Source organism: Oncorhynchus gorbuscha, linkage group LG16 (assembly GCF_021184085.1).
Source record: "Oncorhynchus gorbuscha isolate QuinsamMale2020 ecotype Even-year linkage group LG16, OgorEven_v1.0, whole genome shotgun sequence".
NCBI lineage: Eukaryota > Metazoa > Chordata > Actinopteri > Salmoniformes > Salmonidae > Oncorhynchus > Oncorhynchus gorbuscha.
Genome location: NC_060188.1, coordinates 28584241 through 28656329, shown reverse-complemented (window position 1 = coordinate 28656329; position 72089 = coordinate 28584241). Strand labels below are relative to the sequence as shown.

The 72089-nt window shown below is 41.4% G+C and overlaps 1 protein-coding gene across 4 annotated transcripts; it reads left to right on the top strand.

The window, feature by feature from the left end:
* Positions 1–12282: 12282 nt before the first annotated feature.
* Positions 12283–70306, top strand: LOC123999245 (insulin-like growth factor 2 mRNA-binding protein 1). 4 transcript variants are annotated; one of them, XM_046304803.1, is made up of 15 exons: positions 12283–12887; positions 14128–14188; positions 61128–61176; positions 62168–62219; positions 62965–63019; positions 64030–64317; positions 64643–64777; positions 64984–65106; positions 66026–66161; positions 66380–66496; positions 66720–66836; positions 67470–67544; positions 67847–67978; positions 68185–68298; positions 68472–70306. In XM_046304803.1, exons 1-15 carry the CDS (start codon positions 12713–12715, stop codon positions 68634–68636), a joined length of 1794 nt encoding a protein of 597 aa, XP_046160759.1. In that variant the 5' UTR covers positions 12283–12712; the 3' UTR covers positions 68637–70306. The 4 variants fall into 4 exon arrangements, with proteins under 4 accessions (XP_046160759.1, XP_046160758.1, XP_046160757.1 ...); XM_046304802.1 differs by having other exon boundaries at positions 62956–63019; positions 66386–66496; XM_046304801.1 differs by having other exon boundaries at positions 62956–63019.
* Positions 70307–72089: the final 1783 nt, after the last annotated feature.

Here is a 72089-nt window from a genome sequence, read left to right as displayed (position 1 = left end):
CAAACAAAATCACATGCACAAAAATTCAAAATCAAAACTATTTGTGATTTTCAAAGAAATATTTAAGCCATTCGTGTTTTGAGCAAGGCAAGTTCATAATTGATTGAAAGTGGCAATTGCAATTAGGCTACCGAAAACTTGGGGATATTGAAAAAAATAACTGAACACCGTTTATTTCTTTTCATATTCGTTCAGGGTATAACTCCGTTTTTTTCCCTGTTGGCGCTTTTCTCTTCGGAAATAACTTTGCCCTCCTCTCTCTCTCTCTCTTTCCCTCGCTCTCCCTCTTTCTCTCTCTCTTTCCCTCGCACTCCCTCTTTCTCTTTCTCTCTCTCACTCTCTCTCTCTCTCTCTCTCTTTCCCTCGCACTCCCTCTTTCTCTCTCTCTCTCTTTCCCTCGCTCTCCCTCTTTCTCTCTCTCTCTTTCCCTCGCTCTCTCTCTCTTTCCCTCGCTCTTTCTCTCTCTCGCTCCATTTTGAGCATTGACTGAAACAACAGAAACTATCAGCGAACGACACATGAGACATTTCTGAACAAGTCAATGGTAAGAATTACTAAGATTTTCAATAAGTACATTTTTTAACGTTTTTATTTACTTCGGTTTCGTAGCCTTTGACTTAATATGAACAAACCTAGTCATTTCTACCTTGTCCTTCTACCTAAAATATCATATAACAATGTTTTGATCACTGACTCATATCTCTCATAGGGAATACAATAACCTCAAATTATGTTTTGATATATATAAATTGTGTAAGAATATATTTGGTGAATAGTAATAAGTCTCTAACATGATTCTTTTGAGTACAATTCAATTACAAAATACATCCCTTAATGTTACTAAAAACGTGTTTAGTAACTGTTCATCTGCCAAAGTTGTCTTTGTTTCTGTAATGAACAGAATTATGAAGTATCATAAATAAGTCTTTGTTTTTCTGTATCGTTGTTATAAACATGGATCAAATTGACTGAAATGATTAGAGTTTTAGCAGTTTTTCCTGTCATGAAATTGAGGTTGAATTAAACTTTTTCACAAATATTTAGTTGTAAATCTTTTAAAGCATGAAACTTTATAACCTTTATAATGTTGTTGTTGTTCAACTTCTGTCTGAATTTACTGTGAACTTCTTGGACTTATTTTCCTAAATATGTGCCTTGCAAAATATATATATATTTTTATGTTTTAGTTCCACAAATGCTGTATAAAGTAAGACACACTTTTGAATAATGATGTTTATACACCCACGCCTGTTGCAGGCTTATTGAGGAACAGGAATGTAAATACCCTTTTAGCCATAACTACTCTGTAACATTACAAGTTTGGTTCCAGACTTTAAAGCTGATGTTTTAATACTGTTTTAGACTAGCATCCTCACTTCCAGTTTGATTTGACATTCAAATTGGAGAAAAAAATGCCATGTACTAAATCTGGCCATATTCTCACTTAACACTGTAATTCTCTCAATGGGTAGAAACGTAAGTCACCATGGAAATTTAAACTGCACAAAAAATGTTCCCGAAAGCACACTACCATGTATTCTTATTACATTCATGTAGCCAACCTTCACATTAGGAAGTGTGTAGTACCACAGAAGTAAGAGTGACTGACAACCAGAGGGAAAACAGAAACAAGAAACAACACTTAACAAACAGCACCCTGACCCATTGATATCCTATACAAGCCTCTGAAAAGGTAGCACACTTTAGGACTCTAACGAGTCCTACTGTCCCCTGAGATAAGTAAATCTGGAATAGGATGGGGGTCCTCAATCAAACAGATGATGTAATATAGCTGCAGATGCATCCCAAATGGCACCTTATTCCCTTTATAGTGCACTACTTTTGGCCAGGACCCATATGGCTCTGGTCAAAAATAGTGCATTATGTGGGAATATTTGGGACATAGCCAAAGACTGACGCCCACTGAGAATGATAAACATCATCATTACCTTACGCAGATTGAACCAATACACAGACATAAACCTGATGTGTATAGTCAAGCATTGTCTAAACTACCTTTGGAATCCTTACATACTATAGTAGTATGTATCTGTTGTAGATGACAGTGTATATGAATATCCAGGGTCACAATGCCAGTAAGACGGTATGAATTAAGTTTTCTTTATATCTTAGGATATTTTGGCTGTGTAGGCTATGCTAGCACGTAAACACTCCATCTCCAGTCAGTCAACCTCTACTGGTATCATAAAGAGCCATCACTGTGATGGTACATATGGCACATTCTCATTGGATGTTTCATGTATCTTCTCCAAAGGTGGAAACGATAAATACAAGATGATGTTTTCTGTGACAATATTGGATAGATGCTGAACCAATGTGTTCTCCCCTCAGGTGTTCCGCCTAAATCGCACACAATACTTTACATTCTAAAATGTAATACCATGTTTGCAGTATGTCACTTCCCTTCCGGCTCTTGATTGTGTCTTGCATGTCAACATGGTGTCCCTCTTGGCTATTTACAATAACGCTTCACTGTGTTTACTACATGTCTCTTCTTCTAGGTATCAAATCTCTTGTTACGATTATGCCACGAAAACAAGTGTAGTGTAGAACACACTCTAAAGACAAACTGACAAACCGTTTTGGGTGGCCGTCCGGTATTGCCTCTTAGGTAGAGCAGCAGCAGCGGAGCCTTGTGTCCTTGTTGGCATGCAGTCTCATCTTCATTGAGAAAATTGCATTTGAATTCTCTTGAGCTGTGGTTTTTTCTCAACTAATTTGATCAATGATCAGTAGACGGTTCATCAACTGCAGCTGTTTTTTGTGGAAATATATGACAGATATTATTATTACTACTATTACTTTACTGGAATTGCTTCTAACTAAACTATTCTATCTTCATTCACATCTTCTTTCCATTTATTTTCATTAACTACCAAGATCACCTCGTGTTTTGATGCCTCTAAAAATTGTACTTTGAACCGTTTTATGCAGAGGCTATGCAGTGGTGGGAAAAGTACTCAATTGTCCTACTTGAGTAAAAGTAAAGATACCTTACTAGAAAATGACTCAAGTAAAAGTGAAAGTCACCCAGTAAAATAGTACTTGAGTAAAAGTATTAACAATCTGGTTTTAAAATGTACTTAAGTACAGTGATGGAAAAAGTATTCAATAGTCATACTTGAGAAGGTGTAAAAAGTAAATGCTTATATTAAGCCAGCCAGATTGTAAAATGTTCTTGTTTTTTTTCTATTAACGGACAGCCAGGGACACACATTCCAACACTCAGACATGGCTAGTAAGTCCGCCAGATCAGAGGCAGTAGGAATGACATGTTTATTGATAGGTGTGTCAATTGGAACATATTGCTGTCCTGCCAGAGTATTTGTAATGAGTACTTTAGGGTGTCGGGGAATATGTATGGGAGTATAAAGTACATATTTTCTTTAGGAATGTAGTCGAGTACAAGTAAAATATAAATAGTAAAGTAAAGTACAGATACCCAAAAAAAACTACTTAAGTAGTACTTTAAAGTATTTTTTACTTAAGTACTTTACACCACTGATGTTATGTTATGTGAGCCCAAAGGTTTATGCTGTAGCTTATGAAGCTACATTTTCATTAAATGTAACAAGAAAAAGAGAGGACATCTTGGTAAATATAGTATCATCAACATCATTGAATAGAAACATAATTGAATAGAAACATTCTTACTCATGTACCATGCAGCCATTATACCAGTGTAAGAGTGGGAACGCGGTAAGACCTTGTACGATTGCTGAACTCCATACAACCTTCCTCGTTGCTGACCCACTGCGTATGTTTCATGCAGATTAGGTTTTAGTTTCCTACTTAGATGTCTGTCTATCTCAGATATAAAATGGAGAATACAGAGAAATCAGAAAAGGGTCCATAGAAAGTGGTTGAGAGGACATCGCTTTGCAAGACAGGTGGAGTGACAAGGATACAGTTAGTTCAAACTCAAAAGAAACTAGCCACCATGTTAGATTAATACAGTTGAACTTTCTTTCATCGCCTTTGATCCATCAATGTTTTGCAAGCTGTTCTGTCCATCCACAAAGTTCTCCTTACAAATATGTTGTGTGTTAGGCAGTGTAACTTGGAAATGGGAGTCTCGCCCCTTTTTTAAATCAACAATATTACGTTTGTGTCACAGGGATTTCCATGGTATTTTTAGGATAGTACACCTAATCATTCCATGGTATTTTTAGGATAGTACACCTAATCATTCCATGGTATTTTTAGGATAGTACACCTAATCATTCCATGGTATTTTTAGGATAGTACACCTAATCATTCCATGGTATTTTGAGGGTATTCCACCTAATCATTTCATGGTATTTGTAGGATACTACACCTAATCATTCCATGTTATTTTGACGGTATAGCAGCCAACCGAACTAATGGCTCAATTTATAAATGCAGTTTGGTATTACATCACCAGTGTTTACTAGGTTTTTCCCATCATGCAAGAAGAGGTGAGACACCATTCTTCTAGTTCTGCATTCCCGCCCAATTTAACCTCAGCTTATCCTAACCTCTTGACCTCCTTCTTTGCACCTCCCCCCAAAACATACATACACACAACCACCACTACCAGTGAAGAAGGGGAGTTGAGCTGTTTTGGTGAAAGTCAAAGTAGGAAGTGGGTGTTTTTTGTTTTGCACAGCACGTCCATAACTCTCCCATCTGCATAGCTTTTAACCCACAATGTAAACAGCAACCCACACAACACCCTTTAAACCCCATATATATATATACAAAATAGTTATGCTTCATTGTTACATAGGTGCAGCTTGGGTATTCGAACCAGCTACCTTTCGGTTACTGGCCCAACCTTCTAACTGCTAGGCTACCTGCTGCTGTTACACAGACAGTTATGTTGCTGGTAGACCAGTGAAATAGCAGTGAAGAGGAATGAGGCTTTGGAACACCCAACAATGGATGCCCTTATGATGTGCCATCAGGCATCAACTGACATAACTGTTTTTGTATGTAGAAAAACTTTACATTGGGGTGCCAGAGTTAGTAATTGACCGTGCATAGCACTGATTGAACAGCATTCTCTGTTGTTACCTCTATAACAAAGTTATCGTCAGTGTCCCCCTCACTCATATAGCAGCAGAGAGATGGTTGAAAAGCACAGAGGGGATTCTGTACAGCAAAAGCACTGGTACTCATGTATCCTAGATGCCGTCTCCTGCCGTTGTGCACTTGAGCAAGGCACTTACTCCCTTAACTACTCCAGGGGTGTTGTACTATGGCTGACCCTCTGTTTTAACCTCGCCACCCTCTGTGTGTGTACGCTATGGGTGTCTTTCGGAGGGGTTGGGATAAAGTAGAACACATCTTTTTGTTGAATTCGTGGACAATGGACAATAAAATTATCTTGATTTTCAATATGTTGGCTGCACCATCCAGAGGGTCTTGAATGGCTGCAAAACCGCTTGGTATGGCAACTGCTTGGCATCCAAAAAAAGCAATGTTTGGTAAAAAAAAAACGAGGTATGTGAATTATGGTCATGCTAAGGTTAGCAAGTTATGGAGGGAATTAAGTGGCTACAATGTTGTAGTTATTTAATTTAACGTTTTCCATTTAATTAACAAGTATTGCCCCCCCCCCCCAATATTAGTGTGTTAAACTCTATTTTATACATTTTATTTTGACATGTTTTTGTAATTAACTCTTAAAAGTCTAAAATCAAAAATCAAAACATTGAAACAAAATGCCATTACACATCTCACTATTAATATCCTCATTATGTTTTTATGTAAGGGGGGGAAATTCAATGTTAGCCCCAACACACTTGCCTTAAATATTACTGGTTTATTAAAAGCTAATTACAATTTTTATCTCAAAACAAGTGGATTATTTATATTTAAGCTTCCCAATTGTATGCATATATATATATATATATATATATATATATATATATATATATATATATATATATATATATATATATATATATATATATATAATATTCATAATATTCATATAATATTCATAATATTCATAACTTTTTTCTAAATGATGAATATTAGATCACATTACCTCCGAATTTCCAACAGACCCAACAAAAATTATTATAATCATTTTCCTCAGAATCGTTTTGTTAGAATGGCTTACATTTTTGGGATGAAACAGATAATATTTTTAGTTAAGCAACAGTAGTGGCAGCCAGGGAAAGTGAAAAATAGACAACAAAGTGGTTTCTGTGAGAATTATAAGGCTGGGGGCATCTACCCCAGGGGGATAGTTATCCCACGTTTACCCTACATATTACCTCAATTACCTCCACTACCTCCTACCCTTGCAAATTGACTCGGTGCCTGTACTCCTTCTATATAGCCTCGTTATTTTATTGTTTGCAACTTTTTCTTTTTGTAATTACTTTTTAACTCTGCGTCATTGGGAAAGCGCTCGTAGGTAAGCATTTCACTGTAATGTTGGCACACGTGAAAAATAAAATTTGATTTGATGATGAAGTTATCAGAACCTCATTTGTTTCATTAAGTTATCAAACGTTTTAGCTGGGTTCAATGTATTCCATTACCAGTGTGTGTTTTACATACCATTGATCCCATACATCTTAATTAGAGCCATCAGAAAAATGATACTGCAGCAACAGGAAATGTGAATTATTATGTTGGTTTATAATCAATGGACATTTTTATAGAGTTTAATACATTTTTATTAAGGGAAATTCAAGTCTGAAATTTCAGAGGAAATTACAGATTTCAGAAGCCGTTTTTAACCTCAAATACACTACACGTTTTAAATTGCCTGCATTGCAGGAAAGTTTTCCTGCGACATATTGATCAAATTAAGATCCTACATCTGTTAATACCAGTTCACCATCATGCACAGTTGTGTGTGGGTCTCCATAATACCTGCATTTATCGTTTTAGTGAGTGCACAAGACATAAGCAAAAAAACATGACTTTGCAACCTTTCCATTTAGACAATTAAAAGTAGTTTGAGTTATTTATTTTGTTGTCCTCTGGGTATTTTCTGCAATTTATGTTAAATATCTTGTGAGTTGACCTAATGTAGCAACCTCCTGGGTTACAACTTCAATTCCCTAGTGACTAAGACTTCCACATTGTACCAGACTGAATAACCCGTTAACATTAAGTTAACTCAGTAAAAAAAAGACATGTCCTCTCACAGTCAACTGCATTTATTTTCAGCAAACTTAACATTAAACATTTGTATGAACATGGCAAGATTCAACAACTGAGACAGAAACTGAACAAGTTCCACAGACATGTGACTAACAGAAATGGAATAATGTGTCCCTGAACAAAGGTGGGGGGGTCAAAATCAAAAGTAACAGTCAGTATCTTGTGTGGCCACCAGCTGCATTAAGTACTGCAGTGCATTTCCTCATGGACTGCACCAGATTTGCCAGTTCTTGCTGTGAGATGTTACCCTACTCTTCCACCAAGGCACCTGCAAGTTCCCGGACGATTAAACAAGTCCCAGGCGTGCTCAATGGGATTGAGATCCGGGCTCTTTGCTGGCCATGGCAGAACACTGACATTCATGTCTTGCAGGAAATCACGCACAGAACGAGCAGTATGGCTGGTGGCATTGTCATGCTGGAGGGTCATGTCAGGATGAGCATGCAGGAAGGGTACCACATGAGGGAGGAGGATGTCTTCCCTGTAACATACAGCATTGAGATTGCCTGCAATGATAACAAGCTCAGTCCGATGATGCTGTGACACACCGCCCCAGACCATGACGGACCCTCCACCTCCAAATCGATCCTGCTCCAGAGTACAGGCTTCGGTGTAACGGTGCATTCCTTTGACGATAAACGCAAATCTGACAATCAGCTCTGGTGAAACAAAACCGCGACTCGTCAGTGAAGAGCACTTTTTGCCAGTCCTGTCTGGTCCAGCGGCGGTTGGTTTGTGCCCATAGGCGACATTGTTGCCGGTGATGTCTAGTGAGGACTTGCCTTACAACAGGCCTAAAAGCCCTCAGTCCAGCCTCTCTCAGCCTATTGCGGACAGTCTGAGCACTGATGGTGCGATTGTGCATTCCTGGTGTAACTCGGGCAGTTGTTGTTGCATCCTGTACCTGTCCCGCAGGTGTGATGTTCGGATGTACCGATCCTGAGCAGGTGTTGTTACACGTGGTCTGCCACATGTTTTTCAGAGTCAGTAGAAAGGCCTCTTTAGTGTCCTAAGTTTTCATAACCTTAATTGCCTACAATCTGTAAGCTGTTAGTGTCTTAATGACCGTTCCACAGGTGCATGTTCATTAATTGTTTATGGTTCGTTGAACAAGCATGGGAAACAGTGTTTAAACCCTTTACAATGAAGATCTGTGAAGTTATTTGGATTTTTACGAATAATCTTTGAAAGACAGGGTCCTGAAAAAAGGATGTTTCTTTTTTTGCTGATTTTATAAGAGTATAGGAACCACTGAACCAATTAAGCTTTGACCAGGCAGTTTGTTCTAGAATTTAAATTATATTTACACCCTACAAATTACATCAATGATACAACACGAAACATATGGGTTGACTCAATATTTAGTGACATCAACCATTTGTTTTTGTTGAGTGACTGGTGCCATTGTTCATAGCTTTCAACATAAACAGTGCATGTACTAGGCTGTGGCAGTTCCTCCATACATTCGTCTTTGTGAATCTTTTTTAATCTGGTGTGAAGTACAAGTCCTCATTATCAACTCAATTATCCCTATGTGTTCATTATTCTATTGTTTTGTGTATTATTGTATGTATTGTAAGTGTTTGCCTATGTTGTTTTTCTAATGTTATGGTATGTTTTGGCCATATGCACTTTCAAAATATATGTTCCTATTCTCTTTTACAGTTTTATCTTAAACTGACTTTCATTATGTGCATTTGTGTGTTTGTAAAACGTTTTTTAAAAGATAAATAGTGAAGATACAGTACCAGTCAAAAGTTTGGAAACCTACTCATTCAAGGGTTTTTCTTTATTTTTACGTTGAAACACACATGGAATCATGTACTAACCAAAAGAGTGGTAAACAAATTGAAATATATTTTTGATTTTAGATTCTTCAAAGTAGCCACCCTTTGCCTTGATGACAGCTTCGCACACTCTTGGCATTCTCTCAACCAGCTTCAACTGGAATGCTTTTCCAACAGTCTTGAAGGAGTTCCCACATATGCTGAGAACTTGAGCTGCTTTTCCTTCACTATGTGGTCCAACTCATCCTAAACCATCTCATTTGGGTTGAGGTCTGGTAATTGTGGAGGCCAGGTCATCTGATGCACCACTCCATCACTCTCCTTCTTGGTCAAATTGCCTTTACACAGCCTGGAGGTGTGTTGGATCATTGTCCTGTTGAAAAACAAAGGATAGTCCCACTAAGCGCAAACCAGATGGGATGCCGTATCGCTGCAGAATGCTGTGGCATCCATGATGGTTAAGTGTGCCTTGAATTCTAAATAAATCACTGACAGTGTCACCATTTTTTTGCAGCAGAGGAAACTCTGGGTATTTCCAGTGGCGGTCCTCACAAGAGCAAATTTCATCATAACGCTTGATGGTTTTCGCGACTGCACGTGAAGAATTTCTTTACATTTTCTGGATTGACTGACCATCATGTCTTAAAGTGGATGGGGCCACAGTGTCTCCTGACCCCTCCCGTCTCAGCCTCCAGTATTTATGCTGCAGTAGTTTATGTGTCGGGGGTCAGTCTGTTATATCTGGAGTATTTCTCCTGTCTTATCCGGTGTCCTGTGTGAATGTAAGTATGCTCTCTTTAATTCTCTCTTTCTTTCTCTCTCTCGGAGGACCTGAGCCCTAGGACCATGCCTCAGGGACTACCTGGCATGATGACTCCTTGTTGTCCCCAGTCCACCTGGCCGTGCTGCTGCTCCAGTTTCAACTGTTCTGCCTGCGGCTATGGAACCCTGACCTGTTCACTGTGATTACTATTATTTGACCATGCTGGTCATTTATGAACATTTAAACATCCTGGCTATGTTCTTTTATAATCTCCACCCGGCACAGCCAGAAGAGGACTGGCCACCCCTCGTAGCCTGGTTCCTCTGTAGGTGTCTTCCTAGGTTTTGGCCTTTCAAGGGAGTTTTTCCTAGTCACCGTGCTGTACAGCACTTTGAGATATCAGCTGATGTAAGAAGGGCTATATAAATACATTTGATTTGATTTAAAGTAATGATGGACTGTAATTTGTCTTTGCTTTTTTGAGCTGTTCTTGCCATAATATGGACTTGGTATTTTACCAAATAAGGCTATCTTCTGTATACCAACCCTACCTTTTCCAAACACACCCGATTGGTTCAAACACATTAAAAAGGAAAGAAATTCCACAAATCACATTTTAACAAGGCACACCTGTATTCCAGGTGACTACCTCATGAAGCTGATTGAGAGCATGCAAAGCTGTCATCAAGGCAAAGGGTAGCTACTTTGAAGAAATATATTTTGATTTGTTTAACACTTTTTTTTTGGTTACTACATGATTCCATATGTGCTCTTTCATAGTTTTGATGCCTTCGCTATTATTCTACAATGTAGACAATAGTCAAAATAAAGAAAACCCTTGAATGAGTAGGTGTGTCCAAACTTTTGACTGGTACTGTATATCATGTGGTTACATGGAATTTCAAGTTCTTGGTATAATAACTATGTAAGTACACAGTACCTATTCTTTAGGCTTACTAGTGGCTAATTTGAAACAGAATTTTGTCAGTTTCCTTTCAGTACAATTCGGCCATTGTTCTATCTGCACTTACTGTGTGACGCTGAAGATGTATAGGCTTAAGATTCTGTTATTAATATTAAATAGGTTATAGAGTAGATGCATCTAAGCGAAACTTAGCCTACTGTAAGGTTTAGTCAAAATGTGTAATTCATTTTTTTTAACAACATTTCATTAGCCTAAAAATAATTTTGCGATTGGTTCTCAAGCCCACGTCTTCGTATAGCATGAATTATTGTGATATTATTGTCATTTTAATTTGAATTAATACATCACAAATCAAGCGTTCCATAACGTGAGCTGTTTCCATGTGTTATGCATAATGAAATTGTTGGAAGATTTTGAGTTTTTAACCCTCCAATGTCTGTAGGCAAGGCGTTTTACAACAAAGCGATACAGTATGCCTATATGCCACGTTGAATACAGTATATGCTGCACTCTCAATGCAGATTCATTATCGTATAATTTATTCAAAGTTATGTTCTGTCTGCAGAGATAATTAAATTATTATATTAAACACACTTAACTCACGAAGTTCGTGACTGTTCATTATGAAGTACACGACTTTCGGTGGAGCACACTGTGCACACTGACTGCAGCAGAAGCTCTGCCATTTCCCCTTCCAATGAAAAGCTGCCCTTTGCGCTTTTGGGGCCTGCACCACTGGATCCTCCATTTTGAAAATTAAATCAGGGGATTGGGCGTATTTTGCCTGGTAGAGTAGTGTACACCATGTGCAGCGAGCTGTCAGTTTCCTAAAAGCCCTATACAGAAATATGATGCAAACGGAAAACTTGTAAGGCTGGCTATATGGCCAAAGAATAACATTAAACCAACGAATCGTTGCTCCAGCGAGGCCTTCTAGTTTCAGGCGAATGCAACAATGTTACGAGTGAAACAATGAACCTAAACAATGATACAATGTAACAATTTCCTTCCACGCTCTGCAGTTTGTTACAATATATCTTGCTTGACTGACGTTGGCCTCGTTGCCCATGTCACAACCTTTGTTATAGACTTTCGAAAATGACTTGAAGTTCATGATTTTACATTCATGTAACATCCTCCTGGCGACCAAATTCTTTATCACAATGCATTTTCATTGGAGAGGCGGGATGACTTCAAGAGCTGGGTCTGAAGAGAGAATGTCTTGACCAAATGGTATATGAGCTAAGAGCTGATATTAAACTAAGTAGACCACAAGTCGCACACGTCCGACACAATAGTCATCCATTATGTTCCTATCCAAAATCTGCGAATGATTTATATATCTTTAAAGGACAAAACACACATCCGCATCTTGAAGGAAGTATCCCCTCCCCGGTGACTGATATTCAGCAGACATCAGACATGCCCAGCACACTCGCGCATGTGTGAGCTACGTATGCATAAAGCCTATACGCAGACAGCACGGTGGCATAGCATGAAGGCTCGCTTCATACACTCATCTGGTGAGCTACGCCGCCAGGAGGCTGGCCCTTTCTCTAGCTACTCCAATACCACGTGGTTTCCTCTTCGCAAACAAAAAAATTGTGAATTCGAGTCGGTTTAGAGGCGGTGCCATCGCCAGGCAGAAGGATCTGTGACAGTGCAGGGTACAACTCGAGGTTGAGGGGCAGAGAGAGGAAAACATTTCTCCCGATCCCGCCATACTTCTACCACTATTCCACCATAACCACCATCAAATTAATTCAAATTGATCCATTCTACATTGTGCGATTCATTCGCTTGGGTTGCTGCAGTCAAGGTTTCTCCACTTCAATATTGGACTTAATCAGACTACAACATTACCATTACTTTAAACTTTTTTTCCTTTTTCTTTTAGTTTTACTTTGAAAATAAATGTATTTCGTTTTCTTTTACTGCTTGTGGACATTTGCAAGTGTTTTCAACCTGTGATCATCCTGGGTAGATCTATCTCGTTGCGTTTTCAAAGAAAAAAAGTTTTGTTGCTCAGATTTTTTCATTTCAATTGGAGGACCTCTATTTTTCAACATGAACAAGCTATACATTGGAAATCTCAATGAAAACGTGACTGCAGAGGACTTGGTTAAAACCTTTGATGACAACAAGATTCCATACTCTGGGCAGTTTCTTATGAAAACTGGCTACGCGTTTGTTGATTGTCCGGACGACCAATGGGCTATGAAAGCCATTGAAGCATTTTCCGGTAAGTAATTGAACGTAAATGATCACATCAATAGCGTCGTACCTTTATGTAATTTCATTCAATGGGGAAACCACCTAGGCTCAAATATATAAGGGTTTGCCCACTCCCCTCACGCGTCCCAATCCTAATTGTCCAGTAGAAGACATGATAGAATTAAGAGACACTTCGTAGCAAATATGTTGCATAGGCCTATAATAATCGAAAAGAGGTTTATGAAGTGCTTAGCCGAACAACAAGATACTCAACTTTTACAGGGAGAGGGGGCCCATCACATAGGCCTACCTATTTGAATGAGAACATCAGGATATCCAGATTTCTCGAATCGTATTCTATTTTAGGTCTATTTACATACACTAAAGCGCAGTTTTGTCCTGGATATGATAGCCAAATGCCTATATTTCAGCCTTTTGGCCACACGTTTTTATTGTACTTACCGAAGCCTTGCTCTCTGGTGCCTTGTATGACTAGGTTCTGTGTACTCCGTAGAGCTGTAGAATCAAATCTTACACCTCCCCCTTTTGGCGAAAAAAACACTATAGCTAAGATAAAAATGCGTTATATGTGTAGTTTAAAAGCATATATCGACACTATTCTTTCATAGATTAATGGCTTTGATTGCCTTGACCATTACATTGCCAAATGACTTTCCCATTCTTCTCACAAGTCACGAACAGGCTTGATTTCCTTACATGTATCTTCATGATTTCCTACATATGAAGCATGTGATGTGTTCTATATAGCACGAAGGTCGCCATGCTGCTCGTGTGTTATGCCTGAAATAGATCACTAAGAACTCTAGGGCACGCAAATGTGCATCTTCAGCTTTTACTAAATGTTTGACAATGTCCTTTTCAAATGGACTATAAGTGTTCTGTTGTACTCTATATGACACGAGGGACTGGGAAGAATGAGTTGTAAAAGATCAACAATGTGTGGAAGTGAAATAGTAGTTGATGAGTTCATTCACAACTCAATTATTGAATGGCTTTCCATTTGAGCCAGGAGGGTAACTTCTTGCCCATCATATTTCAATGACAGGCCTATTGCGTTATTGGGCACTGACTACTTATTTTGAACATGCATTAGTGCATATTAGACAACATAAGACACAATTAAGCAACACACAACTCAGTCACATGGTAAATATGATTTATATATGGCAAATACATGCAATACACTGTCTACACTCTGAATGGAGGACATGGCCTCATTTTTTTCAACATAAACATTTATTTTACAGGTAAAGTGGAGCTCCATGGGAAACATATTGAGGTCGAACACTCTGTCCCTAAGAAGCAAAGGTATTTAGCACCCTCCCCCAATAACACTTCAGTTGTTGCATATGTTAATGTATGGATTTAGCTGGAGAAGGGACATGTTGCTATTTAAGTTAATGCACGCATTAGATGTCGAGTTATATGCCTGGTGTGTGGATGTAGTAGTAAGACTCGCAAATCTAGTATTTTTATGAAGTTTTTGTATTTAGGCTACTCTTTAATTACATTGCTGTAAACGGTATGGCCTACTCATGTGTGGAGTATGTGGTGTCGCGAGTCTTGTCTACGTATGCACTAAAGGCTACTCTTAAAACGAAAATGAAGGCTGTCCATTAATTACTGGGGCACTTATTTGACACTGTGAAGGTAATATCGGTTGCAACGTCATCACTTAAATACCTCATGTTCATTTTCACCTCCGGAAGGCCTTGTCATAGGCCTAGGCCTTCCTGTGTGCAGAATTATTTATTTATAAAAAAATGTGTAGGCCATAGCTACTTTTCACAGCTACTTTAGTGGCATTAGGTACGTGGTTACGTTGTGTATGTTGGCACTATATTGTCATGCACAGCCTAGTGACAATTGAGTTATGTCAATATGTGGGATTGAAATTGGTTTAAATCACGTTACGACAACTACTGAAACTTCAGTAATTTGTTGCATTGCGATTATTCGTTATGAAGAGCGAAGTCTTTTAATTGCGTTTTTGCTTTAATTGCACACAAACGTTGTTTTGTTGTTGTCTGGGCGTTGTTTTATAATGTTGAATCTCCAATAAATTTGGTCTCTGGGTTAGAAATGTGAAAAATACTATTTCTGGTTATTAATCATGAGGTAGGCCTGTAGAAAATAAATAGTTATATGTGCATGCATATGCTATTCATATTCTTGCTCTGGTCTAATTAATATTTTGTCATTAAACAGACGTGTATGTCAGTAAACACATATTGTGCTGAAATGTAATGCAATACTCACATCAAGTCAATGGACATTTCGTCAAAAATAATTTGAGTAGCCTAGGTTATTTATCCTGTCTATACATGCTATATCAAAATGGGGACAATTGAGCCCTCCCTCCATTACAGTTGACCCAGTTAAAAATATTACTAAATTTCAGCGTAGTTAAAAATAATTTCAAACAAATATTCATTACCATTAACCTTTTAACACATGTAGGTTATTTGAAATTATTCGTCTACGAAAGTACGGGTTTGAGATTAGGGTGTAACAGTTTGGGGTTAGGCTAAGAGTTTTTAATTCAATTGTAGGCACACCTTTTTTTATCAGCCTTTTTTTTCAAGAAAACGTTTAATCAAAGGCAATTTATTTTGACTAATATGTTCAAACATATGTAAAAGCGGTATGTATGGAGGCTGATGTAAACGTATAGACTACATTCAAGTCTGTAATAGACCGTAGCCCTGACAAGGAAAAGTCGTGGCTGTATTGCAATAATAATAGAAATATGTGTTATAGCCTACCATTCAAGTGCCATTCATTGGTGGATTCTATGCCTGTATGGGACCAACAATTCTAACATTAAATTGATGCATATAGGCTTTTTACAACCTTTGTATGTATAACAAATTCACGGATATGCATAGGCCTATGTAATTTGAACGAGGCTGTATGTTCACCCTTCAATGGCATAGAGAAATATAGTTTAGGTTTTCGCCCATGCAATAGCCTACATTTCAGTGCAACTGTTAGAATATAGCTGTGTTGAGGTTTTCGCCCATGGAATAGCCTTTATGTCACAACTGTTAGATATTACCTGTTAGTTACTGCTGCACTGTTGGATCTAGAATCATAAGCATTTCGCTACACTTCCAATATCATCTGCTAACCATGTGCATGTGACCATTAAAATTGGATTTGATTTGATTTGAACTGGAGAGGCCTACCTTTGGTGATATACAACACGTGGTCGCCCCCACTGAGAGAAGTCATCCAACGTCACTTGAGTGGGAAAAAATGGCGATCCTCATCATGAATGGCAAAGGGTGTTCTTTCTTTCCGTCATTCACTGATGCAAAGCACGCACTCCTCTCTATTAATGTAGCAAAGCTGTTTACGTTTTGTTTTCTGTTGATCTTAGGCCTTTATAGTCTTTACCATGAAGTTAAACATAGGCTATAAATGTATGTTTCGACTAGGCCTAATATCTTGCTGACACTCAAAATGGCCGCAACAACTCAACTAGCGGTGGCCAAATTCCTTTAAAACCAGCGTTAGGAATTTAAATTCACGTGAATACATTTTTATAGTTATGTCATTGTCACCTGAACATATAAATTGTAGTCCTATCAATTATTTGGGAATTCTGCAAACGCTACCACAGGAGCCTGTGCTGAGTTGTGTTGTTTTACATTTCCAATGAAACATGCTTCGCAATGCCTCATTTGATTTTGATGAGAAGCCCAGACATAGGGGCTTTAATGAAAAAAAATGTTCATTTGAAGAAAGTGGTCATTTTATGGGGTATTAGACAATGGTTCAAACTCTGCTCCTTTGGCTCATGCCTCTCCTTGAGAAACCATGTGACTGGAGTGCAACACCAGCCCATTGTTCCATTTTATTTCGCCCACTGTAAAATAACTCATTTTGACAAATATCTATTCTACGTGCCACTCACTATAGGCTATTTAAAATCACTTCAGCATATTATCTTGATCTAGTTTGTTTTCTGCACACTAGTGCTTAAATTAGGCAACTCTCCAATATTCAAACTATATTGTGTATTTTTATAATTTTTTCTTTGTATTGGCTTATGTTGCCAGTCTTGTTGATTAACACAAATACACATATTTACAAGCCATGTCCTTTCTGCAGCGTCCTAAGTATTGAGGTGGACTTAAGCCTGTGAGTGAAGTAGAACATAGTGTGCGATGTAGAGTTGTGGTTGTGTGTCAGAGAGAGAGAAAGGTGAGAGGGGGAGGGGTGATAGAGGAAGGATCTTCAGACATAACTCTGTCCCTCCTGACATAAGTGCATACACTATAAATTAGAAATGTATGCAGAGAGGGAACCCCCTCCCCTGCAAGTAATCTGTTGATGTGGCCCTGGGCATTGAAATGTACTACAAAATCAAATAAAATGTTATCTGTCACATGCTTCGTAAACATCAGGTGTAGACTAACAGTGAAACGCTTACTTACTATTAGAATTAAGCTGTTGTGACAACTCTTAGTTTGTTTTCTGAAGTCTTGAGAAAAAATGGGAGACTTTGTTTGAGATGAGAAAGTTAAAGGTGCAATATGTAGAAATTGCCCCACCATTTCCTGGTTGCTAAAATTCTAATAGTTAGCCTGATTTCAGTTTATGTGACAAAACAAGCAAGTGTAGTGAATCATTGTAACATCTAAACCGCCATGAAATATATGTTTAATAACCAAAAATATTGTATTTTCAGCTGTTTGAAGATGGTGTACAAAACCGAAAGTAAAAGACCCAAAAATTAAACTTAAGAACGGGAAGCATAGAAATAATGCACATAGAACAGATCTACCACTCCTTAGACTTGCTTCCAATGAGAATAAAAAATCTGTTACTCACATTTCTATGGGAATTTGGTGAGGTCACATAAAACGTTAAGTGTTATATATTTTTGGCATGGCTTGCCACAACTCTAAAAAGTCATTTTGGAACATTATGGTTTTTTTGTGTGAATTTTCAGATTTAAAAGAGTAGTTCACTATTTTTACAACTTGATGTCAGATGCTTCCAGGGCCTGAAATTAGTCTATGGGCCAGGAGAAACTGTAATCCATGGTTCGGTTCTCTTTATTAAACAGCCACTACAAACTTCAGCTAACTTTAGCCACCACAAGCTAATAATCAATTGAAGGGATGGGAGCATGTGAGCATTTTCTAAATGGCCAAATCACCTTTAAGGAACATCAAACCAAAAATTGAGTTGATTTGAACTGATTTCAGGTGATTTGGAAATACTTTTTTTAAAAACATACTCACATGGTCCTCTGTAGCTCAGTTGGTAGAGCATTGTTCTTTGCTATGCCAAGATAGTAGGGTCGGTTCCCGGGTGGCTAAGGGTAGCTGAAGTTTGGGGTGGCTGTTTAAAGAAAACTGAACCCTGGATTGCAGTTTCTCTTGGCCCATAGCCTACTTTCAGGGTGAGGAACCATCTAACATCAAGTTGTAAAATAGTGAACTACTCTTTTAATATATGTGTGTTGGTGTGGGTATGTTCAGCTTTTGTGTGTACCACACCTCTTCCACTCACGCTTGCACACAAACCCATGGCCCTGCTTCACTGATTTAAGCTTAATGAGGAATGCTACGTTAGCTCGAGCATGGCCGTTTGCAACGCCGTGTTGGGCCTATTTTGATGTGCCTACACTTCTGAGAGATGTTGAAACAAAGGGAAGTTCCAGACCCCCTCCTAAATGCCAGGTGCTGGTAAAAAAAAAAAATCTCCAATAGCCAACTACTACCCCCACATCACCCACCGCCCCCCTCCTCTAGTATCACCCAACACCACCCTGAGAGAACCTGAAATGAAAAAAGAAAGGTTGGCTTCCTATTGTGACATCATGACCAGTGTTTGCAGGCTTCCAGGCCACTTGTCTATGCCCAGTGGGATGCAGGGATTGGCTATTGAATGCTTTGGGCACATCTGTATTTGGGGGGCAGGGTAGTTGCAGGAGTGCTTAGTGAAAAGAAAACATGCCCTCTGTACTCCTGATTGCATTCATTACTGTAAATATATATGAACTGTTTTGTAATTATCCTCCCATTTGTCTCCTATCCATCCAGTATGACTTTCTGTTACTGTTGCGCTTATGTGCAGAAAATATGTTGGCCTCAGGGTTTTATAGAATTTGAACTGATTGTATTAGTTTGTTTGTCCTCTTATTGATTGCAATAAACATATTTGCATATTTACTGTTTTAAAGTATGTTGGTGCTCTTTAAAAAAAATGTAGGGTTAAATGAGGGAAGAAAGTTTACAGGTATGATTTTATTATGAGGGAAAAGCCCAGTATATGATTATTCAAATAATGTTTCACAAAGTTTCATTGAGAATGCTTGAAATTACTTTGAAATGTACATCGAAAGAATGAGTCAAAATGTGTATGCAAAACAGGTCCTGTTGGGTTTTTTTCTTTCCCGCGTTGCTAACAAACTTCCTTGAAATATGTGGCACATATAAAAATCCTTGATCTGCATCAGTCAAGCACGTAGTAGTGCTGTAGTATTGCTCCCATTGCCTGTCTCAAGCTAGCAGCCAGCAAACTCAGTTTCTTCCTCTCATGATTGTTGTACTACCAAAGGCAATGCGAGGGAGGGGGCGTTGTAAGAGAGGGGGTGCGACCAATCAGCTGGCTGGAACACCTGTGTGCAGCGCCGAGAGGCCGTTGACGCTGCAGCACACAAAAAGGCAGTCCCTCTCTCCCTCCTTCTCCCTCACTCTTTCTCACACACACACATCCACTCACAGCTGGCACACACACCCGACCTCTCACACACCCACAGCAGAAAGGCATGTTCTGCGCTCTATTACATTCCTGATACATAACTTTTTGCCAGCCAGGCAGAATGAGAGAAAGAGTGTGAGTGCGAGCGGCTGAGTGAGTGAGTGAATGAGAGAAAGTGAGACCAAAAGAGAGAAAGAAAGAGAGCTGTCGCATACATGCACGCACGCTCCTCTACAGGGTCATATGATTAGCTGCTCGCTCTCTTTCCGGGGCTTCAGTTGCGGAATATAGTGGAGAGAGGAGAGGCAGGGGCGCTGCATGGAAGGACTTCCTTATGGGCTTTCAGAAGGAAAGAAAATCTAGTGGAGGTTGTGTCGGTTGTGGAGATGACGAGAGAGACGTGTCCATTTCTGTGTGTATGGATTGGAGAGAGGGAAGGGAATCTGTTGGAGGGGGCTAGCTGGGGGGAAATGTGCACCGTCTCTTTAAGAAACTGCCAACCCCTTGCTAATGTGCCTTCTTCCCCCTCTCTGGTTTGGACCATCTGTCCTGTTTTTAAAGGGGCTGAGTCCCACTCCCTTCAGATCTTCTCACAGCTTTGGACTTGCCATGGACACCACTAACCTCTAAATCCACCCCAACCCTGTCCCCCTCCCAACACACACACATCAACCAGCCATGGCTGCTGTGGGAAAAACGCAGGGGGATTGGCAACGTGTCTCATAAATTTAGGTAAAAATGTGAACTGTTGACCTGGAAGAAGCCAAGGGTGAAAAGAAAGAAAGGCAGGGGGAAAAGACAGAATAAAAGAGGAGATCTTTGGGTTTTGTGTTGAATGGGAGAGCCTATATGGCGGTGGAGCAGGGAAAAGAGCGATCCACTCGGGTGGGATCAATGTGCAGCCAAATGGATTTGTCTCCATATGTGCGAGAGTCAGGATTTTCCGAGCTGCAACTGAAATGCAAGGGAAACCAAACCTTCCCACATACACAAATCAAATCAAAATGTATTGTTCACATACACATGGTTAGCAGATGTTAATGCGAGTGCAGCAAAATGCTTGTGCTTCTAGTTCCGACAGTGCAGTAATATCTAACAAGTAATCTAACAATTCCCCAACAACTACCTAATACACACAAATCTAAAGGGGTGACTGAGAATATGTACATATAAATATATGGATGAGTGATGGCTGAGCAGCATAGGCAAGGTGCAATAGATGGTATAAAATGCACTATATACATATGATATGAGTAATGTAAGATATGTAAACATTATTAAAGTAGCATTATTTAAAGTGTGATTGTTTAAAGTGACGAGTGATCCATTTATTAAAGTGTCCACAGATTGGGTCTCAATGTAGGCAGCAGCCTCTCAATGTTAGTGTTGGCTGTTGAGCAGTCTGATGACCTTGAGATAGAAGCTGTTTTTCAGTCTCTCGGTCCCAGATTTGATGCTCCTGTACTGACCTCTCCTTCTGGATGGTAGCGGTGTGAACAGGCAGTGGCTCAGGTGGTTGTTGTCCTTGATGATCTTTTTGGCTTTCCTGTGACATCGAGTGTTGTAGGTGTCCTGGAGGGCAGGTAGTTTGCCCCCGGTGATGCATTGTGCAGACCGCACCACCCTCTGGAGAGCCTTGCGGTTGAGGGGGGTGCAGTTGCCGTACCAGGCTGTGATACAGCCCAACGGGATGCTTTCAATTGTGCATCTGTAAAAGTTTGTCAGGGTTTTGACTGACAAGCCACATTTCTTCAGCCTCCTGAGGTTGAAGAGGCGCTCTTGCGCCATCTTCACCACACTGTATGTGTGGGTGGACCATTTCAGTTTGTCTGTGATGTGTATGCCGAGAAACTTAAAACTTTCCACCTTCTCCACTGCTGTCCCTTCGATGTGGACAGTGGGATGCTTCCTCTGCTGTTTCCTGAAGTCCACAATCATCTCCTTTGTTTTGTTGACGTTGAGTGAGAGGTTGTTTTCCTAACACCACACTCCGAGTGCCTTCACCTCCTCCTTGTAGGCCGTCTCGTCGATGTTGGTAATCAAGCCCACTACTGTTGTGTCATCTGCAAACGTGATGATTGAGTTGGATGTGTGCATGACCACGCAGTCATGGGTGAAGAGGGAGTACAGGAGAGGGCTGAGCACGCACCCTTGTGGGGCCCCAGTGTTGAGGGTCAGCTAAGTGAAGATGTTGTTTTCTAACTTCACCACCTGGGGCGGCCCATCGGAAAGTCCAGGACCCAATTGCTTTGAGGGTATTATGGTGTTGAATGCTGAGCTGTAGTCAATGAACAGCATTCTTACAAAGGTCCTCTTGTCCAGATGGGATAGGGCAGTGCACAGTGTGATGGCGATTGCATCGTTTGTAGACCTGTTGGGGCAGTATGCAAACTGAAGTGGGTCTAGGGTGGCCGGTAAGGTGGAGGTGATATGACCCTTGACTAGTCTCTCAAAGCACTTCATGATTTTTTTATTTTTACCTTTATTTAACCAAGCAAGTCAGTTAAGAACATATTCTTATTTTCAATGACGGCCTGGGAACAGTGGGTTAACTGCCTGTTCAGGGGCAGAACGACAGATTTGTACCATGTCAGCTCGGGGGTTTGAACTCGCAACCTTCCGGTTACTAGTCCAACGCTCTAACCACTAGGCTACGTTGTCTTTGAATTCTTGGGTACAGGAACAATGGTGGCCATCTTGAAGCATTTGAGGACACACACACACAGCAGCGAGGCCCCGGGGTAGAGTTGAGCTGTCCCTGTGTGGACAGACAGAGGCTCGCCTCACCGTCCCATCTAAACAATTAGATGATAATGAACCAATGTGGAATTCGTTTGCATTGTAAAGTGTGAAAGGTACAATGTTTAAAAATGATCTTAGATCTTAGATATACTTTTTTATCAAACTTTCTCTAGCTTCATTATGAAAGTTAAATATAGTTTCCTAAGAACAGTTGAAGTGTGAGAAACACTTTCTTATAGCTCAGACATTGTGGTAGGTTTGTCAAATATTTGCCTTCCGACAGTACTTAATACCTCTGAACGTTGTCACTTTTGTGTTTACCCAGCAAAGACCTTGAAGTCATCAGCCACTCAGCCTTGTTAAAATACTCCAAACCAGAAGGTGACAGTAGCGTTGGTTGGCAATATAGGTCCATGTGTGGAGCTTATTTTATGGTCTAGATTCCAATGTTAGCTAGCTATATAGCAAGCTGCGCTAATGTTGCTATTTTGTAGAAAGCCATAGTTGATACTGGCCAGATGGCCACAGCTAGATAACTACCTAACATGAAGAATAAGAAACTATTTAATTAACTCTCCATAATCCCCTACTGCCAGTGCCAGCTCATAGCCAAATATTTAGCTAGCTAACGTCAGCATATTCTCTAGCTAGCACAGCATAGCTAGCTAGCTCGGTAAGGAGTCTGCCCTATCTCGGCAGCTAACACAGGCAGGATTTGTAAACAAATCCATTGTGATTTAATTATAGTGTCATTATTAGTTATCTAGCTTGGAGGAATTATTTTGTTTTGTGTGAATTGCATCTGTGCAATTCGCTAGTTACCATCCCATAGCCTACATTGCATATGAAGTGTGACTTGCTCATGACATTTAACCATGGATGTAAATTTCCCTCTTTTTTCCCTTTTTGTTGTCACTTCTATTGGCTTCCTCACGTGGGGGTTTGTTCTCTCTGATTGGCTCAAAGTAAAGTTATTGGCCACTGATGAGCACTGCGATTCTACAAGTAGAAACGTCCGGTTTGTTGCTACCGGGTCGGCACGAAGCAGGTACCAGTTTTGTCCTAGCAAGAGAAGGAACGGGTTCCTACAGTGATACAATTCTTTTGGCAGTCTGATTCATGCTTTAGGTTGTGCTTAACAAAGTACTCTGTTAAGTTAAATCCGGTCCTTTTCTCTCCTTTATGACATTTTACAGACTGTTCAATTTGGTTTGAATAAAAACATCAACGTAGGGTTAAATAAATGCCATTTAGAACATTTATGAATGGAGTAGAACTGAAGGTATGTGGCCCTTTTGTGATGTCTAGCATGTCTGGGCGTTTGTTGATTTGTTTTTATTTATCACTTTTATTTACTCTGGGTCACACAGTCAGCTGATGTTTACTTACTTACCTCACTGTTCCTGGAATACAAAGTCTTCAGCCTCCTTCAGTCTAGCAGAACGTCTTCACCCCCCCCCCCCCCAAAACTACTTCCCTGTGTTAGGGGCTTCCCGCCCCCTCACCCCTGACCTCTCTTTGTGTGCCTTGTGAACCATCCTCCCTGGATGCTCGGTTGGGTGAGGAACACAGTAAACACCCCCAAAGTTTCCCCCTGGGGAAAACCGGAGGATGGGAGGGATGTGTGTGCATGAAGGGGCAGTGCCTCTTAGAACTAAATACTTAAACATATATTTTGCAATGAGAGAAATTTAAGATCAAGGAGCTATAGTGGTTGTATGCCAGTGGTTCTTGTGGCAGAGTTATTCTGTGTAATTAAGTCCCTCTCTTGCTATTCACGTGGACCTTTACAAACCTGAAGTTGACTGCTTTCCACAGGAACTATGTGTACCATGGGTATTATGTCAAAGGCACGTTTTTCTGAAATACTCTTTCTATTACATAAACTATTGAGGCTGGGATATGTTCCCTCTTTAAGTTGTCACATATAGCTTCTGCTCCAATATGATGCAGCTTTTTGTAAATAAGTTAACCTGACACAGTAATAGCTAGATCCGACTGACATCCTCGTATTTAGTACCTTTGTATTGAAATGTATTACACTATCAGTACGTTTGCTGTGGTCTGTGGAAAGATCCATATGTGGTTGTCTTACCTAGTTGAATGCACTGACTGTAAGTCACTCTGGATAAGAGTGTCTGCTAAATGGGTGAACTGGAAAAAATATTCAAGGAGAAAGTCTCCTTTTACACTGAACATCATCTTCCCTCTAAATGTCGGAGAAAGTTAAAAGATGAATAACATCATAGGTGTGCATCTTGTGATCTCCTTCATTTTTGCGAGTTTGACTCATCAAATTGAATCCGTCAAGAGGTCCAACGTCCTTATTGGATTTCTCCTTGACTCTGTTGGATTTCCGTACTCAATGCAGACAAGCTTGTCTCGTTGCCTTGTTATGGCTTGTTATGAAATTGTCTATCAGTGCTATGTCTATCACGCCTGTTCCTTTGTATCCTTCCGAGTTGATATGGAAAAGCAAGGCCAGAGGGAACAGGGCAGAGCCTCTGTATTCTGCATCTGCAAACCCAAAAGAAGCTAAGATAAGACTCCGGGCTGCAGCTCTAGATGGCATACAGTACGTTGCATCTCTCAGCACCTTTAGCCACAGTCAATCCACAGTGGGTCAGTCAGTAGGCAAGACCAGAGTGTCACAGTAAATGACTGGTGACAACTGCTATCCCCTCCATATCGATTCATTGAAAATTGAAGGGTGTTAGAACAAACGGGTGATAGACAATCATGCCACGTCCCACTGCTAAATGTCTTGTTTTATTTCCCCGTGTGAAAATTCCAAGGGATCAATTTTTATAAAGGTGTGACTGGTTTATCTTTATTTCTGTTGTCTATTTATTAAATCAAAGGATATTGAAGTAATGTTTTCATTGGGAGGAACTAACATCTTAAAATACTGTTATTGCCATGTTATTGTTAACTTTATGTGCTATAATATATAGTGCTGCAGAGTTTGAATGTAGATACATTTAGGCATCATCAAAAGATTGCTGAATGTTTTTCACTGTAATTCACATTTAAGTTCACATGACCCATGTTGTAGACCGAAACACTTGTTTCTCTTGGAAGTTTAAATGAAACCCCCGCATTTATTTTCTCAAAACTTTGCTCTTCATTTATTAAACAGTTGAAATTGAACATGCATTACTTCACAATTTGAATGGATAGGTGTTGTATGCCAAGATGTTGATTTTTCCTTTTAAAGTAAAGTGACTGAGCTATTCTGATATTGACTATTTGTGGGATTATTTGAGTATACATTCATTAGTTCACAAATACGTTTGAATGTGTTTGCACATTTTGAATGGATATATATTAAATGCCAAGATGTTGATTACTCATTTCATAGCCAACGATGTTGACAATTTGTGTAGTGACAAGTCTTTCTCTCTTTAGATTAAGTTCACTGCAGTAAAAAAGTCCCTTTTCATCAGCTCTGTTCTCATCAAGAACCCAAATGTTGTTTGTCATTAATGTGCTTCATCATCCACCTGTTTGATCACCCAGGGCAGCCATTTTGTTCCAGAGTGCTCCCTGTACACTTGGACGCCAATGAGCAGAGAGCCTAGTGGGCGGAGCTTCCCCAGTCAGTCCCCTTTGCTGTTCTGCTCTGCTTTAAGAGGTGTTGTGTCTCGTGTGGATTTTCCAACTGTGCTCCCACCTCCTTTCTGTGGGTGTCACAGTGGGGCTTGGCACCCAAAAGTGCCGGAATGTGGAAGGTCTCGATGGGGAGAGAGGATATTTCTTGCTCGTCTTCAGAAATCCTTGGCCCACTTCTCAGTAATTTAGTCCAGGGGTTCCAAAGTAGCGGAGCTTTAAATTGTCTGCCAATTTCTATACATAAAAAAAAGAGAGAATCATAGTTTGCATGTCTTCAACATCCAAATCCTGTTTCACGAGTGGTAACCCAGATGTGAGTGCAGATCCCAGTTGTGGAAAGCGTAGATGCAATTCTAGTGCACATATTGTATGTACTGTACAAGGTCATTAAAGCTCTGAGAAAGATAAAACTGTTGTAGACAGAATGCTCTTTGGCAAGTTGCTTTCTATGGGTTTTTTTCTAAGTTAATGGACTGTTGAGCATTAGTTCCGTTTTCATAATACATTTCAAATAGCTCAATGAAGTTATTGAAAGACTGTCTGCAGTGTTTCTGTCTGAAAAGACAGTTTGAAGTGGGAATGTGATAGTCGCATGTGGTAGTCGCAGTAGCAGCATGATCTAAGGATTGTGGAGTTGTGTGGGCCAAAGATTCATAATTGTATTATGTTCTTATATTAACTTACAATGGGGTTCTTGAATGCTAATCAGACTGTTTACCTTTTTGTAATGAATAACTATTGATTTATGAAATATTGTTTTCATATCAACAATGATCTAATGCTATTAACATGTTCAGCCTCAAAGGACAACTTAAGACTTTTTGAAAACTGTCTTCAAATGACCGAATTAAATCTGAATGACATTTTTCATAGTATTGAATTGAAAAAGAAAACATGTCTTTAAAGTATGTAATATGACATCACGCATGAGAAAGCAGTGTTATTCTAGACATCCAAAATGACCAATTGATTGTTGAGACAATGAAAATAATTGTGACTGAACAGAGTGTAGGTTTACACGTCATTTATCTGTATTTTTAAAGTATGTCTTAGTGACCAAATAGCTCGGTCCTTCACGGGTCAACACTCTTGGTAGTGCCATTGCTCTATACAGTGGCCAGAAGTCATCACCATTTTCCTAAATAGTTACTGAAGGACTACTTCATGTAAACCTTCCCATACAGTTAATAAGGTTGTGTTGTATCTGAGGCACATGAAAGGATGACTTAATACTTGTCAACAGTCATGTGTTAATGGGGTTTCCCTTAACATTGAGCTCGGTGACAGTTTGAGGTTTGTTTCCCAACCTTTCCTCAAGTCAAACGACCTAGTTGCCTCATGGGTGGAATGTTATTCATGTTTTTCATAACTTCAGAATGTATAAACATACATTTTTTTTGAAACCTCAGAAAATATGGTGTTTCTATATCAAGCGGTTTTGTTATATTTCAGTCTTCTGTGATGTATATAAAGTGTAATAGTGGGATGCAAACTCAAAATGTTATGCATTTCAAGACTGTATATCTGAAATTGTACAGGTAGGTGTTGTCTTCCATTTTTGAAGCCCATAACCATTTGTGTGAGGTGTATACTTTTGTAGATTTGTAGATTTGTTTAAGACTACCAAGTAGATTTGTTTAAGACTACCAAGTAGATTTGTTTAAGACTGCCAAGTAGATTTGTTTAAGACTACCAAGTAGATTTGTTTAAGACTACCAAGTAGATTTGTTTAAGACTACCAAGTAGATTTGTTTAAGACTGCCAAGTAGATTTGTTTAAGACTACCAAGTAGATTTGTTTAAGACTACCAAGTAGATTTGTTTAAGACTGCCAAGTAGATTTGTTTAAGACTACCAAGTAGATTTGTTTAAGACTACCAAGTAGATTTGTTTAAGACTACCAAGTAGATTTGTTTAAGACTACCAAGTAGATTTGTTGAAGACTACCAAGTAGATTTGTTGAAGACTGCCAAGTAGATTTGTTTAAGACTACCAAGTAGATTTGTTTAAGACTACCAAGTAGATTTGTTTAAGACTACCAAGTAGATTTGTTTAAGACTACCAAGTAGATTTGTTGAAGACTACCAAGTAGATTTGTTGAAGACTGCCAAGTATATTTGTTTAAGACTACCAAGAAACACTCTGTGTGACCCTGATTTAGCCCACGGCAGTATTAAGGAAATACTCAAATATATATATAAAAAATGTGCTTATCGCAAGCTTTAAAATGTGTAGAATTAGAGGGCAACATCGATGGAAAAATATAGAAATAATCTAATATCATTGAGCATGATTACTTTAGAAGTAGGAATATAAGTGTTGACGTCTCTGCTGCAATTCACATCTTGATATAAGGTGGTAAGAAGGGGGTGTGTCAAATGATATGTAAGTATTTTATTATTATTGTTCTCTTATGAGGCCTGACAAAGCAAAGTGAAGACCCATTTTCTCCCCTCCTCCATTTTTCTACCCTCTATCGCTCCTTCTCGCTCCTTCTCGCTCTTTCGCTTTCTCGCTCTTTCCCTCAGTCTCACAGCTCTGACTCTGAATCAGTTAAAATGGAGCCTCCAGGTCACATGTCTGCCAAACAGGCATGTGCTGGTATGGCCATGCTATCCCCTTTCACACACACACACACACACACACACACACACACACACACACACACACACACACACACACACACACACACACACACACACACACACACACACACACACACACACACACACACACACACACACACACACACACACACACACACACACTACAAGGCAGAGGGAGCGAGGGTGGCTTACAAACCTACACCCTTACTCAACCCCCTTCCCCCACCTCATACCTCTCCCCCTCATACTAGTCACTTCATCACACTGGAAGTGTGTGCCATGTCACACCAGGACACATGCTCACATGGATGTGAGTGTGAGTGTTGGATTTCTGGATTAAGATCATTTGCTGAGTTGCTGTGCACATAGATCGAGGAGCGATGAGATCTAAATCTATTGAAATATGTTTTGTGTTGATATTATTTTTGTCCGACAAACATACAAAAGCAAACGTGCATGGTTGCTTTGTTATTTGATAATGCACAGCTGTACTTTGCCTCCCCAGTTGTGGTTGCAGGTGTCATTTCAGTCTCATACGAAAAGGATGAGGTTGAACACACTCTGACCGATGTAATGAATAAAACTTGTTTTTGTGTGGTTTTTAGTTAAGGTTCAGGTCTAATTAAAATGACTGGCATGTTGGGATGCCATTGGGTCAAAATGTTATCCTTGTCTTCATTATCCATATACAGATAACTGCCAAAATAATGGAAACACTTGAGTAAATGAGGGTTCTGTCTGCTCTGTTATGGTGTGGGGTGCATTTTCCTGGCATGGTTCAGGTCCTCTCATCCCCTTAGAGGGAAAGGTAAACCCCAATTAAATACACAGCCATTCTGAGTGATCACCTTCAACCTATGGTGAAGCACTTCTATCCTGATGGAAGTGGCCTCTTCCAGGATGACAATGCCCCCATCCACAAGGCACGAGTGGTCACTGAATGGCTTGATAAGCATGAAAACGATGTAAACCATATGCCATAGCCGTCTCAGTCTCCAAATCTCAACCCAATTGAACACTTATGGGAGATTCTGGAGCGGCAACTGAGACAGCGTTTTCCACCACCATCAACAAAACACCAAATGATGGAATTTCTTGTGGAAGAATGGTGTTGCATCCCTCCAATAGAGTTCCAGACACTTGTAGAATCTATGCCAAGGAGCATTGAAGCTAGTTCTGGGTTGTGGTGGCCCAACACCCTATTAAGACACTTTATGTTGGTGTTTCCTTTATTTTGGCAGTTACCTGTTTGTTAAGCAAGGTGTTGATTGATCTCTGCATAGTGAGTTTAAATGTGTTTCAATTCCTCTTCACCTCTAGTAATACTTCTGTTACAACTTTGCTAATAGTTACTTTATTGAGGGAAAATGTACTTACTAGACTGTGATATGTGGTTGTCTCACCTAGCTATCTTAAGATGAGGGCACTAAATGTAAGTCATTCTGGATAAGAGCATCTGCTGAATGACTAAAATGTGTGAATATTAATATTTTGAGTCTGAGAATTTGATAGATTTGTTGAATGTTCATAAAACACACATGTACAGAGAACCCCTGCAGTTTGCTAATTTCTTAGAATAACTTCTGATACCTCAAGTAAATGTGAGAAAAAAATATTGCAATCTACCTGAAACCATGCAATGGAATTATGATGAAGTGGGTCCTTGCTTCAAGGTTCAAGTATTGAGCAAAATGCTTGACAGAACTGTTATTTTTCATCTAGTTTAGAACTAATTTAGTTGCATTAGTTTTTTGCTCTTGTTAATTCTCTCTAAGGCTATGTGGACTGTACCAAACATAACACATGGTGAACAGAGTTGCGCTCTAGTGTGTCTTGAAACAGTTTTTTATTAGAATATAGAGCCCAAATATCTTTGCCATGTTGATCAGCAAGGATCATTACCCGACGTTCCTCAATCAATGTTTGGGGCAGCAGCCATGGCGTTGTGCTGTGTGTTGGAAGTTACACATGAGAAGGGAACAAAACAGAGGAAGGGAGGGATGCCGTGGCTGTTCCTAGGAGTCAGTTGCATATAGAGTGGACTGGCCCCCCACATTCTGGACGTTGTATAGGTCCTTGGGGTTCATTGATTCAAAACAAAGTCAGAGCTGACGTCACACTCTCCGAGGAAGAAACCACCCTCTTGTTTTTGAAACACAAGTACATTGTGGCTCTCTTTCTCTCTCGCTCTTTCTCTCTCAAAGTGAACTTTGAAGTTGGAGATGCTTGTTACTTTTAGCAAGGTTTTGAAAACCGTTTGTGGTCATATTGATTCATATGGATATTTTGGTAGATGTTTTTAGAGGAAGGTTTTAAGCGTTTATTTTTGTTAATCTGTTTATGGGACTGGGGAAAACAGAGATCTATACATGAGCATTGTAGTGAATGATTGCCTCACACTTTGTTACTTTTCAAGTGTTCCGATTTGTTCAAATTCTCAAAAGTAGGAACATCTTATTTAGTCAAAATACTTATTTACCCTTTTGAATGTAAATGGGGAGAATAACTTCTCTATTCTTCTGAAGTGGATCTCACAGAAGGCTTCTGGTTGGACCACGTTTTTAGTTAACTAAAGATGGTGGTGTTAATGGCATAGAACGTTGTGGTTGAAGAATTTAGAAACAAAAATAATGTTTTTTTGGAAATAGAAAACAGTATATGTTGTAGTGCTGGAAAACCAAACTCTGAGCAATTGAATGTCACTTAACACAAATTGTACTTGATAGAAAATGACATTCTTTCCACAGTTGTGTTTTTGTACATTAAAATCGGGGAAAAGACAGGCTTTACCCCAATGCTGACCATTTGGAGAGGGTCCTATAAGTTAGACTGGAAATAGTACTGTATAATTGAGTATAATTACAATACAATTTATGTTATTACTCTATGGAAATTAATTTGTTATTCAATTATTTTAATTTATGTGTAAAGATATGTTCACTTTTTGAGTATGTTATGTTAATTCATTGTAAAGGTTTCTGCGCTTAATTGACTTGTAGACTAGTTGTATTGAATTGAGAACTTTGCAGTGGTAACGTTGTGATTTCATTAAGCTGTAGGCACAATGCTTTAAAACTATCAGATTTAAGACAACTATCTTAATGTGATGTTCATGTTTTTCTAATTTAGGAGGAGTTATTTGTCTCCCCTCACCCCCTATTCTCGCGTATATTCACTGTGCATCCTAAAGGTACTCTGATAGTTGTTTTACATCGGAGTTATAATGTAATGTATCTCGATATATAATAAAGCAACAGCAAATAACCATTTGACATTACACCAACTTTAATGTTATTCAGTTTTCAAAGTATTTTTTAAACATTTAAATTCAAACAATTATCAGTGATTGATAACAGATTTATAGCAGTAGATCTAGGCCTATATCAGTTATCTCAGAATCAGAATCTCCTTAATTCGCCAAGTACATTTAGCATACTCGGAATGTTACTTGGTGATATGGTGCTCTTAGTGATAGACAGCATTTAGAAACAGAATTCAGAAAGCAGAGTTTAAACAAAGTTTACATACATTATATTTATTATATACAACTTGGTAGAGTGAGCGTAGAGCTAGCAATAAGATAATGAGCAAATATGCAAATACACAAATGTTCACCAGTGTGTGTTTCATGTAATTGTTTATTGTTTCTTCGGCGTAATACTTTATATATTATTTGTGGGGAAGAATTATTTATCTTAAAGAATGTAGTTTGTAAAAATGTACATTTCTCGTTTTAGAATTGGAAGATTTCGAAGTTCTGCTCATAGTGTACATTAGACAGCAAAGAGTTGACGACACTAAAGTTGTTACTCTGGCAAAACAATGTGGATAAACTTGAGAATTGTACATTTTATTTGAGTTTATATAATACTTACATTAAATATAATTCGTTCAACTAGTAGGCATTCTCCCGTAGTGTTTTAATTATTTGTTTGCAATCATTGGCATGATGCTTGCATGCACAATGAGTGAGATTCCCCTAACGTTTGACAACATAGATCTAAAGTACGGATTCAGATGGAACATAGTGTTGTCATCTTTATGCTACATTGTGATTTCGAAGAAACGTAATAAGATGTTTTTCATTGATTGATAATGATATTTCAATAGCCATTACACTTCAGAGTGTAGTTGGGTGTTAATCCTTAAATTGGTATATGTCTTTTCTCGCTATCAACACAAATAACTCGGTTAGTACATCCATTTCAAGTAGAACGTTTAGTGGGGTTTTGTCATTCCTCTCACTTCTTGCCTATTTGGAATAAACAGTGGTTTATCTCCTCCCATGCTTTGATGAAAACTGACACACGTTGTGTGATCGAATGGATTTGTCTTTGCTTTCTCGGACGTATTATGGGCAATTAAGAAATACATTTTGCACGTTTATGAGGACGCATGAGGCTTTGATAATTCATGTATAGGCTATAATGCCTATAAAATGTCGGCTAACCGTTTAAACACTCCCTTATTCTCGGTCTCATTAGATCCAGTAGACATGTCGACATCACATGAAAAGCGAATGTAAGGATGTGGGGTTATGTTTCTGCTCCATGAGTCATGTTAAACGTTATAGCAAGTAGCCTACGTGGTTCTATGACTTCTCCTGGACAGAGCAGCGACGGGAAGCAAATCGTCCACGTCAACCGCAGCAATGATTCATCTGAAGTAAGGCACTCTTCGAAAACAGTGCATATGTATCAGAAATGTGTCACTGCTCGATATCACCAGCATAACCAAACCCTTGCTATACTACCCCCTGTATGCGTCAGGCGTGCTCTCTGGCATACATTGTAGCCACACGCTCCCTCCTTTCTTCTATCCAATGACTGCTTCTATCTTCTCCCCCTCCCCTCCCTTTCGCTTCTCTAGGTGGGCGGTGCAGCTACTAGGAGAACCGCCTCTTCCACGATGCTGTAGTACTCTCGAGTAGTTTACAGACTTTATGAATGAAGGCAGGTTTTCCTCCAAACAGCAGCGCTAGGCTGTAGAGCGAGCGCTAGCAGCTGAGCGATGGGGGAGGTGTGTAGCCATCGCACTGACAGACAGAGAGAAGCAAGAGTGTTTGCTTTCTCAATAGGATGCAATGAACAGTCTTTCCTTTCCTATTACAATATTGTGCATGTCTTCGACTATGGTTGCATAGCCTATAAAACGCCGATTGTTTAACCTTTAAACAATAGTGATAAAATGGCAGCTGTTTTTTTTTTTTTTGTGTGTAAGTTATTAATAGTATATTATCTTTATAAGCGTTTGTTTTACCCATACAGGAACTTAGCCACGAATTCTCAACGTGGTGACTGACTGTGACACTCATCCATATCAATTTATTCAATAGGTGACGCCCAGATGAATAGTGCTCTCAGTGATGTTCCTAAATGTTCTGGTATATTCTGCGCTGCCACATGTGACTGTATTTCATTGTAGTAATTGGGCGTTGTCCAATAAAGATGGCTACCTACTTGCTGGCTCACATGGTTCAGAATTATCTAGGGTGGTGTCATTCGCAGTGAACTAGAAAATACGGCTTTACAGACGTGTGTGTCTACGAGCCCTGTAAGTGTTCAAATTGCAACCATAGCAAGTTATATGCGGTGTTTTGTTTATATTCTGAACATATGCATTCTCATTAACCAACAGACCATTCCCATTCATCCTAATCCGGACTACTTCTAATTTGAAGAATAGCTTTCTTATCTGTCTGAGTCAGATGTTTACCCGCTGGGTTCTGCATGGCAAATATGGAATATGGACAGAGAGACAAGTAAGGAAACTAGCCTTCGCTTCTGATTATGAGGTTATAGACCATATAGCCTAATGTATGAGGAATGTTCAGGCCTATGGTCTCAGTCAAGTAGCCTACATTTCTCTTTTATTGCCTTTTGGGAAATTTACGGTGATAAGTAGTCCTATGCCTATGCAAAAACTGGATACAGGTTTCTACAGACTTTTGTCTTTTGACCATCAGTTGATTGGATAAACTGTGAAAGAATAGTACTTTTAAACCTGCATAGCAGTGTTAATTGTTGATTTTTAGAGCAATATAAATTAATTGGCAATCATTTGGGCATTAATATTGCATACTCATATCAAATCAATAGGTCTATGTGGGCATAGGGCCTCGGGTGATATGGCAGAGCCTGTCAAATTGGGTGGGTTACCGAGAAAGGGACAACGAAATATCATCGTTTTGGAAGAGAAATGCATGCAAGATCATCCACCTAGATAGATTGCTCTTACCAAAATTATTACATGTGACCCTCCTCTTCTCAGTAACTTCAACCCAAATCTGAGCGACAACTTGTTCTAATGATCAAACTGTAAGTAATTAAACGAGTAGCCTGTAGACTATTCTTGAGCTCTTATACATATATGGCATAATGTCAATCAAAGTTATTAATTTACTTTATATGCTGTAAAGTGGACATATATTTCTCTCGAACCCATGCAGTGCATAAATTGTAGGCCATTGTTGCGCACAAAATGACGCTCGAGGAAGACGACGAGGGGCTGGTAGCCTACTGCAACATAAAGCATACTGCAACCTATAGCCTACTGCAACATAAAGTGACCAGACTCCAGTAGCACATCTACAGTGTACAGAAAACGTGCATTAACAACTGTCATGCATAAATATGTCTTTATTATTCCCTTTCGTATGTTAGAAACAAATAAATGCACTCATAGCCCTGCATGCGTAGGCTTATAGGTAGATTCTCGAAACCTTGTTCTTATCAGAATGGAAATATAGGCTATATATGTGTTTTTCAGGAATCAGAATGTATAACAAAAAATATAAATATTACGTTATGTGTGAATAAAGTGACAATGGCTAAATATACTCGATGGAGATCAATATCTCACCTACAACGTACTGTTAGGCTACTGTGCCACACAAAATGGAGACCTTGCGGCTGCCATCTTCTCATGACGAACGGGTCATTGTGGAGATAAGCATTAACTTTGAGCCAGACTAAAGGCACATCTCTCCTTCTCCACTGCTAAATGAACTCCAGAGTTGTTCTCGCAGGTTCAGCTTCGTCTCACTATACCAGCCACCGCAACGACCACCCCACCTCTTCCAGGCAATGGCGCGAATGCGCTCTTTACTGTGTAGGTCAGACCTGTAGAGTAGACTCATTTCAACAGTAAAGGAGAGGGTCCTTGGCTGCGATTCGCATCATTCATTCATGTGCACAGTGTATTTACGGATGCGGGATCTTAATTTGAGCATCAACAGGAAATGTTAATTATTATGAGGATTATAATAGTCATATTTGTACTCAACTGCTCTGAAAATGCAACAAAACGCCTGCATATCAGATGCTATCAATCTCCCGCTTTCAGGCGGTTGTAGGTTGACGTGTCGGTTTTTGTGTAGCATTTTGATTCAAGCAATCACGTAAAACCTCACATATGATATCCCTATGTAGCCTATCGGCATGTATGATGTCATGTAATAGGAGTGCCAGAGGAAGCTCTGTGAAAAATGAGCAGTAGTGTGTAGCTAGCTGACTGTGTTCCACATACCCTGCACAGCCAATTTTAAGTCAGGGGAAGCCCATCCCCCGTTATGGCGGCTGCACCTCAGCTGAAGCTGCGGCCCCTTTGAACAGTTAAATTGTTTGCTGCTAGTGCTACGCCCTCTGGCCCTTTCTAAACTCTTAAACTACAGCATTTCATAATCACTCCGGGGTCAAGGGTTGTGGTGTATGGTTCGGGTCAATCCGCCATTGCTGCGATGGGAATGAGCTAGGATCGAAAACCTCACCAGATTTGTTTTAGGCTCGGGAACTGTGGAATTCGGAGCCTGGAAGAGGGCGGAGTGAGTGAGTGAGAGGAGGGATAGAGGGAGGAAAGGAGGAGGGAAGAAGGGGGAGCTCGTAACGTGATAATGTACGAGAGGACCTGTGTTTCCTCCCCTGCTGGTTGCCATGGCAGAAGCCCCACATTCCTCAGCTGAGCATTTTTTCCCCTCAGTCAATCGGTGTTTGTGTGCGTGTGTGGTGCAGCACTGTGATGCATGAGAGAGATGGCACCATAAACACAGAGGCTCCCAGGGGCCTCAAACTGCACACACACACACACACACACACACACACACACACACACACACACACACACACACACACACACACACACACACACACACACACACACACACACACACACACCTTGATGGCCAGGTGTTTTTGTTTCACATGCTCATCCGCAGAGTTTAAAGCAGCATAATAGTCAGTAACACCTTACCTTGACATTATTTTAGAAAACATCCATAGTTGACTCATAAGCAGTAAATACATATTATAAGAATCAGCTGTGGTTTAATTTAAATAGGCATATTACTTAATGGTTAAGTGAACAATTACATACATTACCTCAACAGTAATGTCATATTGTAAAAGTGTATAGGCAACATTCTAAACCTACCATTGGTCATTAATAATTTTCCTTGTCATGAAGTGTTAGGCTATTAATACCTAATAGTATATTCATGCTGTATCTGTGTAATAATATGTTTATAATGTAACCCTGTAACTCTTGTGTTCCTTTAGTGCTTATGAATGTGTTATGAATGCTTTATTAGTCCATTCATTTTTTTTATGGCTTTGTCAAAAAAATATGGTCGTTGTATATATTCGATTAATATGGATGCCTTTTCAAAGATGAGGAGCTTTTATGATTCTGAAATATATGGGACTCGAAGACAAAGTGACTGATTCGATTGAAAGTCGTTTATTGTACCGGATCAAATCGACAAATTCAAATCAACGCGTTTAAAAAAGAAATAAAAAACTAGAATGCCAGGGACACTTGATTGCAAAGAAAATACCATCCTTTACCTGAGTTATGATTTGGTCATTTTCTGTAATTGATTGAGGTCTGTTTAGATAAAATTGGGATGAGAAACAAATCTTATCATGCCATGACATATTTGGGTTCTCCAGAGAAGAGCTACATTGCCTTGCAAAGGTATTCAGAACCCTTGGATTTCTTTACATTTTATTTTGTTACAAAGTGGGAATAAAATGTATGTAATTGTCCTTATTTTGTCAACAATCTACACAAAATACTCTGTAGCCTAATGTCAAAGTGGAAGAAAAAATGTGAACGTTTTTTTTAAAGATGAATAGAAATTTAATAAGTAAAATATAATAGTAGCACCAGTATTCAGCTCCCTGAATCAATACATGTTAGAAACACCTTTGGCATCGGTTACCGCTGTGAGTCTTCTTGGGTAAGTCTCTAAGAACTTTGCACACCTGGATTGTGCAATATTTGCCCATTATTCTTTCCAAAATTATTCAAGCTCTGTCAAAATGTTGGGGATCATGGTTAGACAGCATTTTCAAGTCTTGCCATAGCTTTTCAAGCAGATTTAAGTCAAAACTGTAACTTGGCCCCTCAGGAGCATTCACTGTCTTCTTAGTAAGCAACTCCCGTGTAGATTTGGCCTTCTGTTGTAGGTTATTGTCCTGCTGAAAGGTGAATTCCCTTCCCAGTCTCTGGTGTAAAGCAGATTTTCCTCTAGGATTTTGCCTGTGCTTAGCTACATGCTTGAAAATAAGTAGGCAGTTACTCAGTGATGTGTTGTGATAGATTTGCCCCAAACATACGGCTTTGCATTCAGACCAAAATGTGTATTACTTTGCTGTTGTTTTTTTGCAGTATTACTTTAGTGCCTTGTTCAATATATAATCCACAGCATAATTATTAACTTGACCATGCTTAAAGAGATGTTCAGTGTCTGATTTGTTATTGTTGCCCATCTACCAATCACTGCCCTTCTTTGAGGCTGTCGAAAAGATCCCTTATCTTTGTAGTTGAATCTGTGTTTGAAACACAATACTTGACTGAGGGACCTTACAGATGTTTTCTCTATAGGGGACAGAGGAAGGGTTTGTCATTTAAAAAAATAATGTCAACCCCTTTTATTTCCCACAGAGTAAGAACCTGTAACTTATTATGTGATTTGTTGAGCAAAATGTTTACTCCTGAACTAATTTAGGCTTGCCTAAACAAAGGGGCTGAATACTTATGCAAAGACTGTATCTTAGTTATGACTTTTATTTTTAATAAAACATTTTAAAATAATATTTCTTCCAATTTGACATGACAGAGTATTTTGTGTAGATTGTTGACAACAAAAAAAAGACAATTGAATCCATTTTTAATCCCACTTTTTAACACCACAAAACTGTGAAGAAATCCAAGGGGTCTAAATACTTTTGCATGGCACTGTACATAGCGTTAGTTATTAGTACATTGTCTTGTTTGTTCTTCGTCTGTCTTTAATCATGAACCATAAAATACTAATTGCGAAGGGAGCAGGACCAGGTCAGTGCCAGGGGAATCACTCCTCTACTTTCAACCACTGCTCCTCACGGTAGCCCTGCAAGCCCCTCTCTCTCCCAAACCCGTTGACCACCTCCGTCCACCGGTACTGTACAACCACAGAGGAAATGTATTGTGACATATCAATACATTTTTGATTGGAAGAGATTCCTCCCTCTCAGCAGGTTTTCTCGGCCAACGAAGTTGTCCGAGTCTTTGAACTCTCCCGGCTATTCTTGGTACTGTAGTCTTTGTAAGGTAAAAAATTCTTTGTCTTTTCATTATGTAATACATGTCCACTTGCGCTTGAGCTGGGTAGGTGCACACTTGTAGTGAGTACTAGGACCTTGAATTTAGATTCAAACTCTATAGAATATTGACTCTAAAATCTGACTCCAGTACCTCAAATGAGTACTGGCATCTATTTCATTCTAAGCAGTTGACTGCATGCTGCCAGTTGACTGCATGCTGCCAGTTGACTGCATGCTGCCAGTTGACTGCATGCTGCCAGTTGACTGCATACTGCCAGTTGACTTCAAGAAATCACATCAAGTGCTTGTGCCTCCTACTTCCTCTCCCCTACCACTCTTTCTTTGTGCTGCTCTCCACCCCCTCCCTCTCTTGCAACACTCTAGCTATTTAAAGCATGAAGTACAGTATTACATCCACAGAAGGGTTCATGTCTGTCTTTGATTGACACACTGAGGAGTATTGGCACTTCAGGCTCTAGCAGCTAGATCGTACAGTGTTGTGATATTTGGTTGCCTTTGCACCTTCCCATTAACAATTAAATATTCATCTCTGATTTTATGCTCGCTATATAGTCCCCATAAAATATTTACTTATCTACTTCTCTCTCCTATGTAATAGCTGCTCCTATAGCAGTGTGGGTCTTTCGTTTTGATCAATATGTCAACTTGCAAGCTGCTTTTTTGTTTCCTGTCCTCCCTCACTCGGTTCTCTGCTCTTTGAAAAATGTGAGTTAACATCTTGGTAAGCTTTTATGGCGCATTGTGAAGATTTGCACATTGAAACCTTTCAACGAGCATGACCAATCCATGCAAGTGGAGTTTTTAGTCGGTTAACAACCGTCAGGCAGCTGCCATGCTGGAAGTGTGATCTAGCGTGTGTACAATCCCTTGTTTGTCATGCAAATAATTCTGCATTGCATTAATGTGCGTTTCTATCAATCATTTATCAAAACAGTTGTCAGCTCGTCTGACATTCATGTAGCCTATCTGTCACTGATGAGCACAGAGCTCCAATCATCTCTTAGTCATTGTTTTGCTTTGTACATTGTTTGAATTTGAGATTACATCCTCAATAGGACTTTCAAGAAGTCTGTTTCAGTTTCAAGTTTTGTGTAAGGAAGTGCACGGTATAAATCGTCCAATGAAATGCTTACTTGCAGGTTCCTTCTCGACAATGCAACAACAATAAGAAATAATAAAAGATAAGAATAGGAACGTAAAGTCAATGACAGTAGAATATAATTAATATTTTAGCACAAGTATAATACAGGAAGGCACAATTTATAGTCCAATATTTACACGTGTATTGGGGAAGGGGGGCATGTGTATACATTTCACAGTATAAAAAGAGTATGCTAGTAGCAGTTGTGATGTGTGTGTGCAGCATGAATGTATATGTACTGTATGTGTGTGTATGTCTGTGTGGGTGTGTGCATGAGTGAGCGCATGTATACTATGGTGCGAAGAATCAGAGCAGGTGGTCAGTCCAGTTTGACTGTTCAGCAGTCTGATGGCTTGTAGATAGAAACTGACTGGTGAGGACGTGCAGATTTCAACAAAAGCCAACCATTTATTGTGTTTGAGTGCCTAGACATGATGGAGGATTTTTCGGGTTTCCCAGTTTTGCTTCCGACTTTTGATTTGGCTCCACATTTTCTTCGATTCGTACCTGGAAAGTGCCCATATCCTTAATTTTGGGCATAGTGTGAAAAGAATGGGATTTTGAACTGACAAAACCCACTGGGCACACCATGTCATGTCAACGGGGAAATGTGGAACATTTTTGTTTGAGATATTAATCAATGATATTTCAACCTTTATTCACCCACTCAAAAAGACAGCAAGAGTTTGCTAAATTCCCAGTATGTTATAACTATGCTCTCAACCATATAAAAGCACAACTAAATTCCAATAAAAAAACTATATCTGATTTTGGTTGTCATCTAATGGCACTTTGAACCATTTAAAAGCACAACAAAATTGAAATAGGAATACACTGTCAGACATTTTTATATAACAACTTAATATGTTATCACTGTGCTTCATCTAATAGCACAACCAATTGACCTGGATTGTAGTTGAGATTACATTAAAAGTACCTAGTGCAAGTGATCAATGCTGTCCAATTTGTAAGTCGCTCTGGATAAGAGCGTCTGCTAAATGACTTAAATGTAAATGTAATGTTTGAGATTCTACACAGATATTTCAATTGTGAAGATCGCCACAGATCCTGCGACCTTTGCATACTGTCTTGAACATGCACAGTTTCTGTGATTACATAAAGACTTTTATAGTTACAGTAACCTTAAAATGTGACCGTGGATGTGTTACTCATTTAAGGTTGAATAAAAACTGCCAAATTAGTTTGAAAGAAAGCCTTAACTTTACTGTTTTACAAAAGGCATATTGAATTGTGTTAGGTTGACAACGCAACAACATTTCAACATTTAAAGGAGATGTATGTAATGCTTGGATAGTTCCATTTGAGCCACTGGCTTAATCCTATTCTTTAACATTATTTTTGGTTTAGTTGGAGACTTGAACATAAATTAATAGGCTATTTACTAGTTAATAGGCTATTTACTGTATAGCAAAACTGATATTTAAATGTGTTTGATTTTAAACAACCAAATATTTACATTTGATGAAGATATATATTTTGTGCCACTGACTTAGTCTGACTTTAATTCCAGTTTGTCTACAAATTAATAATTGATATGTTGGATTCATGTCCCCAATCTCAACCTAAAGTCAAAGTTAAAGAATAGGACTAAATCAAATCAAATCAAACTTTAAATACACAAAATAAAGTTTGATTTGATTTAGTCCTATTCGTCAACTTAGATCTTTGGATGAAATGGAGACGAGAATCCAACATATTTATTATTAACTTGAAGATTAAATTTGACATCAACCAAAGCTTGAAATCCTAGGCCTTTATGTAGTGTCTATTTTTAGTTGAAACCTGGGTTGAATTAAAACAATAGCTGTTGATGACTTTGCAAATGCAACACTGAACAAAAATATAAATGCAACATGTAGTGTTGGTCCCATGTTTTATGTGTTGAAATAAAAGATCCCAGACATTTTCCATACCCACAAAAAGCGCATTTCTCTAAGATGTTGTGCACAAATGTGTTTACATCTCTGTTAGTGAGCATTTCTCCTTTGCCAAGATAATCCATCCACCTGACAGGTGTGGCATAACAAGAAGCTGATTAAACAGCATGATCATTACACATGTGTACCTTGTGCTGGGAACAATAAAAGGCAACTTTAAAATGTGCAGTTTTGTCACACAACACAATGCCACAGATGTCTCAAGTTTTGAGGGAGCGTGAAATTTGATTTGATTTGGAATTGGCATGCTGACTGTAGGAATGTACACCAGAGCTGTTGCCAGATAATTTAATTGTAATTTCTCTATCATAAGCCACCTCCAACGTTGTTTTAGAGCATTTGACAGTATGTCCAACCGGCCTCACAACCGCAGACCACGTGTATGGCATTGTGTGGGCGAGCAGTTTACTGATGTCAACGTTGTGACAGGCGGGTTATGGTATGGGCAGGCATAAGCTACGGACAACAAACACAATTGAATTTTATCTATGGCAATTTGAATGCACAGAGATACCATGATGAGATCCTGAGGCCCATTGTCGTGCCATTCATCCGTCGCCATCACCTCATGTTTCAGCCTGATAATGCACGGTCCCATGTCACAAGCATCTGTACACAATTCCTGGAAGCTGAAAATGTCCCAGTTCTCCCATGGCCTGCATACTCACCAGACAGGTCACCCATTGAGCATGTTCAGGATGCTCTGGATCGACATGTACGACAGCATGTTCCAGTTGCCAACAATATCCAGCAACTTCGCACGGCCATTGAAAAGGAGTGGGACAACACTCCACAGGCCACAATCAACAGCCTGATCAACTCTGCAGAGGAGATCTGGAGAAATGGTGGTCAGACCAGATACTTACTGGTTTTCTGATCCACGCCCCTACCTTTTTAAAAGGTATTTGTGACCAAGAAATGCATATTTGTATTTCCAGTCATGTGAAATACATAGATTAGGGCGTAATGAATTTATTCTAATTGACTGATTTCCTTATACGAACTGTAACTCAGTGAAATCTTGGAAATTGTTACATGTTGCATTTATATTTTGGTTCAGTATATATAGGCCTAAGTAATATAATGTTGATGATGTATGACTTATAGAGAGTATGGTTGTTATATGTGTTATATTTGCTCTGTTAAACCTTCCCTTTGGAATGATTTAGTTATTAAGAGATCTCTCAATAATTCATTCTCATGATAGCACATTGTTAGTAGTTAGTGATGAAAATCAAAGTTAAGCATGGCTTGGTTAAAGATGGGAGACCAAATGGAGGTGCTGCCCAACTTGTTATTTTTTTCTTCTAGTGGATATAACGTTGAAGATCTGATGTTGTTTCAACGATAGAAATTCAACATATTTTATAAAAGGTTTGTCTCGGTTGAAAATCGGTTACCATCATGACATCGTTCTGTGGTTGAAATTTCACACGCAAAACAACAGTTTTTGATGACTTTTTGCAAATCCAATGTATTTTCCACATCACAATACGTTGACGAATTACACTGAAACAACGTTGATTCAACCAATTTGTGCCGAGTGGGAACTGTCTCTTTTATTCATATAGGCCTACTACAGTTCACAGTTGTAGCATTTGGGATGATAACCATTTCCCCAAGTCTTTCCACTCTGTAGTGTTTTTCAGTGAGTTCAATATATGTACCTTCAGAGCACCCTGAGAAAATAAGGCTCATGCATGCTATTTCTCAACCCTTTTGTTGTTCAGCAATTCTCTCCACACGGGCAAATTTGGAGCCTCTTTTTCTGACCTCTGTTTTTGAAGTGTAATGAACCAGGTGAAGATTGTAATCGTATAGACAGCGGCAGTCTTTCCACCAGCTCTCTCTTCTCTCTTCATGCAACAGACTCTACCTATTTAGACTCTCCCTATGCAACATCTCCCTGTGTTTGTTTTTGCTAGCATGTCTTGTTTTGGGCATTTCCATATGATTCTACTCCCTATAGGCAGTGACATAGACAGCCTGCTATAGCAGCAGAAAGGCCCAACTCTTTGTGTATGTGTCCATGGCGTGTTTAGGGTTAATGTTGCATCGGTGCCTCCTGATTGCCTGGCTAGTGGAGTGACCTTTCACCCGTTGTAGGGCAGGGCGTGGAGCGGAGAGGGAAGGTGGGGGCGGCTATCAGGTATTCTAAGTGGGAGGGGGTCAAGTGGGGGAAGAGGGAGGGGGAAGGGTTGTAAATATACAGTGCAGGGGAGAGTGGGGTAAGTTGAGCCACCCAAATTTATAATTTGACCAAGTATTTAGGAAAAGGTCATGATTTCATGGAGTCTATGAAGCAAGGAACCACATGGAAAAAGTGGTAAGCAAGTTAGATCCAGAAAAATAGATTTTTACCAAGTCAAATGAATGTATTGTGTTAGAGGTTTCATGATGCTTGCATCTAAACCAACGTAGATCATTTTAAGATTGTTCAGTTGGGATTTCTATACGCTTCAATATGAGGTCCTAAGCCTAGCATGAAAGTGCATCCTTGTAGATGTGTGGGCTAATATAGTCAACATGTTTGCCTTGGGGTAAGTTGAGCCAATGGCCATGGGGTAAGTTGAGCCATTGGTTGAGCCAATGGTTGAGCCAATGGCAAGTTGACCAAATCGAAGTGTTTTCTTCCCAGGCGTAATGCAAGGAATTATCGCTGGAATATGAGGTAACAACAGGGCCTGGCCTATGTTAAAAGTGTTAAATAAAGTACAAAATGTTTGTTAGGAGTTAAGCCTGTGTTAAAAGATGCCTAAAATGATTGAAAGACAAAAAGGCGTGTTGAATTATGTTTGGGAAATAAAGATTGTTATGGTTTTAAAAGGGTAGTGATAATATTTCATTCAGTACAGAAATGTGTAGGCGGCTTAACTTACTCTGTCCTGCGGATCAATTTACGCCATATCCGGGGTAAGTTGTGCAAAGAGACCACTTTTTTGGACAAGCTATGTTTTAAGAACTGTAAGGTTTACATGAATTCGGATCATTTCCAGGGATACCCACCATACTGAAATATATGTAGATATATTTGTTAGAAAGAATACTATATTTCGCTTGACGGAGTGATGCTGAATGTAAAAAATGGCTCAGATTACCACACTCTTCCCTATATCTTGTCTCATGTTAGTGCTTGTTGATAACACTGTATGTTGATGAAGTCATTTAAGCCTCCATGTTTTGTTGAGAGCTTCTTGGGTGGTAGTAAGGCTATTTCACAAAGAATTGTGTTAAACATACATCCACTACTTGTTTCTGAGTAGGTAGCTCCTTGGTTCTCATTTGTCCTGTCTTGTGAAATGCCTTCCTGGAGTCATGGGCACCAACATCCTGGTATGGACTGCATGGAATCTCCGTCAAGATGGCGCCAACAGACACGGTCTCCCTGTTGCTAGCTTTGCTGTGTACATTTTTTTTTCATGTTATTTCTTACATTATTTTCTCAGAACTTTTCTTGTCTTATTACCTTCAGCCAGAAATAACTTTTGGACATTAGATCGGTGGTCACTCACCAGAAATTCTAGCAGAAATTTGTTTGCATACCATCCACCGCTTATATTACTCGCTAACGTTCAGTTCTTGGACAATAAAGTGGATGAGCTCAGGGCAAGGATCTCCTTCCAGAGAGACATCAGGGACTGTAACATACTCTGTTTTATGGAATCATGGCTCTCTCCGGATATATTGTCCCCGTCCATTCAACCAGTGGGGTTCTCCGTCCATCTTGCGGACAAGAAGAAAAAAACTCTACCCGAAAAAAAAAAGGCGTTTGGGTTTGTTTCATGATTAACAAAATACAAACTAGCCAAATATGAACTTTGCTCTGCAATAAGGAAGGCCAAAACAAACCACAAAAAACACCTGAAAGCACAATTAACTGCCAATGACTCCAGATCAGTCAGGAAACGTTTACAAGAGATGACAAATGACAGAAAACGATCCTCCCCACTTCAAACGAGGACCCTGACCTCCCCAGACAAGCTCAATGTGTTTTCTGCGCGCTTTGAGGAAACAAGTGCATAGACACTTAACCCCCCACTTCACGTACCCCCCCCTCCCGACACCATTCACCATACAGGAGGATGAGGTGAGAACTGTTTTCAAAAAGCAGAACATAAGGAAAGCCGAAGGGCCGGATCAACTTGCCCCATCTGTGCTCCACCACTGTGTGGAACAACTGGCTCCAGTGTTCACTGACGTTTGTAACATTTTCCTTATACCATTGTACAGTACCACAGTATCCACCATCATCACTGTCCCCAAATCACCCAAAACACCCTGCCTCAAACATCTGAGCCCCATCGCCCTGACTTCAGTGGCCATAAAAGCATTTCAATGCCATGTCCCAACCTACTTAACATCATGCACATCCCCATTGATGGATCCACTCCAGTTTGCCTAGAGAGCTAATAGGCCCATTGAAGACGCTGTTGACCTGGCATTCCACCACAGATTGCAACACCTGCAGACACCTAACAACTACTTACGCCTCTTGTTCATACTTTTGGCTCGGCCTTCAAAACCATCAATCCCCACAAACTATTCACTAAGCTGAAGGACATGAACATCAACCCAGCTATGTGCCACTGGATACTGGACTTCCTGAGGAACAGAAGCCAGACTGTCAAGGTAAACAATCTGACATCTCGACCTCTGACCCTCAGTACTGGTGCACCACAAGGTTGCGTGCTGTCCGCTCTGCTCTTCTCCCTCTTCACGAACCAGTTTACATCCCATGAGACCACAGTTGAGGTCTTTAAATATGCTGACAACGGCACAATAGTCAGCTTCATCACAGACAACAATGAAACACATTACCGCCATGAAGTGGCCTTTTGCCTTTGGGTAGGCCGTCATTGTAAATAAGAATTTGTTATTAACTGACTTGCCTAGTTAAATAAAGGTTAAATAAAAAGTGGCTCAGGCGGTGACGTAGTGTAAGGACTACGACCTCATGCTCAATGCCTCAAAAAACACAGAGATAGCCATAGACTACAGGATAAGAAAGAACCCCAAGGTCATAATCACTGACCAACCAATAACCTTGATAGATTCTTTCAAATTCCTTTGCCAACTCCAACCACATCATCAAGAAGGGCCAGCAGAGGCTTTACCTTCTAAGACAACTGAAAACGTACAGGGTCAGCTGCTGGTTCAGTTTTACACAGCCATCATACAGTGCAAAATCATATCATCCATTATATTTAGGTATGGGAACATGGACAGTCACATTGAGAAGATACTACAGAGGGTTGTGTCAAATGCCTTCAAGATCACTGGCTTTGACCTTCCCTCTGTGAGCTCTCTGCACACCAAGCGCACATTCAAATGTGCGGAAATAAATCATCAACAACCCCATCCCTCCAGCCAATGAACTCTTTCAGCCCCTACCCTCTGGAAGGTGTTTAAAAAAAGGTTTTCCCCCGCAGCAGTCAGAACGTTGAACTCCCTTCGCATTGGTTGTATGGCAATAAAGTATATTGTATCTTGTAACGCATGGTGTGATTGTGGTAATGTACAGGAACTCAAGTCCTTTTGTTCTCTCGATCTGGAATCCTTCACAATTAAATGCCGACCGCATCACCTCCCGAGATAATTTTCTTCAGTCATCATCACTGCCATGTATATTCCCCCCAAGCCTACACCGTGACGGCTCTCAAGGAACTACACTGGATTATATTCCAACTGGAAACCGCATATCCTGGGGCCACATTTATTACAGCTGGGGACATTAATAATGGACATCTGAGGAAAACGCCACCGAAATTCTATCAACACGTGTTACAAGCTGAACATGGACTCTGGCGCTTTGCTACTCTCCCTTCCGGGAAGTCAAGGCCCTCCCCCGACCTTACTTCTGTCACGACTTTCGGCCGAAGTTGATGCCTCTCCTTGTTCATTTTTGTTTTCATTTTCCATTTGTTTTGTCTTTTGTTTTCTACACACCTGGTTTCAATTTCCCCATTACATGTTCATTGTTTAACCCTCTGGTTTCCCCCATGTTTGTGTGCGTGTTTGTTTTATTGTAAGGCTGTATCTGACGGCTGGTATATAGTTGCCGGATTATGTTATTTACGCCGTTTATTTCGTGGTACCGGTATTTTTCCAGCTCCATAGTATAGTATTTATACTGGTATTTTCTTGTATTAAATACCTTGTCCACGCATCTCAGCTCTCCTGCGCCTGACTCCTTTCACCAGTTACCCACAGCCTTGCTTGTGTAACGGATGTGAAACAGCTAGCTTAGTTAGCGGTGTTCGCTAAATAGCGTTTCAATCGGTTACGTCACTTGTTCTGAGACCTTGAAGTAGTAGTTCCCCTTGCTCTGCAAGTGCCGCGGCTTTTGTGGAGCGATGGGTAACGATGCTTCGAGGGTGACTGTTGTCGATGTGTGCAGAGGGTCCCTGGTTCGCGCCCGGGTATGGGCGAGGGGACGGACGTAAAGTTATTCTGTTACACTTGACACCTTCAGCAATTTAGAACACACCTCCATTCTGCTCCTCCCCACCTATAGGCAGAAACTTAAATAGGAAGCTGCCATGAAAAGGACTGACCAATCGGAATCTATGCTTCAAGATTGTTTTGATCACGCAGACTGGGAAATGTTCCGGGTCACCTCTGAGAATGGTATCAACGTATACACTGACACGGTGACTGGGTTCATCAGGAAGTGCATAGAGGATCTCGTTCCCAATGTGAAAATGAGAACTTATCCAAGCCAAAAACAATGGACAGGTGACAGCATTCCCGCAAAACTGAAAGTGCGAACCATCGCAGTTAACCATGGAAAGGTGACTGGGAACATGGACTTGCACAAACAGACCATCCACGACCTCCGTGAGGCAATCAAAAAGGTAAAACGACAGTACAGGGACAAAGGGGAGTCACAATTCAACGGCTCAGACATGAGCCGTATGTGGCAGGAACTCAAATCAAATCAAATGTATTTATATAGCCCTTCGTACATCAGCTGATATCTCAAAGTGCTGTACAGAAACCCAGCCTAAAACCCCAAACAGCAAGCAATGCAGGTGTAGAAGCATGGTGGCTAGGAAAATCTCCCTAGAAAGGCCAAAACCTAGGAAGAAACCTAGAGAGGAACCAGGCTATGTGGGGTGGCCAGTCCTCTTCTGGCTGTGCCGGGTGGAGATTATAACAGAACATGGCCAAGATGTTCAAATGTTCATAAATGACCAGCATGGTCGAATAATAATAAGGCAGAACAGTTGAAACTGGAGCAGCAGCACGGCCAGGTGGACTGGGGACAGCAAGGAGTCATCATGTCAGGTAGTCCTGGGGCATGGTCCTAGGGCTCAGGTCCTCCGAGAGAGAGAAAGAAAGAGAGAAGGAGAGAATTAGAGAACGCACACTTAGATTCACACAGGACACCGAATAGGACAGGAGAAGTACTCCAGATATAACAAACTGACCCTAGGAACTCCAGACAGTCACGGATTATAAAAGGAAAGCCAGACACATAGCGGACACCGCCGCCTCACTCCCAGACGAGCTAAACACGACGAAGTAAACATACAGCTTCACGAGGACTGTGTACTCTCTGTCTCCGTGGCCGACGTGAGTAAGTCATTTAAGCGTGTTAACCCTCGCAAGGCTGCTGGCCCGGACGGCATCCCAAGCCGCGATCTCAGAGCAGGTGCAGACCAGCTGGCTTGAGTGTTGTCAACATGTGCTTCAAGAGGTCCACCATTCTTCCTGTGCCCAAGAAAGCGAAGGTAACTGAACTAAATGACTATCGCCCCGTAAAGCTCGCTTCTGTCATCATGCAGTACTTTGAGAGGCAGATCACTTTCACCTTACCCGACACCCAAGACCCACTACAATTTGCATATCTCCCAAACAGATCCACGGAGGTCGCAATCGCCATTGCACTGCACACACTGCCCTATCCCACTGTTTGCGTGTGTGTGCGTGTGAAAAGGTGGCTGTTTTTGTAGTGTTGCTCTTCTTTTCCCCATCTTCACCAACACCAAGGTGGACAATGATCCAATTCCTGGTGGTTTTAATTTACTTCAGTAGCCCACATGCTCTCTCTCTCTCACTCTCTCACTCTCTCACTCTCTCACTCTCTCACTCTCTCACTCTCTCACTCTCTCACTCACTCTCTCACTCTCTCACTCTCACTCTCTCTCACTGACACACATTTGGCATAATCAGCTTTTCTTGACCACCATTCTCCGGATGTATAGGCTGTTGACCCACACATTACAGTATAGGTCATACAGGATCTTCATTTTTTTGTTGTAAGTTTGCTACAGCAGGAAAAATGATCCTGCACAACAGGAAATGTGAATACTTATGTGGATTATAATTAATGGACATTTTTGTTGGGGGTTGATGCATTTTTTCTGAATGGAAAATCAACGCTGACATTTCAAAGTGGAAATGACAAACTTCAGAAGACTTTTATAACCTCAAATGCACTCCAAGTTGAAAATGTCCTGCATTGCAGGAGAACTTACTATGCCCTGGAGAAACCGCTTGAAACCAAAAGCATTCCTTTAACATGTTGAACTTTGTTAATATTGCTCAAATTTGAGATGAAGGATTTGAAGTATTTTTTAAAAATAGATATTTGTTTGTGTCACTATCAATACTACCAAATCTCAAGGTATGATTGAATGGTAAGCAATATCTGCATCTGTCTTACTATTTCATTACTATTAACAACATATCATAAAATCAAGGTGCAACAACAGTGTCTCCCAACCATCGCTTGGAACAATTGAAGGAGGAGTGTGGGGCTTTAGGATGTACGTTGTATGGCAACCTAACAAGACACTTATGAGCCAATTATTGGAATGAGCTTTTCAATTAAGTGATTACAATTCACATTTAGCGCCATCGTTCTCTCTGAGCAGAAGCTATGGTGCTGCTAAGCTACATCCCTTGCTATTGTATGGCCTTGTTGTAACAGTTATTATCTGGAGCCTTTGAGCTTTGTATGGTGAGAGTGGATTTGGTTTAATTTATGGTGGAGATTCAGGCTCGAGTTCCATTGCGTCCCTGAGAAAAACGGCTAACTCTTTTGAAGGGAGTAGGCAGCAGGGAAGGGCTGGTAGGGATGTGAGGTGTATTCAGCTAAGCTGAAATATTGAATTATCGCTCAAAACAAAAACAGTATTGAATTTAGCGTTTGCTACGAACGTTGCAACTTTAGGCATTCTGAATGCACCGTTTGTGGAATACAAAGTTCGAACACGCCGGTTGTGGATGTAGCCCTAAAAATTGCGTGTTGAAATGATTTCTCAACGTCAATGTTGACAGACTGGTCTTTTTTAATGTGAAATCAAAACATGAATTCATAAAAAATAAAAAAATAACAATAAGGTTTTATTGTCAAATTCACCGGATAGTTGCAATGAAATAAGCATCAAGTTGTAAATACCAGATCAAATCTACACATTATGTCGTCTACACGCATAAGGTCACGCATAAGGTCAATCACAGCTATAGGAAGAAGACGTGAGCATTTTGACTGAAGGGCTTTATAGCGGTAGTGCAGAGCCAACATATATCACGGCTTTGGCAGTTCGCTGCTTAATCTCATTACCCTACTGCTCTATAGACTCTTAGACAAAAAAGGTCCTATCTAGAACCTAAAAGGGTTCTCCGGCTGTCCCGATAGGAGAACCCTTTGAAGAACCCTTTTTGGTTCCAGGTAGAACCCTTTCCCCAGAGGGTTCTACATTGAACCCAAAAGAGTTCTGCCCGGAGCCAGAAATAGTGTACATAGGAGCCATTAATCAGTAGCCCTGTTTTATTTGATTTTTTAAGAGGCACCTTTTTGAGGGCCCCACCCCTTTCCCTTCCTCCATCTCTCGCCCTCTCCTCTGCTCTCCACATGCATTGAGAGGAAGTTAGCTGGGAGTGGGGGTGTGTGCACGTGGGGGAGGGGCGCAGTGCTCAGAGAGAGAGGGAGAGAATGCAAGCTGCTGTCTTTGAAGCCTATTGTTTTTTTCTTCTCTCTCTCTTTCGCTCGCTCGCTCTCTCTATCTCCCTCCCTCTCTGCATTTCATTCCCCACTCCCCCATCATCCTCTGAGCTTGGTTGCTGATTGGCCAAGCTACGGAGAGGGTGAAATTAGGCAGGAAGTAGCTATGGATAAAAAGAAAAGGCAAAGCGGTGCTACATGACTGAGACTTCCTGTGTGCTCCATTTCCTGCTTGACCTTTCACCTTGCCCATGGGCCCCACATAGTTAATTTGGTGGGATTTGGAGGTCTGCAGCTACCCTGGTGCACGTGTGTGTGTTAGCATGTGTGTGTACTTCTTTCATTCCGCTGAGTTGGTTGAGTTGTCGTGGGCCCCTTTGCTTGGTAGACTGTATATGTATTGTTGTTGTGTAATTGTCGCTATTCTTCGGCTACGCCATCTTCCCTAAAACGAATTTTGGCCTCCATTTTCAAAACTCCATGGTCTGTTGTAGTTATACTCTTAGATGAAAAGGACAATGAGGGTTACTTAGGCCAACCACCCACTGACTTAAGTTTAAAAGTGAATCACATAATCACAGTTTGTATGTGTGTATTTGTGTTGGTAGGTGTTTACAGTATGTTAGTATAGTTGTGAGTATTTTATCTATGTGCCCTTTTATTTTAGCAAGTGTGTTCAGACCTATTTATGGCGTGCCTTTGTTGGTTTTTGACTGTATCTTGTAAATCAAGGGGCATCTACAAAGTCTGTATGCACTTGATGCTTGTGGTGTGGTTGTGTTTGTGTTTTCAGTACACAAAGTGTGTGTGTGTGTGTGTGTGTGTGTGTGTGTGTGTGTGTGTGTGTGTGTGTGTGTGTGTGTGTGTGTGTGTGTGTGTGGAGCCTAAGTGACTGTGTGGGTGTTTTTTTTTTTACATTAAAAAACAAACTTTTTTACAATACAAATTCTGTATGTGCAAATATGCACATGTGCGGACGAGTGGGTGTGTTTGTTTTTAATATGCTTGGTGGGTGTGTGACTTGGTGTGTTATGTGTGGGCGTCTGGGCGTGTGTTTATGATTATGGGCTATGGAGTCCTCCAGCCCTGCTGAGATTGTCCCATCATGCAACGGTGAGCCACCGGTGGGGGGGGGGCTCTAGGGACCTTTCCAATGCTAAATAGACGGCCTGATGGGAATGGGAGGCGAGCCACCCAAGGCGACATGCATGCCTGTGTAACAGCTCTCTGTGAAAATCGCACCTCCTCTGTGTATGCATGTGTGTATGGTTGTGTAGATTTTACCCCTATGTAAAATCATCTGAGGGTGTGGGTGTTATGCAATTGAGCCCGAACTTGGCACGGGAAGTTTTTTTTCTTCTACATTTGTGGTTCCTTATTTGTAAAGTCTACAATATGAAAGTAAAGTTTTGAATATTGTAGTTGTGTTTGTTTATTGAATGGTGAGGTGATACTGTAGAGCAGAGTTCTCCAATAGGTGGCCTGCCGGTGATTTTCTTTTTTTGCCCCCAAGGTTTCTGAGCAAAATAAAAAAGAGAATAAATAAATATACACTACCAGTAAAAAGTATGAACACACTATACTCATTCAAGGGTTTTTCTTTATTTTTACTACTTTTTACATTGTATAATAATACTCAAGACATCAAAACTATGAAATAACACATATGGAATCATGTAGTCACCAAGAAAGTGTTAAACAAATCAAAATATATTTGAGATTTGAGATTCTTCATAGTAGCCACCCTTTGCCTTGATGGGGGCTTTGCACACTCTTGGCATTCTCTCAACCAGCTTCATGAGGTAGTCACCTGGAATACATTTCAATTAACAGGTGTACTTTGTTAAAAGTGCATTTGTAGAATTTCAAATCAAATCACATCAAATTTATTTGTCACATACACATGGTTAGCAGATGTTAATGCGAGTGTAGCGAAATTCTTGTGCTTCGAGTTCTGACAATGCAGTAATAACCAAAAACAAAAAACTGCATAGTTTCCTAGGAACGCGAAGCGAGGCGGCCATCTCTGTCGGCGCTGGAAGTAATTTCTTTCCTTCTTAATGCGTTTTTTTGCCAATCATTTGTGTTGTGACAAGATAGGGGTGGTATATAGAAGATTTGGTAAAAGACAAAGTCCATATTATGGCAAGAACAGCTCAAATAAGCAAAGAGAAACTACAGACCATCATTACTTTAAGACATGAAGGTCAGCCAATCCAGAAAAAGTATAGAACTTTGAAAGTTTCTTGAAGTGCAGTCGCAAAAACCATCAAGCGCTTTTTTGGTCTGATGAGTCCAAATTTCAGATTTTTGGTTCCAACCGTTGTGTAGACGCAGAGTACGTGAACGGATGATCTCCGCATTGTGGGGTTCCTACCGTGAAGCATGGAGGAGGTGTGGGGTGCTTTGCTGGTGACACTGTCAGTGATTTAGACCTCAAGCTGAACTTCGGCAAGACGGAGCTGCTCTTCCTCCCGGGGAAGGACTGCCCGTTCCATGATCTCGCCATCACGGTTGACAACTCCATTGTGTCCTCCTCCCAGAGCGCTAAGAACCTTGGCGTGATCCTGGACAACAAACTGTCGTTCTCAACTAACATCAAGGCGGTGGCCCGTTCCTGTAGGTTCATGCTCTACAACATCCGCAGAGTACGACCCTGCCTCACACAGGAAGCGGCGCAGGTCCTAATCCAGGCACTTGTCATCTCCCGTCTGGATTACTGCAACTCGCTGTTGGCTGGGCTCCCTGCCTGTGCCATTAAACCCCTACAACTCATCCAGAACGCCGCAGCCCGTCTAGTGTTCAACCTTCCCAAGTTCTCTCACGTCACCCCGCTCCTCCGCTCTCTCCACTGGCTTCCAGTTGAAGCTCGCATCCGCTACAAGACCATGGTGCTTGCCTACGGAGCTGTGAGGGGAACGGCACCTCAGTACCTCCAGGCTCTGATCAGGCCCTACACCCAAATAAGGGCACTGCGTTCATCCACCTCTGGCCTGCTCGCCTCCCTACCACTGAGGAAGTACAGTTCCCGCTCAGCTCAGTCAAAACTGTTCGCTGCTCTGGCTCCCCAATGGTGGAACAAACTCCCTCACGACGCCAGGACAGCGGAGTCAATCACCACCTTCCGGAGACACCTGAAACCCCACCTCTTTAAGGAATACCTAGGATAGGATAAAGTAATCCTTCTCACCCCCCTTAAAATATTTAGATGCACTATTGTAAAGTGGTTGTTCCACTGGATGTCATAAGGTGAATGCACCAATTTGTAAGTCGCTCTGGATAAGAGCGTCTGCTAAATGACTTAAATGTAAATGTAAATTTATTTAGAATTCAAGGCACACTTAACCAGAATTCTGCAGCGATACGCCATCCCATCTGGTTTGCGCTTAGTGGGACCATCATTTGTTTTTCAACAGGACAATGACCCAAACCCACCTCCAGGCTGTGTAAGGGCTATTTGACTAAGAGTGATGGAATGCTGCATCAGAAGATCCAGCCTCCACAATCACCCAAGCTCAACCCAATTATGATGGTTTGGGAAGAGTTGGACCACAGACTGAAGGAAAAGCCGCCGACAAGGGCTCTGCATATGTTGGAACTCATTCAAGACTGTTGGAAAAAAATATATATGCAAAAGTATGTGGACACCCCTTCAAATGAGTGGATTCGGCTATTTCAGCCACACCCGTTGCTGACAGGTATATAAAATCAAGCACACGGCCATGCAATCTCCATAGACAAACATTGCCAGTAGAATGGCCTTACTGAAGAGGTTAGTGACTTTCAACGTGGCACTGTCATAGGATGCCACCTTTCCAACAAGTCAGTTTGTCAACTTTCTGCCCTTGTCCAGCTTCCCCGGTCAACTGTAAGTGCTGTTATTGTGAAGTGGAAAAATCTAGGATCAATAATGGCTCAGCCGTGAAGTAGCAGGCCACACAAGCTCACAGAATGGGACCGCCGAGTGCCGAAAATAAAAATCAGCTTTCCTCAGTTGCAACCCTCAGCTTCATGAAATGGGTTTCCATGGCCGAGCAGCCGCACACAAGCTTAAGATTACCATGCGCAATGCCAAGGATAGGCTGGAGTGGTGTACAGCACGCCACCATGGGACTCTGGAGCAGTGGAAACGCCTTCTCTGGACTGATGAATCACAGTTCACAATCTGGCAGTCCAACGGACTAATCTGGGTTTGGCGGATGCCAGGAGAATGCTACCTACCCCAATGCATAGTGCCAACTGTAAAGAATAATAGTCTGAGGCTGTTTTTCATAGTTAAGGCTAGGCCCCTGGCCTGCACAGTCAACCCCATCAAACACCTTTGGGATGAATTGGAACGCTGACTGCGAGCCAGACCTAATCACCCAACATCAGAGCCCGACCTCACTAATGCTCTTGTGGCTGAATGGAATAAAGTCCCCACAGCAAAGTTCCAACATCTATGTCATTTTCGTTATTGGACATAAAATGCCAGGAAATTATATTGAAAGTACATTTACATTTGAGTAATTTAGCACACTCTCTTATCCGAAATTACTTACAGTAGTGAGCTCCAAGTGATTATAATTTTTGAAATCTGTTCCCAAGTATTCCCATGTGTAAATAGAGGGATGTGTGATCGTACCCCGATGTTACCAAGGCATGAAATGATTGTGTTTTTGTAAAATACTGTATCTGTTAAGGATTCTTGTGGTCAATTTGCAGTGTATAAATTATTTAGAGCTATGTCCCGGCACCCCGACCAAGGAGAAATCAGCCCACGGCTGAATGTAATTGGGGACCCCTGCCGTGGAGGCCTATCCTTGAATGAAATGTTGCGGGAGAGATCTTCAAAGGAGAAGATATACAGGAACCAAAATTGATGACATGAGTATAATGGAGGACAGAGAGTTAAGCTATTCAGTTAGGACCTTTCGAAAGCTCCCGCAAGTCAATTTACCCACAATCAGTGTCTGTACAACATGTACACACTTACGTACATTCAAACACACCTTCTCTCTTTGTCACAGGTCTGTAGCAAAGTGCTCCCTGGCACTTTCACTCTTCTTCATTTTCAATGCTTGGGATGTCTGTCCTTTACAGAGTGTCTCTCTCTCTCTCTCTCTCTCTCTCTCTCTCTCTCTCTCTCTCTCTCTCTCTCTCTCTCTCTCTCTCTCTCTCTCTCTCTCTCTCTCTCTCTCTCTCGCTGTGCTTCTCCCACCCCACCCTATATTCCCTGACCATTCTATTCTTTCACATGGTAAACTAACCCCTCCTTGCCCCTCCTATGAGACAATGCTATGGTCTCACCCCCCCCCCCACCTTCAGACCAATAGAGTCTCCTGATCAGTCTTAAAGGCCCTTCCCATTTGACCCCACAAGCGCAAAGCTGTGGGCTTGAGGCTCCTAAGCGTCCAGGCCCCTCGTCTTTCTCCCATTGTCCTGTTGGTACCACCACAAGCTATATATGTAAGATGCTACCTCAAGGACAAAGTCAGTAACACAGACATAAACATTCCTTAATCTTCAGCTGAGCTTTGTTTTTCAAGAATTTCAAATGTTTGTTCCTTTTGGAGTATTTGCTATGTGAGGTCTGGAGCATGTGGAGGGAAGACCACCCCTGAAGGGAAGAACAACAACAGATGAATGGGTGCAACCATATTGTCTCCTCGCCACTCACCCATCTTCCCCTCCCCTCCCCTGTCGTCATGGCGTCAGCCAATGAGGTGCCTGGGAGTTGGCGGTCAGTGTTGTCTAGGTTCATTTAATTTAACAGTTGGTGTGGGTGTGGGGCCGATAGTTGAGGGGGGGTTGAAGGGGCAAATGTGAGTTAAGTGTTGGGTGGGGGAGTATGTAGATGTGGGGGTTGGGTGGATGGTTACGTCTATTGATGTATTGATTTGCGGGACAGGGACTTTGATGGATGAAAAAGGGTTTTCGCCGAGGAGGAAAAGTACCAGGAGCTTGGTGGCCTTGGTAGTTCTGCTCACTGCACCATCCCACATTCTCCCCTAACCCCCCAGACCAGCCCGCCCCCATCACACCAGGCCTAAATCTCAATTCAAAGGCTCACCCATCCCCCCCTTCACAAATAGCCTACCGTGGGTGGTGAAGCCTGAAGCTCGGCCATGATCTTGGCTGTTGATTTGGTGGCTTTCACAAGTTTACCCAAAATGGCCAAAACTAATTGTTTTCAAGACTTTGTGGTGGCCTTCGAGTAACTGAACCATTCTATGTGGCTAAAGAGTCGTTAGTGCCTTAATGGTTACAGCACATTCAACCCATTGCTGAACTACCATCCAACCGTGTTGCACAGGAAACAGGAACATCATCACCAAAATGCCCTGAAACCTTTCGGAATGTTGCTGCTCTTGAAAACAACCTGTGCCGTGTTTGCATTGGGTGGCTTTATGGTAATATATGTGTAGAATGTCATTTACCTGAGGCCGATGAGCTTAGATTTGCCCTTCCATGTGTTTTGTCCTGCAGAGCCCGAGTGGCGAGGCAGGGAATCTTTATTGGGTTGTGTCTCTCCTGGGTGTGGAAACTAGGGTTCAGAGGTCACCAGGGGATTGCCACATATTAACCCTTTACAAACCAGTAGAGCAGTGAGCTGCCCCTCCCGTATGACCCCTGGCGCCCGTTCTCTCCTCTACACACACACACCAAACACACACACACACAACCTCTCACATAGATCATTAGAGCTCCCTCTAGAGTTTCAATCAGGACGCTGGCAACCAATTCCCAGCTCTGTGTTTCAGTTGCCCTTAGGCACACAGATCTAGCATCAGCTTACCCTCTAAAATCTGGTGGTAGATGCAACCTTACATCTAGGAGTGACGTCATCCTACTCCCAGACAGAGCTCCTAAGGGGTTAAATCAGGAAAATTTGATAGGCTACTAATACCTACCTGCTACCCCTCCCTGTCCTCTTTTCTCTCCTCTCTATATTCCCCTGATCTCCTCCACTTTGCCTTCTCTGTGGCCCAAATCTTTGAATACATCTGTGAGTACTACTTTGGTACTGAGTGGTTCAATATATAAGTTATTCAGCTTGTTTGTTTATTCTTGTATTTTGGGGAACCTTGATGTTGTTATGGCAGTTGTCCTCCCCCTGCTCCAGTTCTTTCTCTCTCACTCCTATTTGTGCCTTGTGACACTCTGTCCCTTTCTCGCATGCGTTCCCCTGCAGTCAACTCTCTCTCTCGCTTAATGCCAACCTCACACACTCTCTCCCTCTACTATACTCCGTAATAGTTTGACTCTCTCTCTCTCTCTCTCTCTCTCTCTCTCTCTCTCTCTCTCTCTCTCTCTCTCTCTCTCTCTCTCTCTCTCTCTCTCTCTGAGTCCAGGCCAGCAACAGGCAGCGGGATATGCAAGCTGGCAGATGCTGATGAGCTGAGACACACACACACACACACACACACACACACACACACACACACACACACACACACACACACACACACACACACACACACACACACACACACACACACACACACACACACACACACACACTTTCAGCGTTGCTCATGTGTACTGAACCAGGATGTTTAAGCCTGAAACACAAGACTGCCAACCGTGTGTGTCTGTCTTTCTTTCTTGACAGCTTGTCATAACTTTCAATGGAGCATTGGCGGTCAGTACAATGGAGCTCATCGTTTTTTTTTATGGTCACAGACTTCTCAGTTGAGAGGCTCAAAGTATTGGAGTTGTACATATATCAAATATATGGAGTAGTGACACCGATGCTCTTTCCTTTCACAGTTGCTGCAGGCAAACTGTGATACACTGGTATTTTATGATGCTGAACTGCGAACCAGAGAACACAATCATGCTGCTGATTCAATGAAATAAAGAATGACGTTTTACCAGTTTGGTAAATTTCCATGTAGGTTTACAATAAAAAATATTCCGAATTGGATGGTTAATTGAGTAATAATGCCTGAGAAACTGGTGTTTGGAGGATATATTTAGAACACAACCCAGTCGTTAGTTCTAAATGTTCTATTGTCATATTGGCTGGCAACGTTCTTATCCCTTGCTTGCTAGCTAGCCAACTACGGCTAACTTACAGTCACGTCAAGAAATGCAGCCAGAATAACAGCAAAGTAACTGCATTTGCATTCTAGTGACAGTTATTTGGATACATCCATAACAATGAGCTAATGAGGCACGATTTCGCCTGGCATAAAAAAGGTGGTCACTCATCAGGACGCTGTTGTTCAGAGGAACTAGACAACAACACAATCACTTCAAACTGGAAGCTGGAAAGACTGCAAACTAGCTGCACTTTGTTTCATTTTACATTTTGTCAATTGACAGTTGTTTATATCTATAAAGAATTATGCCAGCTGATTCATGATTTAGACTGGCTGAGAAACGCAGTCTGCTTGTCTGTCTTGTCCCGACTCCCGACACGTTCATTATTATGGGACAGCTGGAGATTGAATTTCAATATTGAAAAATGTTGCAAATGTTGGAGAGACAGCGAGGTTCATACAAATCTCCGCTGTTGAAAACTAAATGTTAGTCTAAAAGAAATCTAAGATAATGTCTAGATGCTTTTTATAGTGGAGATCAAGTATATAAATTGCCTGGCTGGGGAGATGAGACAGTGGATTACGCAGTCAGATGGAACAGAGTAAATAGGCATTTTAATGTCATAGATTTAGCCGGTGGTAACTTGTGGAATAGACACCGGCTGGAATGAGGTTTCATCCAATCAGCATTCAGGATTAGAACCACCCATTGTATAATATAGTATAACCACACAACAGGTAATAGTTTAACCAAATCCATTTGACTGCATAAAATATGTAAATGTTTTACAGGATTGTTTGAGTTGAATATTTTTGAATAGTATTTCTCTTTCTTCTCTCTCTTTCTCTCTTTCACTCTCTCTTTCTCTCTTTCACTCTCTCCTAGGACCAGGAAACTCCAGATCAGAAACATTCCTCCACACCTGCAGTGGGAGGTGAGTGCCCCTGGTTTGACCAGGACATAGTTTCACCATATCAAAATGTATCAATGGTCCGTTAGTGTCTCTCGACCAGTTAGTGTTACTTGGAGACGGAAAAGCATAGATTAGTCCCTGCTACAACAAAGGTAAGTAATCAGAAAAAACACGTTCCGAACAGAATGTTCTGTGTAGCCGTCTGGGATGTGAGTGAGTTAAGGGGGTAAAAGGTATTTAGAGAGTGAGAGTGTGTGTTCGTATGTGCATTTGTGTCTTTATTGTGTGTGTCTGTGTGAGTGTGTGCTGGCGTGGGCTTCGAGCGGCGCACGCTGCCGCTGACAGCTGGACGAAGACAGGCCACATGTCTCTGCTAAGGCGGGGCTCTTTTGCTTTCTCTCTCTCTCTCTCTCTCTCTCTCTCTCTCTCTCTCTCTCTCTCTCTCTCTCTCTCTCTCTCTCTCTCTCTTTCTCTCTTTCGACTCTCCGTCCTGACGGGCGCTCTCGTGCAGCGCAGCGTGTAACTTCCCTAGCTGGCCACACGAGGGTAACGTTTCTCCACTCATGTTATAGCCCTGCACGTGAGCCACAGTAAAAAAAAAAAGAGGCCCAATGTCAGAGGTAGAAACAGCAAGGAAGTCAAACCAAGCTTCTGGACGGCCACATATGCCATTCATCCAAGCGACATACAGTAGTGGGTGCCACAATTATACGTATGGGTGGTCCTGGAAATCAAACCCATTATCCTGGCATTGCAAGCACCATGCTCTACCAACAGAGCTACACACAGGACATCAGTGTCTGATTTAGGCCAGGGAAGCATCTCTCTCCAGTCAGTAACACTAATTAGTTAAGTGGCAGGTTGAAATGATGCAGACACTTTGACCCTTGAGGACTGGAACTGCTTTGCACTGATGTAGCAAGTGAGACAAATAAGAGAACATTGGAGAAACACAGTTTAGGTGCAAATGTTGTAACACAACTATAATGTAATCGTGTTCTCCCCTCCCTAGGTGCTGGATGGTCTGCTGGCCCAATATGGAACCGTTGAGAACTGCGAACAAGGTAAGATACTGAAGTTACCTCTGGGGAAAAAAAAGAGTTATTCTGTCCTTTTCATAACCAGTCAGACTCCGCTCTGAACATCTCACCTGCAAATCCAATGATAAGGCTTCCTTTACACACTCACTGGGCGAGATTATAATGAGATTCACAGTAACTCTTTGCACTTTGCTCAATGCTTTTGCACCGCAAAAATGTCACTCACTGTTTTCTATCCCTGAGACCTGACCGGATCTGCTTACATATCCATCTGAGCTACAAAACAAAAGCATATTCATAAAGCGTCTCAGAATAGGAGTGCTGATCTAGGATCAGGTCCTACCTGTCCAGGTAATTTTAGTCATTAAGATCTAAGAGGCACTCCTACTCTGAGGCGCTTTATGATCCGAGTTCTGACATTCCTTCTGTCGTCCAAGCACCTCTCTTCGTGAATACAGCTCATTAAGAAATAGCTTGAGTCTACCGGAAACACTGCGAGAGGGAAGTCTTTATGTCAGTGGTAAATCACTGCTTCTCAGTCCTTCTCTGTCAGCGAATCAGGTTTGATCAATGGGATATCCCATGCTCTGTCATAGGTCAATCAATATCAATAACTCTCAGTGCTCAACTGTTCAGGAAATGGAAAGGAGGTGGGTTTATAGCCTCTGACTTATGCAATCTCCCCTCCTCTCTCTCCTCTCTCTCTCTCCTTGCGTCTCTCTCTCGTCCCCTCTCCTCTCACTCTGGCTGCTTTTCTTAGTGAACACAGACAGTGAGACTGCGGTGGTCAACGTCACATATGGAACTCGGGAACATGCCAGACAGTAAGTCTCCCATAGTACATAATATTTTCTACATCTCTACTTACAAATGTACCCACTCCATATCCTTTCACACCTTGCTCATCTGAATGTTTTTGTGTCCATATAATATAGGCCATTGAGCAGACGCATTTATCCAAAGGGACTTACAGTCATGAGTGCATACATTTGACATCCCAGGACTCAAACACACTATCATGGCATTGCAAGCACCATGCTCTACCAACTTGCTCTACCAATTCTACCTACAGAGGACCGTACGAACAAAGCGTATAGGGCTAAATTATGTCCAAATGTTTTTTCAATATTTGAGCACTCAAATCAAATCAAAGTTTATTTGTCATGTGTGCCGAACACAGCAGTGAAATGCTTACTTACAGGCCCTAACCAATAGTGCAATTTTTAAGTTAAAAAAATAGGTATTAGGTGAACAATAGATATGTAAAGAATGTGTTTTCAGTCAACTTACCCGTTTAAAAAATTTTCAATTAGAGTTGACTGAGGCAGCTCTAGCATGGAAGAAATTTGATCAACTGATTTGTTGGAAAGGTGGCATCCTATGATGGTGCCACGTTGAAAGTCACTGAGCTCTTCAGTAAGGCCATTCAAAGGCCAATGTTTGTCTATGAAGATTGTATGGCTGTGTGCTCAATTTTATACACCTGTCAGCAATGGGTGTGTCTGAAATCCACTAATTTGAACGGGTATCCACATACTTTTGTATATATATATATATATATATATCCCTCGCTTGACCTCTAGTGGTATGATAGTAGGACTGCAGTTGGGGATTGCGCTGCGCTACAACAAAAATGATCAAAGATATTAAAGATGAACTACACACATAAAACTCATTATAAAAGTGTTTTCAGAAAACCTCATGGATAAATGACACCAACCACAGGAATTATTTCTTTCTCTTTCGTCATCCTTATAAACGACCATTTCTAGTTTTGTTGATATTGTCGATGTGTGATTAAATGTGAAATGTAACATCCACCTCTTTCTCCCAGGGCTATCCAGAAGCTGAACGGCTACGAGTTTGAGAACAATTCCTTGCGCGTCTCCTACATCCCAGATGAGACGTCCGATGTCGACTCCCAACGCGGCCAGGACAACAGTCGTCGCCCCGGTTACGGGTCCCGTGGCCCCCGTGGAGGTTCCCCGGGCTCAGGCATGCCTTCGAAACACCAGCACGCTGATATCCCCCTCCGACTCCTGGTGCCCACCCAATACGTGGGGGCCATCATCGGCAAGGAGGGTGCCACCATCCGCAACATCACCAAACAAACCCAGAGCAAGTGAGTACCAATATGACTTGACTAATATACTGTAAGTAACAGATGAGTACCAGAGAACCAGATCAAGTAAGTGCAAGTCACCGGTATGGCCTCTAAAAGAGAACATGTTGCTAGAATAGACCGAGCAAAGTCATTACTGATATGAGGCTTTACATCCCATCTTTGTTAATGTTTTGAAAGTGAGTATGAAAAGGTACTGGGAGCATTGCACAACCCAAAGGGCTTTCGATTGAATTTAAACAAACCAAAAGTGCCCAGCCCACCTGTTTGTGGACACCATACTGTATGGCCAAACTGACTTTCCTGTGTTTTACGTCCCTGCTAGAATTGACGTCCATCGCAAAGAGAATGCTGGCGCAGCTGAGAAACCAATCAGCATCCACTCCACCCCTGAGGGCTGCTCCTCTGCCTGCCGTATGATCCTGGACATCATGCAACAGGAGGCTAAGGACACCAAGACGTGAGTGCAGTGTCCATGAAGCAGCTGTCAACCCTGCACAGTGTGAAAACTTTAAAGTGACCCTCCAGCTATTTTGTAACTTTTCCTATTAAAAACGGTATCTCCAATTGTGCTAGGGGTGGACGTTTATGCATACAGTTAGGAAATTGTATATTTTGATTTTCTCCTGTGTTTAATCTCATACTGTGTTCTCCTCATCCTCTCAGTGCTGAAGAAGTACCCCTGAAGATCCTGGCTCACAATAACTTTGTAGGCCGACTGATCGGCAAGGAGGGGCGCAACCTGAAAAAAGTGGAGCAGGACACCGACACCAAGATTACCATCTCCCCGTTAGTCACAAACATCTAAAAACATACACACACATCTACACACATCATGAAACACACAAGTCCCTGGTTATGTTTACGCAGAGCTGCCACGGTCAATTAGGAAAGATCATGCACCATGTTATTGAAACCTATGACTATATCTAATGACTGAGACTGAATAATTGTACAGTTGTACGAGCCTCCCGAGTGGCACAGCGGTCTAAGGCACTGCTCCACAGTGCTAGCTGTATCACTACAAATCCGGGTTTAATCCCGGGCTGTGCTGCAGCCGGCCGTGACCGGGAGACCCATGAAGCGGTGCACAATTGGCCCAGCCTCGTCCGGGGTAGGGGAGGGTTTGGCTGGCAGGGATGTCCTTGTCCCATCACGCTCTAGTGACTCCTGTGGCGTGCCGGGCGCTGACACGGTCGCCAGGTGTACAGTGTTTCTTCCAACACATTGTTGCGGCTGGCTTCCCGAGTTAAGTGAGCAGTGTGTCAAAAATAGCTTGGTGGGGTTGTGTGTTGGAGGATGCATGGCTCTCGACCGTTGCCTCTCCCAGAGTCTGTATGGGAGTTACAGTGATGGGACTACATTTACATTTACATTTAAGTCATTTAGCAGACGCTCTTATCCAGAGCGACTTACAAATTGACTAGACTGTAACTACCAATTGAGGAGAAAAAAGGGGTAAAAAAATAGAACTATATGTACTGAGTGGTTTCTTCATTAGTGTAGTCTCCAATGATCACCTATGGTTGATTAACAGCGTACCTTGTTCTTTTTCTCCCTCTGCTCCTCTCCCCTTCTTCTTTCTTATTCTACCCACTCTTCCTGTTTCTTATCTTCCTCCTTTTCCACCTGACCTCTCCCTCTTTCCTCTTCTCCTCCTCTTTCACTTCTCCCACCCTCTCTTCCTTCCCCCCGCACCTGTCTGCAGACTCCAGGACCTGACCGTGTACAACCCAGAGAGGACCATCACAGTGAAGGGACCCATCGAGGCCTGTTGTCTGGCCGAGACAGAGATCATGAAGAAAGTGCGTGAGGCCTATGACAATGACATGGCCGCCATGAATGTGAGTCAATGCTCAATAATGTTACTGGCCTCCAATTCTCTTCAAAACACAATGGTCTCTCACATAGATCTTTCCCCTGGCCCTGGCACTTTAGGTTTCCACCTGTATTTGTTGACTTTAATAGCGAGAAATGCACATACAGTCATTGTCACATGCACTCAAACTATCATGCACTCTCAGTTCAGTTCCTTTGGCACTTACCTGCTTCTTGTCTCCAGCAACAGACTCATCTGATTCCCGGATTGAACCTTGGAGCGCTTGGACTTTTCCCCCCTTCCGGTTCCATGCCCCCTCCCCCACCAGGCAACTCTGCATCCCCCTACGGCTCTTTTGGGGTAAGTTCACAGGCTTCTATCTAAGCTAGTTGGGTTCCAGTCATTGAGCTTTAGCTCAGTTTGCTGTGTTTTCAAACGCTGATGCTAGCTCTCACAAACATTACCTCGGTCTGCCTCGGGGTTGGGTTGTGGTGTGGTAATAACCTCTAGATCAGCGCGGTCAGATATTGGTTGGGCTGTGGTCATGTTGTGATACAGTTGTAAATTTCATGTCACCCTACAGGCCCCTGAGCAGGAGACAGTCCATGTGTACATCCCGGCCCAGGCGGTAGGAGCTATTATTGGGAAGAAGGGACAGCATATAAAACAGCTGAGCCGCTTCGCTGGAGCATCAATCAAGGTGAGAAATTTACTAGGATACACAGGCGGCAGGGTAGCCTAGTGGTTAGAGCGTGAACCGGAAGGTTGCGAGTTCAAACCTCCGAGCTGACAAGGTCGTTCTGCCCCTGAACAGGCAGTTAACCCACTGTTCCTAGGCCGTCATTGAAAATAAGACTTTGTTCTTAACTGACTTGCCTGGTTAAATAAAGGTAATATAAAAATTAAAAATAAAACATTTGCTCACACAAGGAGTGAATGTCAATTGGTCAACGAGGAAAGATAATACACCAAGCTAATGTAAATAGTGCATTTCATCACCGCTCTGAAGCTGATTCGAAAAAACAATTACTTTTTGAGACACCGATACTTGTACTTATCATGTCTCTATAAAGGACGTTACACTGCTTGTTTAGCGGGTACCACTTCCTTCTGATTCGGCCCAAACCTGGCTCAAACTCAGGACCTCTGCCTTGCTAGCACACGTGACCGCCCTCCTGAAGCATCTTGCCAGTCGGCGCCATGCGGAAAGCTCGCTATTCGCTGGCACAAGTGGGGAGACTTCAGGCTGAGGAGTCCGTTTTGCATGTTCCCATGTGCTACAGACCTCTATCTATGTGGTTTAAGTTGACCTTCATATCTTTTCCCCTGCCAGATTGCCCCAGCTGAGGCTCCAGACTCCAAGATGCGAATGGTCATTGTAACCGGCCCACCTGAGGCCCAGTTCAAGGTACAGTAGAATGGGAGCAGGATAAGACAATCTCTTTTTCAGCCTCTGTTTTTCATCGTGTTCAGAACTGGGAGCCCTTTTCTTGGTGTTTGCATCTTTTGTTGTGTGTGTGTGTCTCTGCTTGCCTTCTCATCCTTCATCCGTTTCCTCTCCTCCAACCTGTGTTTCCCTACTTTTAGCCTTACACTCTTCCTCTCCTTCATGCTCTCTTTTTTCCCCCCTCCAAATCCCTGTTGAAGTCACACGTCAAACCATGGGTATAGTTACTTTTTGATGTCAAACTCTCTTTGTTGCCACCTCAGGCTCAGGGCAGGATTTATGGCAAACTGAAGGAGGAAAACTTCTTTGGGCCGAAGGAGGAAGTGAAGCTGGAGACGCACATCAAGGTAGCTGCTGCCGCTGCCGGCCGAGTCATCGGAAAAGGCGGAAAGACGGTGAGTGTAAAGGGTCTTCTCTAGGTCCTTTGCATCCCTTTCTCTTTTTGTACCCTGTGTTACAATCAATTCTGTTCCTCTATGTCCTTTGTGGCCATCCTCTCCTGAGCTAGAATAACCGAGCATAGGACCACTAATCACGATAAACAGTCATGTTAGTTTTTATCTAAGTGCAAATCACTAACATAACCTTCTTTATTCCTCAGGTGAATGAGCTACAGAACCTCACTGCAGCTGAGGTGGTGGTCCCTCGCGAACAGACCCCAGACGAGAATGACCAGGTTATTGTCAAGATCATCGGCCACTTCTACGCAAGCCAGGTGAGGATCTCCTAGTCCTCATTCTCTTTCATAAGCTGCCTATAGGAGTTGGCTATATAGAACCTACCAAGATTTGAAGAGGCCCCAACCTCTCCTCATCATTTCCGTCAACAGTATCTCCAGTACTCTTCAGTCTTCTCACATGCTCATTCATATGTTGTTGTCTCCTGCAGTTGGCCCAAAGGAAGATCAGGGACATTCTTACGCAGGTCAGGCAGCAGCAGAAGGGAGGCATGGGGGAGCGCCAGGGAGAGCGCCAGGGGCCACACCCACAGGTCTTGTCTGAGATGGGGCCCTCCCAGGGACTGGCACAGGAGCCCCGGCCCCAGAGAAAGTGACGGGGCAGAGGGACCTTACCGGACAGACAGACAGAAAAACGAACGGAGGATAGATGAATGGACGTATAAAAGAGAGCGACACACGGACCCAGCGATAGACAGGAGAGATGCGAGTCAAACTGAGTCAGAGAGAGGAAACACCTGAGAGAGGACAAAGTTTAGAGAGGAAAAAAAGAGAGGCAAAGTCAACTTAGAGAAAACAGAGACCAGATGCCAGGCCAGAGCGACTGACTGGGAATGGTGAGTTGTTTGGAGGAGGTGGTAGGTAGAGGCGTCCTTGTGTGTTTCAGAGAGGGTCTCTCTCTCACACACACCAATGGGGGTCATTTGGTTCTCCTCATATGGAGAGCCACTACTTTCCCTGATCACACTTGGATAGGCCAGCCTACTTGATACTAAACCCATACTGAGCTCTTAACCATCTCCAGCCAGTCCTATATTTTAAGGGTGGTTTTTTTAAAGATAAAGATATATGTATAGAAATGTTTATTCAGAGGTATTATTAATAGAATGCAGTGGATCGGGATACGGGAGAGGGGGCGGGGAAGCCATTGTAGTGGGGGCGGGGTCATGGATTAAGTGACCCTTCGTCAGCCAATGAAAGTTCAGCAGAGGGGCCGCAGTTGTTAACACTGCTCTTTGACTCCTTCATAGAAATCTAAGAAGAAAAAAAATAAAATATGAGGTTGTAAATAGAATCTTCATGAAATGTAATGAAATGCTGCGCTCAATCGCCTTGCCTTTTGGGGTCACCTCGAGACTCAGGTCTGCCTCGTTTCCGAGACACTGTTTGTTCCTGAGGTCCCGATAGGCGTCTGGTGGTCGGAGCAGTGAGAGATCAGTAAGAGCGTGGAGGCCGCGACTAGTCCTGCAGTTCTATTGCAGAGGCTTAGCTCCGAGACGCGGAACGTGAACGACCGTAAACTAGCTAGCCATGCTCGCTGGCGAGCGGCCCACGCCTAAACGGCATATTTTATATATATTATATATATATGATATGTGAGTTAACCCAAGTCCCTCGGGAGAATGAATTGAGGGCAAGGAGAAATACTGTGTAGCAGTCCTGCAATGACTGACAGGCAAGAGGTCTTATTTGATTTTGCTCGTTGCCTTTTTCATGCTGACCCAATTTAGACCCAAACCGGTTCTTTGGAAACCCCTGTGTGTTCTGGATTTCGTTTTATTGGATCTACGAAAACGTCAAAAACTAAATATATTGTTTAATTTGATACCAAGCAGGATTGGGCCCATACGTACTGAGGTCACAAACGAGTTAGGAGACTAGATGGAATCAAAAACAGTACACACAGCAGTCTTTGAGGACCACGACTGCATGGGTCAGGTGAGTTGATCCACAGTCCTTGCCTTTAGATGGAAAGGTAATAACAGTTAGTGGGGATGGCTTCCTCTCTCTCTCTCTCCCCCCTCCGCTGAAGGCCTGCTGGTGACGCTTCCAGACCCCACCTAATGAAGGAGGGGTAGAAGCATGGGGCGCTCTCACCGTTACTAGAAAAGATTAGATAAAATGAAATTAAAAATAAAAACCTACCTCAGGGTATTGTTACCTCAGTATTCCTAACTTTTTTTTTGCTTGCTGGTGTTTTATATAAAGCTGATAGTCCTGAATATTTTTTATTTTTTTAAGAAAAAATAAATACATTTTTTTAGGTTTTGTCTTGTTGCTTTGGTTATTTTTTTCTGTTTTTTTTTTGTGTGACTTTTATTTTGAAAATCAGAATGACCCAGAGGTGATGCCCCAGAAGAGAAAGTGAAATTAGCCAACATTGGCTAGGTGATAGAGGACCATGTCATGTGTTGTCATGCCTGCTTTGGGGGCAGCCTCTGGCTCTTCTGAAGTATGATTGGAGCATTCGGTCTTTAAAATCAGAGTATTGGCCAATGGGGAATGGCGCTGTTAGTCAAGAGGGTCTCTGGGCACATGTTGGTCCATACCACACCATGGGTGTGGGTTATGATCAAGTCCCGGTAATTATGTTTTTGACATGGTCAAAAGGTTATTTATGATTATATATGTTTGTCATACAAGCTATAATTTGTTATACTGCTGAACTAGAATACTGACAGCATGACAGGATAGGTTTTTGAGGCAGAATTCCCATGATATGACTTTGACCACTGTGTATCCTAGGCCCTCTTGTCTGTTTCATGATGACATCATCTTAATGCGCAGAATGTTTACTTACATGTTGCAGTCCATCTTTAGTGCTGTGCCAGATAAATGTTGATGGAAGACTGAAGGGCATTCAATCTGTCCCCTTGCTCTGAAAACACTGAATGTGAATATTTATTAGCTCTGTGCACTGACCAATAAGCCTCAGCCCTCCCCACACTCACAGATCTGTGAGTGTGATCGCGTGTGGGTTTGGGTGTGTTAGTGATTTTTTTGTTTCTTGGTTTTAAGTGTTACATTTTTTTGCGGGGGAAGTGGTGGGGTGTAAAAAAAAGCAGAAAAAAGTAGAAAGAGAACCTATGGACTCGGTTTGTCTTTCAACAGACAGAGGGGTGTTCAAAAACCCTTTAAAAATGGGAGCAGAAAGCAAGGAAGTTGAAAAAAATGCATCAAATAAATAGATTCAACCTGTTCATTAGATGTAAACGGAAACCGATCACCAGACTTTTGTATTTTTGAAATAACTATGGGGGGTGGGGGATGATGAGAAATGATGGAAAAGTCGAAGAGTAAAACGTGCCAGGTCACTGATTGACACTGCCAGATAGCATCATTTCCACAGCCTGAGCTATTCACTAAACACATCCAGTAGACTGGCCAGCGGCTTTGAAACATACTTTCTCACCATCGACAGGTGAAAGTCTATTCTACTGTTTATGCTTCCATTTTTTTTCAAGAGACGGCAACTTCTTGTTTCGCCATGGCAAGAGCTGACTTGACATGTTTAGAGGTCTCCTTGGCAATGAGCATATGAAAGGAGCATATGACTCCATCATCATGTGGGGTAAATGCTCCTCAGAAGTTTCCGTCTCTTTCCGACCCATAGAGCTCTGTTCACAAACACCAAGACACACTATTTTGGATTATTCAGACTGCAGCCATTTTTTTATTTTTTATTTTTTTGAATACAGCAAGCTTTATTTGGACATGACATCTGGTTAAATACTGTTACACTAATTGAATAATGTAAACAACTAAATATTGAAATGACCGAGAACCTCCAGGACTTTTTAAACTTGATGCAATTTAGTAAGGGAGGTGTAGAAGAGTGACGGGAGATGGGCCAATCTTTTGTGGAAAGCGGGGGAGGGACTATTATCTACTATGTCAGAGACTGACAGACAAATAGCGTACCCTTGTTTGATGTACAAGAATTGCCTATTTATGTTAGGTCACTGGAAATGCAACTGTACACCATAATAGTCCAGTCAAAGTGGACTTAACGTCACACACGTAACCTCCTCCCCTCTAGTCTTCTTTCA

Excerpts from the sequence above, each read along its gene's own strand:
- LOC123999245 (XM_046304801.1), top strand. The coding sequence starts at position 12,713 with ATGAACAAGCTATACATTGGAAATCTCAATGAAAACGTGACTGCAGAG. Across the intron at positions 12,888-14,127 it reads AGCCATTGAAGCATTTTCCG|GTAAAGTGGAGCTCCATGGG; the intron begins GTAAGTAATTGA and ends TTTATTTTACAG. Across the intron at positions 64,778-64,983 it reads GAGGCTAAGGACACCAAGAC|TGCTGAAGAAGTACCCCTGA; the intron begins GTGAGTGCAGTG and ends TCATCCTCTCAG.